Genomic DNA, 72089 nt, shown 5'->3' with positions numbered 1-72089 from the left:
TGGGGCTTTGATCTTTTAGTTGCTAGTTTTCACTTTAAATGTTAAAAATTCATAACTCAGGTTCTACTGATTGGATGTTTGCTGTTTTGGTGTCAAGTAATTTAATAAATTTGCTCTATTTTTCTAAATTAATGTGGAATTTTTCTTGTGTTGTTTTTTCACTTTATCGCTGTTTAAGTGCAGCATACGTACTTTACACATTGCCTGTAAGTTACCACTGACTGCTTTTGTGCTAAGCTACCAGAGGGTTAAGCACCGGTTAATTTAGTGACTCTTTCTGGTTCACTCTGACAGAGATTGTGGCTGTTGCTTGAGAAGGGCTCACAACCCCTCAACCAACAATCCAATTTCCCACACCAATCATTTGACAGTTGGAGCGCAGTTCCAGTCTCTGGGTCTCTGCAGGAGACTCAGTATGAGTTCTCTGCTTCTATCAGGGGTTTTGAGTCATCTTCAGATGAAGTCTTCCCAGGTTCAGATTTGTTCTGAGGAGGGAGTGGTGGAGGTGTCAATCTGTCCTGTCCCCTGGACAGTGATTGGAGACTTTCTATCACTCAATCCTAGCTATTTTCTCACAGTCTTCCACCTCTTTTTGCAGCACTTCTTCTAAGCCTTACTGCAAAATTACCTAGGAGCCTGTTTCTACATGGCAAAACCCAGCTTCCACCATGCTGTCTTAAGTCCCTAAGCCACTCCTGTATTCAAATGAGATCTCCTCCAACATGACAGAGTCCACACTGGTTTACCCTGCTACTGTGACTAAAGCCTGCTTATTTGGAAGTGTCCTGGTAATGAATAGGAAACACCCTCTTTAGCATCTCCAAATAATAAGAGGTAGTGCTAAAGCTGTCCTATGTTATGCCCTCCTACATAACTAATTACTTCTACGCAGTTAGTCGTTAACACCCATAGGCCCTCCTTGTGCCCAGAGACAGGCCATTGTCCTCTGAGCCAGAGTTGCAGCTTTACTAGCCAAGGATATTTATTCCAGCTCATGAAGAGTGATAAGTGGCAGAACTGGTTTTCAGCCTAGAGATCCTTTTATAAAGTTACTTTTCTCCTTAGTTTATCAAACATCTTAATTCACCATTAATTCAAATTTTAAAAAAAGCACGAAATAACTTTGAAGTATTTTACTAGCCTTGTCTTAAGTGGAGATAGAGAATTAAGGTAGTAATCCAATCTAAATTTACATCAAGAAAAGTATGCTGAGGCCAGCACATTGAAATACTTTTTTTACTGTGAGCGCACACAAACCCCAATATATAAAATAGGTTTTTCCTACATGGCAAAGCATTTACTCTGTAATTTGTCAGTGTGGTACATTTAAACTGCAGCCCAGCCAGAGCACAGTGGTGCTCCTGGCAGACATTTATTTTTGCCATATATTTGAGTGGTGCAAAAATACAAATTTCAAACCACGTAGGACATTTACCTTCCCATGCCATGGGTGCACTTCAAACACCATTTGCTTGGACTGATAGTAAAGTTAAATAGGCCAAATAGGGGTCTGCAATGTACAGTGTGGGAAACACAGATACTTACAGAGATTTAGCAATGGTAAAGTGCACTGATTCCTAAGGCCAGCAAAGATATATTCCAGAAAAGGGTTGAAAAATCTAGGATAACCAGGCACAAAAAGCAGATTTGCTATGGCATGTATGAAGGGGCACCCGCAAGCCAACTGTTTGCGAATGATGATGAATGCAGGTAAGCTCTCTGGTTCAGCTGGTTGGTGTAGTGTCTGTTCCCACCTTCAATGACCCATTCACTTTGCAATAAAGATCTTGTGTGGAAACAAGGGAAAGCAAATAGATAACAGGAGGTAGTTGAGTTGATGTCATTAGACTGCCTTATGCTGCACCTCTTTTTCCTCCTTCCCAGATAAGCATATGAGGGAAGTATTGTAACCATAGCCATGGAAAGCAGCACCGGAGACCCCTGACCCAGCGTACATACCTCACTTTCAACCACAGACTGTAGTGGGGGGACCTCAATGTAAAAGTAGCACCATCGAGCTAAATAAACTATCCCTTATCTATTTGTGAAGCAAATTAATTATTCCATCATAAGCATTTTGTAATTCACCGTTCTAGCACTTGAACAAAAATATACACCACAAAGGGACTTATAGTGAAGTGCACATAATGCGGGAGAGTCATTTATTAAGGTACATTTGCCTTTTTTTGATGCTGCTGATCCTCCAGGAGAATCAGGCTATCGAATTAGATGATGGTTAACAAGTACTATCTACCTCTAATTGTCTTTTCTGCATGAGAATAAACATCCAATTTTCAAGGAATTAAAAAAGAATGGGACTGCATTTCGACGTCACGTTTCATGGTGAACATATGCAGCATTCAGAGAGTTAGGGCCAGATGTAGGAAAGGATTTGCAACTCGCAAACGGCAAAAACTGCCGTTTGCGAGTTGCAAATCGCATTTTCCTATGCAGAAATGCATTCTGCGAGTCGGACCGACTCGCAAAATGCATTTCAGAATCGCAAATAGGAAGGGGTGTTCCCTTCCTATTTGCGATTCCTAGTGGTATGCAATACCATTTGCGACCGCATATGCGGTCGCAAATGGTGTTGCAGTTACCATCCACTTCAAGTGGATGGTAACCCACTCGCAAATTGGAAGGGGTCCCCATGGGACCCCTTCCAGTTTGTGACTGGACCCAAAAACATTTTTTCAGGGCAGGGAGTGGTCCAAGGGACCACTCCCTGCCCTGAAAAAATAACGAAACTAAAGGTTTCGTTTTTTTTTTTAAGTGCAGCTCGTTTTCCTTTAAGGAAAACGGGCTACACTTAAAAAAAAAAAAAAACTGCTTTATTTAAAGCAGTCACGAACACGGAGGTCTGCTGACTACAGCAGGCCTCCATGTTTGCGAGTGCCCATAGTCGGTATGGGGCCGCAATTTGCGACCCACCTCATTAATATTAATGAGGTGGGTCATTGCGACCCCATACCGACTCGCAGACGGTGTCTGAGACACCGTTCTGCATAACATTTTGCGAGTTGCAAATAGCGAGTCGCTACGACTCGCTATTTGCAACTCACAAAATGCTTCTTTACTACATCTGGCCCTTAGTTCTTTCTTAGATGATTCAGATTGTCATTTGGCAAACATAGAACAGCAATCCTTATGTCGCCACAGAGGAAGTGCCCAATTCCAAAATCCAGTGGATGAAAAGTTTGAAGTTTTGTATTAGTGTATTCACCTCTTCGTGTATTTATAGATCTATTCACACATATTGTTTGTGTACTTAATTGTGTCAATTGTGTATTTATTTATCTAGTTATTTAGTTATCTGGTTGTACATCTAATATTTTATTTATTTATGCGTGTATTTATATAATAATTGAGTCAACTATTTATTTTTTGCTTTTTGTATATATGTGTTTAAGTACCTAAATATTCATTTAAATGGTTATCTGTTTATTTATTTTCTTAGTTATTTCGATAATTTGAAGTAGTACAAAACTAAACAAAAATGATAAACGGTGCACATATTCAACAGAACTAAAGAAATGTAGATAAATCCATTTTATAACAACATTTTTGCAATAAATGGTTAGAAGCTTAAGAAAATAAGTACAATTATAAAATATCAAAACCTTGCGATGAACTATTATACAAAGCAGTGCATTTCAAATGCTGTTAATATTATATTGATTTCACTCCCTATTAAAAAAAAGCAATAGCCGGTATCCGTAGAAGGGTGAGCCCAACTCTATAGGGTGACCTCAGTAAATGAATTAAAAGTCAGTCAATCCGCACCAAAGTGATTGCTTTTGGAAAATATACGGTTTTATCTCTGAGGAAGACCATCAGCGAGCCAGCCAATACAATGTCCGGAGCAATGGTCCCAAGCCTTCTCAGGGGGGCCACGACTGCTTAGAAAATTAATATTAACAAATTATGTCCTCATCTTTCAGTAATGACTCAGTAAGTGTCCAAAAATGATTCAGTAGGGGTTACTGCATTTCAGTAATGATAAAGTAGGTTGGGCACAGATGTCAAAAGGGTGGCAACCACTGGTCTAGAGGTAATGAGTTTCAGGAAACTGGACCAGAACATGTTATATTTCTGTTGGTATAAAGCTTATGTTTTCCTGGGATTGCCTGAACCTGGATGTAAAGTGAGGACATTTCGACTTCCTTACATTTGACTTGCACCCGATTTTCTCAATGAACCATCCCACACATTAGCTGTCAACTTCTCTAAAAAGCCCCTTCAATTAGATACAATAATAAAGTTACTTCCACTTCTGAAGAACTTATTTTAACTTTGAATAAACAATGTCTAGGACACATTAAAATTGTTTTCTATATTGAGAAACAAATTGAACATTCAAGCTTGTGGTGAAAGAGTATTTTATAAATATTGGGCCATATTTACAAGCACCACCGGAGCCTCACATTTTTTGAAACTCCAGTGGAGCAGTGTGCCGGTCCATATTTACAAAGCCACACAATGCTACCTTGCTTGGCTTCTCATGGCCTTGTAAATATCGCCCCCTTTCACTCATTACTCTGCATGAAAGGGGCATTCCCTTGGTGTTGCTGTGGATGTTCCCATTCAACCGCCACGGAATCTGAGGCATTCCCATATTTACAAGGCTGGGAATGCCTCAGATTCCTATACTACCCCAGAGATGGCTTAAAAGTGGCGCAACAAGGAGAAATGTATTTTTGTCTCCTCGTTTTTCCTCTTTCTATGTGAGGAACACACCATTAATGATTGTTTACGTGCAGTAAGGTGTCTCTTCCTGCACATAAACAACCATTCCTGCAACGGAGGCAGCCTTTCACCTTAGTGCAAGGGTGCCTCCATTGGCGCTAGGCTGCCAATTGTATGCCAGCACTCAGTAAAGTACAGGGATGCGTTGTATTGCAGTAAATACGATGCATCCCTGCACTTTCCTAATGGTGCAGCTCGCCACTGCAAGATGGCTTGCGGCGCAGAGCTGCATCATTATTTTGTAAATATGCCCCATTGTGCATTGAAGCATCTGAAGCATTACACTGTACTGTGTAAAAAAAACTCTGTTGCACCTTTTCCCTCATTCAAGAACATATTTTGACTAGAAGTCAATGACATGAGTCATGATCAAGTGTCATGTGAAGTTCTTCTCACCCTTTTGGCACAGAATTAAAGCTATACTGACCTAAAACCTAACCTCCTGTCATCACTGATTGGGCTTTAACCTGAAGCGCCCAGGTCTAAGTTAATGGGTGACTCTTCCCCTCGTCACAGAGGGAAAGGGCCTAGAGGCACCTTTGCTGAGCTGAGGAGGTCACACCCATAGGAGCTGTGCCCTCCGCAGCCTAGCAAAGTTCAGCTCCACAAAGCCAGGAGTCTGTGCAAATCGCACATGTCTTACTCCTGGCTGCCTGATCTGAACATGAAGAGTGTCTATCAGGCTGACCTTTGCTCATCCTGACAGGCACTCTTCATGAGGGGCAAAAGGTGGGGGGGGTGGCCCCTCCGCCCAAAAGGACAGGTTGCGACTGATGTTGGTACTGGGTTACGTACAGGAATATTATGACACATGTTCTGGCATTTTGAGAAAGTAGCAATGGTTTTAAGGGGATTTGTTGAAAAATTGTAGGTGATTGCAGGTCTTTGATCCTAGGCTGTAGGCAAACTCTAGCAAGATGTAGTTTAAAGGCAAGCAATACTTGTTTCTCTAAAAGCAGGGTAATATGGACTATAAAACCAAACGTAAAGGGAATTCTTCTATCCAAGAACTTCCAAGCAAAGCTGTCAAAACTATGGAAGTGGAACCATATTTGCCACCTTTCACAACAAATCGGATGGGAATTTCCAATGTAGGACAACACTGTAATTAAGCTTGAATCTTCAACAGAGGCTGTGAATTTGAGATTTCGAAATTTGAAGTTGAACATTTTGAAATTTGAAAATTTGAATTTTGAAGTTTTGAAATTTTGAATTTTGTAATTGTGAGGTTGGGAACAGCTGTTTAGACTGATTATTTCCCTCAGTGAAAGAGAAATCGATTTCCATATCAATTTTGGTGGAGCACACTCAATAATTACTCAAAATTGGAAGTCTCAGGAGGCACCTGTAATTGTGTTTCACTTAGGCAGAATATTTAGATATAAATGACTTAGAGTAGTTTGATTCAATATGCTCATAACGACTGTGTGGTTTCTTTGTATTTTTGCATCCAATTAAAAATAAATGAATAAAATAAATATAATCCGATACAAATCCCAGGTCGACGGCATAATGGAAAGTAACTTTGAGTGATCTTATGACATACAATTTGACAGCTGCCTTCAATGGCACATCTTTGGTACCTCAATACTTGTAGGACTTATACCTTCCAATAGGTGCCCTGGCAGTACCAAAGTCTTTCAAAACAACACAGAATCAAGGGAACAGCTCTAATTTACTAGTGATCGTGGAACTATAGTTAGACTTTTTTTTGTCTTTTTTTATTTGAAGTACTCTTGGTCACTGCTGTTTCTGCCAGAGGTGTTGACGATTTTCTGTGTCACTTTAAACTTGTGATTGGACAACAGACCTCCTGTAGTGTAACATCCTCATTAAGCCACCTTTTAGGAAATAATTTGTTTTCAATCACATTCTGGACACCGAATCATTCAATTACTATTACATACATGCCTTCCCTTGTGAGAGTCCGTCCAAACTATCCAGACATCATTGTCCACAGCATTTTTTTCCTCCATGATCTTATGAGGCTTCAAGGAGTAGACTGTGGGGAGGAAGTTCCTCATAACAGATTCACATAATGCTGATGAGCATTCATTAGACTTACAAATACTGATACGTTTCTTTGTGACAAAGATTAAGGGCTAATATTTATGAAAGACTTGCATCGCCCTTGCATCACACAACAAGGCGCACGAGCAACACAACTCTTAAGTTAGATTTATCAAGCCAGACAAGGTCACCTTGTGTAGCCTTGCCTGGCTTGATAAATCTAGAGCAACGCAACACTGCGCAAATTGCTGCATGGTTACTCTGCCCTGGGAAGGCGTTCCATGGGTGGAGCGTGGGTTTGCCCTCAAATCCACCCATGGATTTTGTCGTACTCCCAGATTTTCCATTTGTGGTAGACCTGGGAATGCATCAAAAAGCTATGCTTCTTTATTTCTCCTCGTTACTTACTCTTTCTCTGTGTGCTGCAAAATGCACCACACATAGAAAGAGGAAAATGCCTCTCAGGATTGTTTTGTGCAGGAAGATGCAGCATGGTGTAATTGTGTCTGCGTTAGGGCACGGAAAATACAGAAATGCACCATACAATGTTAAGTACAGTGCATTCCTGCCCTTTCCCTATCATGCAGCACTGTGCCGCAAGGTGAATTGCTGTGTTGCATGATTTCTTAATTATGCCCCCAGTAGTACAAACTATTCTGAGATTGGTGGAAAATGGGTTTTATGCTGAAAAGTTTCTGGTAGTCGAACAGCAGTAGGCTGTCCAAAAACAAGGCAGTCATAAAGGAAACAGAGCAGCCTCACATCTGGGGTCTCTGAAAACGAGGAATGTAAACTTAGCAACTGGTATCTACAAAATTACTGAACTAGATTCCCTTTAAGGAACTGACTAGGAACTTCTATATGGACCAATGATACAGTAAATGGACACTGAATCAAATTCATCCTAAACCAGGTTAGCAAAAATCAATGATTATTTATTGATACGAACATTCAATATGGTTCCATATAAGAAGTAGTTTACAATATTACATGTGATCTTACAAAAGGTTCAGGGAGTTCCTTCGATACTCTAATGGCTTGTTGTCAAACCAAGAAGGTATGTTTGGTCCAAGCCAGGACCACATGAACAATCATTTCAGGTCTATCACAGGTTGCCACTGCTCTTTAAAGGAGGTCTCAATGTATTGTAGCCAAGATATTCTGGAAACCTGATCTAAGATTAGACAGTCCTTGAATTAACTCTTGATTTAATTCAGTGTCTGGCTTTAAACATACTGATATCCCAAACAACAAAGGCCGTTGATGTAACACATCTGTTAAATACCCTTGACCCAGTTCCTAATATACTATGAATGAGGCAGAACTCTGGGGGACATATGTTAATTGTCTCATAATGTGATTTTCCACCATTTGCAAATGTGATTTATTTACATACCCCTGATATGACTCCCATAAGAAACAATATAAGTCTTTAACATTTTCTCTAGGAGCCTATGACCCAACCTAGATACAAAGTCGAATACCAAATAAGTAGTTCTAGAGTAAAGATGTTTCGTAGATGTTAAAAGTGGGGACTAGCTATTAAACAATCAAACAGCAACCCTGGGGAAAGAAACTCCCCTAGGTACTCAGAACACTCAGGATTTAAACAATCAAGGACCTACTATCAGAATATCACAAAGGAGTTTAATAATCATTGAAGTCCTAGCACCGTTCTGGGAAGTAGAACAGTGTCAACAGCATAAAGTAAAGCCGGATTCAGACAACTTTCCATTAGGGGCATATCTTGCCCCTCCAACACTAAAGACCTTTCCAGATGACTAATACACAAAATGAATTGAGAGGGAGCAAGAATGCACCCTTGTTGTACCCCTCATTTTAATATAAAAGCCTCCTTCCATTCTCTGTGTAAACCATACCTTACAGAAACTGTCAAATACAGATGAATATCATGTTAAAAACAAACAATATTCTGATCTGCTTCGTAGGAAAGAATTCCTCCAGAATCGGTGTCTGTGTACCCAATTAAAGGCCAAACTGAGGTTCATGGAAGCTATATACAGAGAACTTTGTTTGGCCGCTGTGTATTTCTTGATCATCAAATGAAAATTTCAACACTGATCAATCATCCCCAAACAAGGTCAACAACTATATTCTAAATCTGAAACTATATGATAAATCTTGGCACAAGAAGTCAACCTGTTTAAAACTATTTCCTCTAAGGCCTTGACCACTGTGTTCATTGAAAATATTGGCCGATCCCAACAGAGACCAACTGTTTTCCTTTTTTGAACACAGGCACAATAATTGACATTGACCAGGAATTTACAATGCCATGTCTAACTGCAGTTTTAACAATCAAGGTACGGAATGGTGCCCACAGTGTGACATCTGATTTGGACAATTCAGAAGGTACCCAATCAGGATCTAGTGGTATGTCTGTTGAGGTCCCAAATGTAGGGTCCCTAATTTCTCCACTTAAAAACAAATTTCCAGTACTCTAAATGGTGTGCAGGGATCAGAAGTCAAAAATATGGGAATCATATATCCCTTCAAACTGACAAACTCATCTATCCGATGAAATATATAAACACATAGATACACCATTTAGTTGTGAAAAAAGGGCATGGTTGACAATCTCCCAGAAAATTGTGCTATTCCGGAGACTATTGACATATACTAATTGATACCAATCCTCTTGTCGTAAGTCTTGCTTTTCTCTCTTTAACCACTTGCTAATACGTTGGACGAAAGACAGCTACTTCTAACCTGTCCCTCCAATCTTCTCAAGGGTTATGTAACAATATTGGATTAAAGGCCCAGACCAAGTGACAGTTTGTGGATTATGGTCACTATGTACATTCCATAGGATCCTAAAATCTGTTATTATCTTACAGAGCGCAGCTGACACAAGATGTATTCAATAACTGATGAACCTGTGAGTTTCCGAGTATCATGATTTTTTCTCAGATTAATTGTGAATGATACAATGAAATCATGCAGAATGAAATTCAGTATTTCCCCTTTGTTTCATGTTTTCTTTAACAGTTTTCAACAAGTTCTCTGACCACACTTTATAAAACACATAGGTACCAGGCCATAGGTTAGGGTGGAGCTTTGCAACAGGGATATCAGACAGGAGAGGCACGACTTTAGTGCTGACTCGAAACAAAGGTTGCTGCATGATGGGTAGCCTTCACAGGTGACTTGTGGGCTGTACTTATTCACAACTTTTAACCGAGATAGCAGGATTGCTATTAAGAGAGAACAATGAAAACTTATTGTTCTAAAAACAAGTATGTGAATACAATTCACCTTTGAAACTCAATATAGGGCAGCATATTTACTAATCTGCTAGAGCCAGCATAGGACCTAGATTAGCACAAAGAGGTCGATAGGACCAAAAAGTGTAATAACCATGCAAAAACAATTCCTGTTGTTCTTATTGCTAATAAACGGCTTGACTACATTTCTGTTTCCTTTTTCTGTAGTTCTACTAGGTTAGGATTTTAAAATAAACATTTAAAAAGTCTATTCTGTTTCCAAGTGATTTTTGAGTGTGTATTTGTTAGATCTGGCCCTCTCTACAGGGTCCCCCCCAAACTTTTAATCTATTTCCCTTCACTTTTTGCTGAATTTGTTTTTGTTGGACTAAGTACACTCTGCACTTTACCACTGCAAACCAGTGCTAACGTGCTTGTGCTCACTCCCCTTAACATGGCTTGGTTACATCTTACACCTGATTGGCACATTTAATTTACTTCTAAGTCCCTTGTACAGTGGTATACCGTATACCCAGGACCTGTAAATTAAATGCTACTAGTAAGCCTGCAGCATTATTGTGCCCTAACTTAAGTACTTTGAACCATGTCGCAGACCTGTCATTGTATCCCAAATGCAGTTTTGAACTGCCAATTCATCTTGACAATATAACTTCCTTGCCAAGCCCTAAACTCCTTTTTATTACACATATGTCACCCCTAAGGCAGGCCCGAGGTAGCCCGTATGGCAGGGTGCATTGTAATTGAAAGGTTGGACACATATTTGTTGGTTTTATATTAGTTTTTCACTACTGTGAGGTAGGATAACAATAGGATAACATTGGGGATTCATTCTTACATTTAATACGCTGTAATTTCCAATTTTGGTGTAGGTGGTTATGTTATGTTTGATGTCTTTGGAATTGTAATGAAAAATCATATTTAATGATAAAGTTGGGTTTTTATTACAATTTAGAAAATGCTGCTTTTATAAAGTTGGTCCCAAAGGGGGATGTGTGGCCCTTGACTTCCACAGCACTGTATTATATATGAAGAGCGAGTGTGTAGGAAGGAAATAATATTAAAGTAATATGGTATTATTAAGGTTGAAACACAATTATAATGACATCAATTGTATCAGGTGCTCCAATGTGTTTTCGGCGCAGTGCAAAGTGATAAAGTGAAAAAAGGGTGCAAGTACTATACACATATATTCATAAGTGACTAGAGAGATTTTTTGTGCTGACATAGGATATCCATCTTCTTGGATATCTCCATCCACCTTTGAGCAATTTAAAAACCAGTCCACAATTCCGTGTTTTGTCAACGTTTCGACCCTATTATAGGATTGATCAATGCAATGTCATTATCAAGGCGAAGGTAATCTAGGCATCGACACCCAGGATAGAGGCAGTCTCAGTGGTCCACAAGAGATCCCGAGGAACAGACGTTCCTGCTATTACCATCAGAGAGCTGGTATATAATCAAAGTCGGCAGACAGAACCCTATGAGGGATCGCCCGTGTGCACCACAGTTCACGCGAAAGCTGAATTCTGAGCCGGGAACTAAACAACCGATCTCTGCCATCAATCAAAGTTGGCTTTTACTTTGGTTGATGGCGGAGCTCGGTTGTTTGGTTCCTGGCTCGGGATTCAGATTTCACGTGAAATGTGGCGAGCACGGGCGATCACTCAAAGGGTTCTGTCCGACGACTTTGATTATATACCAGCTTTCTTATGGCAATAGTGGGAACGTCTATTCTGTTGTGGACCGCGGAGGGTGATAGACCGCTCCTATCCTAGGTGTCTTTGTGTAGATTACCTTTGTCCTGATGATGACCTTACATTGATTAATCCTATAATAGGGTTGAAACGTCTACAAAACACAGAATTGTGTACTGGTTTTTAAATTGCATGAATGTGGATGGGGCTATCGATAGCCTATGACAGCACAAAAAATCACCCCAGTCACATATGTATATAGTTATATAGTGCTTGCACACTTTTTTTCACTTCATCAGCTTGCTGCACTGTGCCAAAAACACACTGGAGCACCTGATACAATTGATGTTATGATAATTGTGTTTCAACCTTAATAAAACCATATTATTGTAATACTATTTCCTTCCTATTTAATACAGTGCAGTGGAAGTCAAGGGCCACACTTCCCCCTTGGGGACCACCTGAGTCTGACATTATATACACCCGGGTCCCTGGGTTATGGGTCTTTTTCCCATTTGCTATATAGCTTTCATAAACTTGTCATTTTTCTGCTGTTAGCCCTTTTGTGCATTTAGCCGGTCTTGGGTACCAGTACTGGCTGCAACTGACAGTAAGACTTTGTGACTTTATCCCAGACAGTCACACGATAGAGAGATTAGGTGTGCCTAGATGAGCCATGGGCTAGCAGGATGATGAGGGCGGAGCTGAGCACAGCCCGTTTGGAACTGAAAAGGGAATTCTCTTCCCTCACACAAAGGACCTACCAACTCCATATTCCATGTACCTCTAACACGAAGCATCAGTAATGCCTATCCGCAATGCCAGGCCTGCTCTTCATGCTACTCTGGTAGCCTCCTGAGATGCTTTCCCTGCTCCTAGCAGGCCCCTCCACTGTGAACAGGACTTGTGGCTCTGATTTGTGAAGGTAAACTTTCAGTGGGACTATACTGGTGAGTGTAACTGACCAGCGCTCCATCACAGTCGACCCTAGCTTGTGATTTTGAGCCAGTGCAGTATTTATTTAGCTATTTGCACTAAAATCTTTTGAAATTCACAACTCTGGTTCTACTGATTGGATTTTTGTTGTTTTGGTATCAAATAATTTATTATAATTGATTCTATTTTTCAAAATAGCTGTGGGATTTTTCTTGTGTTGTTTTTTTCACTTTATTACTGTTTGTGTGCTGCATAAATACTTTACATACTGCCTCTAACTGAAGCCTGAATGCTATTTCGCCAAGCTACCCAGGGTTTAGCACAGGTTAATTTAGTGACCCTTTGTGGTTCACCCGGCAAGGGATTGTGGCTGTTGCTTGACCAAGGCTCATACCCCAGTCAACCAACAACCCAATGTCTCAGAGTATTTCTTTATGGAAGATGATTTGGTGTGCCTTAATTGTGGGACTGATTGTTATCAGCTCTTACATATTATGGGAACCTTTTCAAGCGTCCATGGACAGCTAAACATTACTGGGCTGAGAACGTAGAAAATCAGAGCCTTTTGCGAATGGTGTCCTAGGACTTGACCTTACCATGGAAGCCAAAACTGAGCAGATAGTTCGCCCCATTATAAGTGACCCTCAGGGTGGCAGGGTTGAGAAGTGCAAGGCTTATATAAAGAGGTGGTTTGGGGTTAGAGACTTAGAACTCACAAAGGCAACCATTCCAAGTCAATAAATCAATGACGAACCAATGCTTATTCTATTAGAAAAGAAGAAGCAGTTTTTCTTAAACCACAAAGAGAGACCAGGAATTCTACCCTCCCAGTACAATGAATTGGGAGTCTCAGAGTTCCTGGGTTTGCCCTGGAAAATGTCAATGGAGCAGAGTTTATTATGTCTAAGGTGCAGGGTGATTCCATTGAAAGAATACCGCTTTGGGCGAACGAATGGCACCACGGCGCAGTCATGCCAGCTCTGCAGAGATCAGTTGGAGTCTCTAATGCAAATAGCTTGTATTTGTGTCCCCCTAATGCCACTTCGAAGATATTGGCTGCAGCCACTCTTCTCGCAACTAATTTTGAGAACGTGTAAAGACCCAATTGCTGCCTGTCTGCCCAGGAAACTCCTGTAATTGTCAGCTCCCTTCTTGAAATGTATGCACCAGGCAGTTAAGCTCCTCAATGACAAAATTCTGTAAGCAGGAGCTCCCTGCTCAAGATTTCCCATTAGGGCTCTGGGGCTGTGCACCCCTGCTTTGTTATACCAAGGGTGAATAATAGTCTTTTATTCACTCTGGCTGTAAAAAGAAAATGTGGTCTAGTAGCAGCCCTAGACAGCTCTGCTATAGAGAATGTCTGATGTCTGGCACAGACGCACAAAGGTGCCTGCATCAGCCATCAGAGATTATCCAGGGCTGGTGAAGGACCCAGCCCTGGCCTCGGACCCCTGGCACGCCTCAGTACCTCGCAATCTGTGACGTGTTGAAGGGTCACAGATAAAGTAAGCCACGGGTGTTGCAGGATTAAGCCCTGCAGTGCCCGTGGCTGCATGTCACTCAGCCAGTCACCCTGCCCTTTCCCAACTTGTCACAGAGTGCGACTGCGCAGGTTTGAGGTTTCAGTTTCAAGTGCCTAAAGCTGAAAGATGCAGCAGGAATCCAAACGGGACCTGCACAGACAACACGGTAAGTGAAAAAAAAATTTAAACACTGTGTATGTATGTGTGAGAGTGTGTGTCCGTGAAAGTGTGTGTGTATATGTGAGCATATCTGTGTGTCTATATGCGTATGTGTGAGTAAAAGTGAGATTGTCAGTGAAGGAATGAGTCAACGTGGGGACAAAGAGTGATATAAAGAGTGAGTACAAGTAAAAATGATTGAGTAAGGGAGAATGTTACTGTATGTGAGACTGAGTCAAGTCTGAGTCAGTCTTTGTGAGTCAGAGAATGAGTGAGACAGAGTGAATCAGTGTGAGAGTGAGGGAGATTGATTGAATCAGACTGAGTACGAATGATTGTTTCTGAGTGAGTTTGAGTTCAAATAGGCATGAATGAGTAAGTCTGAGTGAGTCAGATTGAGTCAGAATGAGTATGACTGAGTGATTCAGTGAGAATGAGTGAGATTGAGTGCAAATGAGTAAGGCTGACTGTGAATGAGTAAGACTAATTCACAGTGAGACTGAGTGAGTCAGAATGAGTGAGACTGAATAGGACTGAGTGTGAATGAGTGAGGCTGATTGAGTATGACTGAGTCATAGTAAAATTTAATCAGAATGAATAAGACTCAGTGAATCAGGGAGGATGAGTGAGTTATGAGGAAAATCAGGGGAATTCAGTGAGCATGTGTGATACTGAGCAGGAAGTCAGAGCGAGACAGAGTTAAACTGAGTGAGTCTCAGTGAGAATGAGTGAGTCAGAGTGACATTGTGTGAGTCACAATGAGTGAGACCGAGTGAGAACGAGTGGAACTGATTGAGTATGAGTGATTCACAGTGAAATTGAGTGAATCAGAGCAAGTGGGAATGGGTGAATAAGGGAGTACGAGTGAGTCATGAGGAGACTCACGGAAACTAAGTGAGAATGAGTGAGACAGTGAGAATGAGTGAGTCAGAGTGAGACTGAGTGAAACTGGGTGAAACTAAGTGAGACTTAATGAGTCAGAATGAGATTGTGTCAGTTAGAATGACTTAAAATGAGTGGGATTGAGAGGGTCAGAGTGAGAATGGGTGAGACTGAATGAGTCAATGAAACTGAGTCATTGTAAATAAAAGTGACTGATGACTAAGTCCAAGTGAGAATAAGTGAGAGGTTAAGACTGACTGCAGCAAGTGTGAGCGAACCCTCCAAGTAAGTAAGCCTGGCTTGTTCACTGGATTGAGCAGCCCACCCTCAAACAGCGCCTTGAGACTCTACGGGTGATTAGCTGCACTTTAGAAATCACTGATTGATTGATTGAAGCCAAAAATTACACCCTCCACATTTAATGCCCAAGGGCATGGACCGTGACAGCACTAACGAAGCGCTTAATGGTAAAATTATTAACTTCTTCATGATTGCATACTTTAACTAAGAATAACCAGTGTTTTTTAGAAATTAATCATATTTATTGAGTTTTAGGTACAGCTTTGGTAATCCTAGCTATAAACAGTAGTTTCCGTTGATCTGTTAGGATCTCTGGCTTACACTTTCAAACAAGGAGCAGCACCTTACTATCACGCCAAGCTGGAATTGCATAATTCACTTATGCACTCAGTCACTTTCAGCCACTTTTATTTGTAAACTTAGCTCCCAATTAGCAACTGTGTTGGCTAAGTTATTCGCTGTTGCAATATTAGTGTATTAGATTTTACAGGAGGAACCGTGATATCCTTTATTAAAGATTTGCGTTTTCAGTTCTCTTCTTATCTTTTTGTAATGGTTTTCACTAACTGAAACAGATAAAGATCTACTTACTTTAAAAAAAAAAATTATCAGGGACTCTTGGAAAGACAAACTGTCGTCCCACAGGGACAGGTCTCATTGGTGCCCTGTGCAAAACAAATGTGATTCCTCTGGAATAACCTCTGGGGGTTCTTTGGTGGTCTGTATCTGTAGGGCTAGCCCAGCCTTAAACATTGCCAATGTGTGTTATCATTTCCTCCTTGGAATTTCCGGCTGATCAGATCCCTTTCTCTCTCTGTGCACAGTACCCTTGTATTTGTGTTCAGACCTCTCTGTAGCAGGCAGGGCTTGCTGTCGTGGCTGATCAGTGGGAGCACTATTGCTCCAGGTGGTGTTCATTCTCATAACCCATCGTGTGCCGATGTCAAGCTTCTAGACACAGTCCACCCAGGTCATACTTTTGCAATCAGCGTGTTGCTAACTCAGCCAAACAGTAGCACTGCCAGGACCAGCTGGAAGGCAATTTCTCACAGTCCTAGGGTTCTTGCTCTTTGGATTTTTTTTTTTACCCATTCACAAAATATGCCACACAAATGATATAGGTGCCCACCACAAGTCGCATCAATGAATGCCTCTTGCTGGTGTTTGTCAATGTCCATCTTCTCTCAGCACTGGTAGATGTATACACAGTACAGCCATGGGTGCCAATTCACCGAAATGCCAGGGGTAGCAGAAGTGACATCACATGCCCTTTGACATCAACTTTCACGCACACAGACATACTTACGCATACAAATTCATACTTACATACACTCTCTCAAATGAACACGCTCTCACCCGCAAGCAGTACACAATACACATTTAAGAGCATTTTTTACTTACCTCAGCTGCCACGGAAGGCCATATTCCAGCTAATTGTACTCCATTTTCATTACACTAACAGTGAATGACATATCATTATTCACTATTAGTGTGATAAATAAAGTTGACAGAAAATAAGGAGAGTGAGCCTCGACTAACCATGAGCTGCCACTGTGATCCTGACACTGAATTTGCCACCTCTTAGGTCAAGGGTCGCAAAGACAGTGCGGGGGGGGTAGCAAAAGGCAAACCAGGTAGCGACCATTAAATGACATCCATGAGTACAGCCATGGACTGCTTTCAAAATTATTTGCCTTTCAGGTGTTTCTGTATGTTAGATGGTTGTGAAGCGACCCATGCCAGGCAGGTGTTGATGCTGCTGCCTACATTGTGCCACACTTCAGAGTCCCTTGAGACAGCGGCGCAGGGGTCTCACCCTGTTACACACAAAGTGGTGATTCGTCTAATCTGGCTCCTTCACAGCCCCTCTCAGTCAGTCAGTCAAGTATCTCTATTCCGCTAATAACACAGTAATAAAATCACATAACATTTAAACTACAGTTACAAAATATAACAATAAAAATAAACTCGCTAAAATAATCATAATAAAACAATTCGCAGCATTCCACGTTTACTTCTTCTTCATCTACCATGCAAGGAACCTCCTAACTTTCAAGGCAATTTGAATAAAATTAGTTGGAGCCACGTTGCAACTTTTACGTGAAGAAAGTTGCTGCAATGTCACCTACACCAGGCTGGACTGTTTTATCGATAGGGTGCACAACAGGGCTAATAAATAGCGTTTCCTCACAGAAAATAAGGTTTACAAAAACAGAAAGTGCAAGGTGCTTTGTGTTGATGATTATCACACGGACATGCAGAAAGTTCTTCAGTGCAATGGCCATGATTTGGGAATACGACCAAAATGTGCAGAGCGTTCAACCTAAAACGCATCAAATAAAATCGATACTGAGGGTCCAAGGCAGTCACGAGATAAGGCTACGGACCATCCGCTGAGAATAAATCACAGCCCTCCTCCTTCAGAGTAGATTATTCCTCCTGCGGGGACACCTCCAATGTCTCTAAACAGCAATCATTAGGCGTTCTCCCTCTAACCAAGATCCAGGCCGAACCTCCTAGCAGACTCTTTAGGTTTCCCCAGGTTGCGGCTCACCCTGATAAGGGGGAGTCACCACCCCTGAGCCAAGACTATCATATGCTGGTCACTTGAGCTTCTCTTTTTCCAAGGCCACCCACTCCTTCTCCACTCCGAGTCTCTCTCTTTCGATGTCTCTCCTATTCCCTGGTTCTCTTATCCCGGGCCCTCTCACACGGTCTACCGCTCAGCTTCTCCTCTTCATCCTAACCTGAGTTGGCTGGAAATGTCAGCCTCTTATTTATCTTAAAGTTGAAGATGGCATTTGGTATTGGAACAGTCACCTCGGCGATCGCTTTTGGGCAGTTCTGCCTTTTTGCTAATCCAACTCAGAATGGGCCAGCCACGGTCTTTGTCACAAAGGATGAGTCGGATGTTGCGGTGACACAGGGGTTCAGAAGGAAATCCCCCAAAACGGCACAAGGACAAGGAAAGCCACCTCATATGTTAACCACCTGTTATCCGATGGGATGGTCCCTCAACAACAAAATGGACCAGAAATGTTCCTGGAGAAGCCTGTGTCTCCTTTCCTTACCTTTTTTTTCAGTCAAACCCATTACAAAGGAAACCCGGGATGTTCTTGGGAAAAGCCCTGCAATTCATGTCTTATGTGTCCCTCCTACCCTCCACCTCACCACTAGAATGTAGCAAATACAAAATACAAACCAGTGTGGCTACACCCACGTGTCATACTATTTCCAAAGTCATCCTCTACACACACATTCAATGTACACACATCAAACATCCCTGTCCCACGCGGGTGGAAACGGACTTACAGACAAATTTAAAAATGTGGAAGAGGTTGGTAGGCCCTCATCCCTAGCAGTGACAAGTAAAAAGGTATGTCCCTCTTTTAGGATAATATTGTTGCCACCACTGTCAGCTCTCGACAGCCCAGTGAGCTGTTATTAGCCTTTTCATCCAAAGATGGAGCATGTGATGCCTGGCTCTTGGTATCAACCCTTGTCGCAAAAAGTACCTCCAACAGGCACAAATGATTTTCGTGTGTCCTAATGCAAAAGTCAAAACGTTCTAGTTTGTTTTTGTGATTTTGAGGCAGTGTGCCCACTCTTTAAATTACGGTGTTTGTCTTGCTGCCAGTTTGGTAAAGTATCAGCAATCACTTAGTAAGCAAATACATAGTGGCAAATGATGAGTGTGTATACATAAGGCCCTAAATAAAATTGCTGGCTTGCGCCGTCCATCCATCGGTCTCAGTGGCCCACGTTTGGACACATCCATGCGGCAACCAAGGACCAGAAAAATGTGACTGCTCTCACTGTGAAGCCGCCATGTTGCTATATTAATGCTGGTCACTTACAAAATTAACGCCAAAACAAAGTCACAAACATTTACGGTAATATAAAATACTATCATAACACAATCTTAAAACGCACGAACGCGCACCTGTCTACGCTGCAGCAAAGGAAATGAGAAATCACTTCGCTTAAGAGTGAAAAGGAATGCGGTCAAACAATGCGCACCCTTGAAGGGCAATAGAAGAAAATGATGGACTTGTGAAATGAGGCTGCAGCGCACAGTCCCCGCAAGTGAACATGTACATACTGAAACAGATGAAGTGTAAAGCGTCAATGCATCATATTTTAGAGAGGTTTGTGGGCAAATGATCAGCGCGCTGGGTGTGGACACAAAACATGTCCGGTGGCCTGAGAATTTTGGACCTGGCCGAAGAGTGTAACTTACAGGGTTTTGGAGTATGTGATGCACCATTGTATACCATTAAAAACACAACAGGAAAAATTGTGAGTTAGCAAGCCATGGTTTCTACAACCAAAAGCTTAAAAAAAAAATGTAAACTCTCCAGCTGAGATAGATACACAACCTTCATTTCCATCCTTGCAGTATTACCATATATATATATATATGTATAGTGGCCGATTCACAAAGGTAAGTTTGGTTTTAAATATATGTTTACTTACTTATGTCTGCCAGGAAGTCACAAAGGAATTGTCACACGGATAAGCCCATTCTCATGTGTAGAGATCTCCGTCACGAGTGCTGAGTTCTCCTCGGTGGTAAATGCCACTGAAGCAATGGAAATTAAGTGATGCAAGGGCTGGTCAAGCACAGAAGATTGTGAACACACACAGATATAACTGAAAGTCATCATTCACAATCTCCTCTCCTTCTCTTTTCCAGCCAGAGTCTAGCATAACTCCTGTAAGAAATTGGGATTGTGGTTGAGAGTGATGGAAGCCCCACTGAGGCAACAACCAAAATACTTGGCAGGATGAACCAGGGATGGTCACTAAATTAATCTGTGCTTAACCATCTGGTAGCTTGGCACAAACACAGTCATGCTTACACTTAGAAGCAATGTGTAAAGTATTTGTGCCGCACACAAACAATGATAAAGTGAAAACACAACTGAAGTAAAATATCAATCCAATTCAGAAAAATACTGTAAATTCTAGTCAATAAAATGAGACCAGAACAACAAAAATGCAAGCAGTTAAACTGAAGTTAATAAATGTCAAAGATTTAAGCGAAAATTGTGCCTATAAGCACAAATTGTCACTCGCAGTCATCTGGTCATGCTAGACCGGGGGCAAAGCCACAAGTTCAGGCCCACAGTGATGGACCACGGGTCGGATACAGTGATCAAATTAGACTTGTTGAAAAGTTACCTTCTAAGTATGATGTGAAGAGTTCCTTTTGTAGTGGAAGAGGTCATGAGGAGGAGTCTGAGCATCGGGGCTGGTCATTTTTGTTGTGCGAAGAACAGTTTGGGTGTTGCAACCTGTCATCTCTGTTTCACGAGCAGCAGATTGGCAGTCACGATGGTCATTGCTGTAGCTTCGCATTGGTGGTTGCCACTGGCGATTGTTGCTGTAGCGCAAAATGCAGGTCAGACATTGCCAGTCATCACTAGCAATTGTTGTTGATAAGATATGCAAAAAGAACCGACGACAGATGGAACGCTAAACAATGTCAAACATTCATCACCACTCAGAGATCTGGGCCTAAATCCATTGTTTTACTGCTCACCATGACATTTCAGTTTGGACCCAGCCATATACAAACCAATCTTGACCATATTCCCCATTGGAACAGTCCTGCCCCAACTGCCAGGCCAGGTCCTCCCTGGACTGAAAACAAGTAGCCTGAGACCGGTTTCAGGGTATCACCCCTCATCAGCAAGGCTAGCTTAAATTCAGTGGCATGGCAAGCTCAGGACCACTTCTGAGCATACCCGTCTCACTTCGGGTGACAAATGCAAAAAAAAACAGATGATAGACAGAATGCTGAACAATGTCAAACATTCATCCCCAGTCAGTGATCTGGGCCTAAAACCATTGGGCTTTTTTCGCTCACAACACCATTATAGCTTGGACCCAGCCATATGCAAATCAGTCTTGATCCTGCTTCCCATGGGAATAGTCCAGCCCGAACTGCCAGGCCAGGTCCTCTCTAGACCTGAAACAAGCATCCTGGAACTGATTTCAGGATATCACCCCTCATCAGCCCGGCTAGCTTGAATCTGGTGGCATGGCAAGCACTGGACCCACATCTGGACATACCCTTCCAACTTGGAGCGACAAATGCAAAAACAACAGATGATGGAAAGAAGGCTAAACAATGTCAAACATTCACCCGCAGTCAGATAACCGGGCCTAAATCCATCGATTTTTTTGCTCACCACACCATTCCAATTTGGACTCAGTCATATAAAAATCAATCTTGACCATAGTACCCATGGGAACAGTACAGCCCGAACTGCCAGGCCTGGTGTTCCATGGATCAGAATCAAACATTCTAGGGCCAGTGTCGGGGTATCACCACTTACCAGCAAGGCTAGCTTAAAGGCATGGCAAGCACGGGGCCCATGTCTGGACATATCCATCCCACTTAGGGTGGCAAATGCAAAAAGAACGGATGATGAATGGAATGCGGAAGAATGTCAAACACTCACCCCCAGTCAGAGATCTGGGCCTAAATACATAATTTTTCGCTCACCATTCCAGTTTGGATCCAGCCATATGCAAATCCATCTTGACTCTGCTCTCCATGGGAACAGCCTGAACTGTCAGGCCATGTCCTCCCTGGACTGAAAACAAACATCCTGGGATTAGTTTAGGAGGTTCACCCCTCATGAGCCAAGCTAGTTTTAATCTGGTGGCATGGCAAGCACAGGAACCATGTCTGGGAATACCCATCCCACTTAGGACAACAAATGCAAGAAGAACAGATAATGACCAGAAGGCTGACATACATTCACCCCAAGTCAGAGATCTGGGCCTGAATCCATCTGTTTTTTGCTCATTACGCCATCCAGTTTGAACCCAGCCATATGCAAATCAGTCTTGACCCTGCACCCCATTAGAACAGTCCAGCCTGAACTGCCAGGCCAAGTCCTCCCTGGCCAGGAAACCAGCATCATGGGAGCAGTTTCAGGGTATCACCTCTCATCAGCCAGGCTAGCTTAAATCTGGGGGCATGGCGAGCACAGGACTAATGTCTGGACAAGCCCGTCCCAGTTAGGGTGACAAATGCAAAAAGAACAGATGACGGATGCAATGCTGCACAATGTCAAACATTCACTCCCCAGTCAGCAGTCAGAGATATGGGTCTAAATCCATCAGTTTTTTGCTCACCATGCCAAGAGCAGGACTCAGCAGAGTTTCGCATTGGGGGTCATCACCATTGGCAAAGTCTTGGAGTGAATAGGCGTAATTGTGATACCCCAAACTTCAGGATTTTCAGGTTTGCATGAAGCGAGGAACCCTCTGATGCCATCCAAGTGTCCATTAGCTGATCAAGCACCTCTTGTGGCTCAGGTACTCACTCAAGCAGAGGCCAGCAGGGCTCAGGCAGTTACAGGTCCAAGCAGGTCCAGTTGTAGTAGGTGCAGCTGGGCAGTTGCAGGGCAGCCTCTGAAGTTTGTTGTGTTCTTGTAACTCTCACAGGAGGTCAACCAAATGACGTTTGGAGTTACTCTGGTTAGCCTAGGGTGATGACAAGCAAGTCCAGTCTTCCTTCTCAGGCAAGGCAGCCCCTCATGCAGCAAGGCAGTCCTCTGACAGAAGGGCAACTCTTTTTCTGTACCTTCCACAGGTCCAGGAGGGTTATAATGAGTGGCTCTGGAGATCCACTTTTTGTACCTGGTGCCAGCCTTTGTGTGGGGGGACTCACTGTCCTAGTCCCATCATCTAGTTCAGGAACGTTCCTCCCCTGTCAGGGCTCCAAACTGTCTTGCTGTGACAAAAGGTAGGGCAGGCCTGGTGTCTGGTCCCTTCGTGTGTGCAGATGCCAAAGCCTTTTGTAGTGTAAGTGGGGCTGGATATAGCTCCTCCCCAAGCCACCCTGCCGGGATGGCCCGTCCTGCCCACACCACAGCCCTTTTTGTGTTACTGTCTGGAAGCAATACTCAAACCACAACAGCAGAGTCACAGTCATGTGACTCAGGACACTGGCAGAAGGCACAAATGGTCGGGACAAAAAAAATACAAACTTTCTAAAAGTGGCACTTTCCGAATTGTGACTTAAAATCTGATATTACCATTAAATAGGATTTTAAATGACAATTCATTTGAGTGTAAATGTCATATTTCCATCTGCTCCAGTCCTAACGTAGCACTTATTAAATGTAATAAGGTAACCCAATTTTATTCAAAGGGAGAATTAGGCCTCACAACAGTGAAAACAAGACTTTACCGGGTTTTCACTGCCTGGACAGGTAAAAGTTAAACACATTTCCTACTTATTTTTAAATACAAGGTCCCTAGCTCTATGAGCGTTTAGGGCCTACCTTAGGGGCAATTCATAAGTATTCAAAAGGAAGGTTTAGGTCTGGCAAATGTTTATTTTGCCAGGTTGAAATGGCAGCTAAAATTGCATTACAGGGTGCAGTGGCAGGCCTGAGACATGTTTTTACTGCTGCCTTAGTGGCACAATGAGTGCTATAGGCCCACTAGCAGCCTTTACTTTACAGGCCATGGGTATATACAGGGGCATATTTATAATCTGTTTGCAATGAATGTGTGTCTTTTTTTGCACAAATTTGGCACAAACCTAAATATAGGAGTTTGCACCATTTTTTGGATGTGTGCACCTACCCTGCGTCAATGAGATGCAAGGTAGGCGTTCCCATCTAAAAAATGGTGCTATCCTCATAGCTCCATATTTATTCCCCGTGCTTAAATGATGCACGGATGGGAGGAGGGGCTAAAGAATGGTGCAAAGCTTGCTTTGCACCATTATTTAACACTTGGGTCAGACCCATTTCCACGATTAAATACCATGGAATGGATCCACAGGTGCCCTCCCAAAGTCCCAGGAACACCCCCACCCACACCAGACACCAGTGGATGGGGAACCCCATTCCGGGTAAGTATTGGTAAGTATTTTTTCTTTCTTTTTTTAAAGTGCCAACTTGGGCCCCCCTGCATGGCACAGGGTGCAATGGCGTGCCCAGGTGACACTTGTCCCCATAGCCATTGGGGTGGTTTGCATGACTCCTGTCTTTCCTAAGACAGGAGTCATGTTTTTGGTGAAATGGCGCTAGTCTGGTTAGAGGCATTTTTTTGCCTCTAACCAGGCTTGCGTCATTTTCTGATGCACAACCCCCTCCTTCCCTACTGCCACCCCCACCTGGCTAGTGTCTTTCTTGCACCATTCAATAAATACAGTGCCCGGATTGCATTGTGAAATGACACAAGCCGGCACTAAACCTTTTGACGCAAAACTGTGTTAGTGCAGTTTTGCGGCAAAAAGCTTAAATCTGGGCCTAAATATGCCAGCCAGGTATCTGACAATTGTGCCATGATTTAGGGGTTAAGCACAAGTACTTTGCCAGTGGTTACCAGGGAAAAAGTGCACCTGGTCCTGACACCAACAAAAATGGGTTCAGCAACAGAAGGCAAAAACACTTGGGGCTGACCCCACAAAAAGGGCCAGGTCCAACAATTCCTGTTCCAGGGAGGGAATGGGGAACGGATCACCCACACATTTGTTGGGGCTGTAAGGAAAAAAGGTTGTGAAAAAATATATTTCTTGTGGTGAAAAAGATGTGCATTTCTATGGGGTATCCTATTTGCCTGGGTCGGAGATCTCCACAATGGAGAAATCCATCCAGTAGGAATAGGATTCCACTAGGAATAGCACACGACCTCTCCAGAAACATGAATGAAAACCTTTGCCTAGTCCAGCTTTCCAAGTATATTCCTGTGACTGTTTAGGAAGTTGAGAAATGTTTAAATGTACCCTCCCACGTAGGTGTCAATCTGTGAGTGAAAAGTATGCCTTTCTTTGCAAATCGGGCTCACAATTTTCTCTAACTGCTGCCAACTCAATTATAAATATTTCTTATCTAAAATTCTGGAAAATATATATACTTCTGTCTTCTGCCTTTCGTTGTTTATACACTGCCACTGTGTAGGAAGGGAGTGATTCATTTAAAGTGGAAAATGAAAGTGACAAAAGGAGAATGAAATGGTGGAAAAGTGAGTAAGATAACAAGGGATAGTATGATGAGAAAAAAAGGAGGAAGGAGGAAGTTGCAGCGGTGGCCGCAACATATGTCAAAGGAAGGGGATTGGAGACTATGGGAGAAAGAACATTTTGTTTAAAAAAAAAGAAAACACCTTGAGCCACCCGTCGTCCGCCGCCTCCTTCCTCCTTGCTCGTCTTGTGGTGTCCCAGCATTCACTAGGGTACCAGCATAGGCTCCCCAGCAATCCGGGTGCTGCTTACTGGCTAAACATAGCAGGTAAGCAGTGTCAGGACTGGTATGAGCGGCTCGGAGTGCCGCTCTGGCACAGGCCTGGGGTCTGTGCTATTTCTCCAGACGGCTCAGCCAGGGGGGCGACGCCCCTGCGCCACTGCAGAGGATCCGCCCTGTGTGGTGAGAGAAAAAAAGAGTGAAGGAGAGAATAAAAGCATGAGACAGGGGAAGAGTAAGGGAACGCAAGTGAACGAGTGAGAGGCAAAGAGGAAAAGGGACAAATCAAAGAAGGGAAGAAATAGAGAGAAGTAAAGATTGAGCAAGAAAACGCGTAATCCAAATAATGTGTAAAAAGAAGAGGGAGTGGGTGAAAGAGGGAAGAATGAAAGAGGAATTGAGCTAAAGAGAGGGAACAGAAAAGTGGAGGCGTAGCAAATGAGGGAGAACGAAAGAAGGGATGAGTGAAAGAGAGAGTCGGTGCCAGGGGAATAGAAAGAAGTAGAGATGAGGGTTGGAGAGATACTAGCAGAATCAAGGAAACAGGGAGAGTGAAGCGAGGGGGAAAGGAGAGAGAGAAATAGAGAGGAGTTTAATAATGAGAGAAGGAAGGCGGTTAAGATATGAAGTTTAAAGAAGCGCGAAAGAGGGTGGGGCCTGGAAGAGGCAGCCAAAGGGTAGGGGCGGGGGGAAGAAGCAAACGTGAGCGGAGCTGCCCCTTCGGCACCCCGAGCTGAGCCTTCATTACCAGATTCGTGATTGCCTGCTCTATTCTTCGCCCGGTTTTCCATCCATTAACGCTTGACTCGCTCATGCATATGGAAGGCATGGCTGCCGCTCGCCGGAGGACTGTACTTTTAAGACTAATTGATTGCGGTAATTAATTTGTTCTACCTGCTGCAAGGGCTGGAAATCTTGCCAGCGCGCCCAAGGACTGCCACTTGCCTCCCTAATATCCGCGCTAATTATCTAATAGGATGGGTTGCGAGAAATCTGCCTCTATTAAAACACTTTTACTATTAACAGCAGTGATTGGAATTGTGAGGAGAACTCGATTTCAACAAATTAGAGCTTAAAAATCCGGAGATGGAGGAGAAGTACATTTTTTCAATTTCCATGAATTTAACATCAATAATTAGAGCAATTTTGTGAGATGTGAGCTGAAATTATCTCAGCTATGATGTCGTCTATCACCCTAATTTCCGCAAATTGGCACTAGGGAAATAAATGCTAGAGATTAAAAAAAGACAAACATGAAAGCCAGAAAGCTGATAACAAGGGTTAGACCCTGAATTAAATGGCGATGGAGTGAGCAAACCGCAAGAGGATAATAGCAAGGCAATGAAGGGGGTGCGCGTGGGCGCGGCGGGCGCGCGCCTCTGGGGTGGCATCAACACAGTCCCAACGCCGAGGCAAGTGCGTCTGAGACAAATTAGGTTTGTTTTCTAGTTTGAAATGTGTGTATTCCTCAATAAACGTATTATTGAATCTGTTCTGGTGTCAACACAAAGCTCCACTATAGATTTTACACTCTAGTCCTATTGGGTTTATATAGCTCTCATTCAAGCAGCCTTTGCCTCTAGGTGCTGGACGGACTAGTCGGCCGGTGAACGAAAATTACACCAGAAAGTTCCTAAGGATTCTTTAAAGAAAAACAAATAGTAATTTTTGCGGAGTTTGAGCAACGATAGGTCGACAATAAGTAAATCAAATAAACATGGGACGCTTTGGCGAGGAAGATCATTAGAAATAACAGAAAGAAACAAAAGCAGTGCAAGGACCCGTAGGAGAGGGACAGAGCGTGCTGAAAGGAAAAAAAGAATAAAGTGCATTAAATGGAAAGGAATGGGTACTGACTGGGCATGGAGAAGAAAAGCGAGAAGCAGGACGGGGCGGTGAATAGGGAAGGAGCTTCGAAAGCGAGCGAAATAACCTTACAGATTGGAGGAGAGAAGCGAGGGGCCCAGTAATGGAAAAAGAATGAAGAAACAAGGAGAATATGAAACAGAGACAAGGAGAAGGGGTCGGAGTTCAAAACAAAAATAAGGGGGCGAGAAAAGCCAAGGGAAAGTAAAAAGGCGGAGAGGATGGTGTACAGGAGGTAGAATAGGTGCAGGAGATGGGGAAGCAGGAATGGTGAGGAGGCAGGGGCAGGCGGAAGAGGGTGAAGTAGAAGGGAAAACAGTGAGGAGGGGATGAGAAGAAGAGGGGAAGGAGGAGGGGAGGGCAAGGAGGGAGTGAAGGAAAAGGAGGAGATGTGGAAGGCAACAGGGAAAGGGGACGGTGGCAGGGGCGGAGGAGGGGTGGAAGGGGGATGAAGCGAGGAAGAAAGAGAATCCGGTGTGAAGGCGAAGATTAAAGAGGACAGGAGAAGAACATGAACGAAAAAGAGGAATCACAAGAATATGATGCAAAGGATACAGGGTGTAGATGGAGAAGGGAAAGGGAAAAGACATTTGAGAAGGTGGAACAGGAAAACTGGGAGAAGGGGGAGCAAACGGTAAGACAGAAAAAAACTTAAGAAGTAGATTTTGGAAGAGATAGAAAGACAAGAAGAAAAAGAATAAGGGGAGAAATAGAATGGGGAGATGTGACGAGATGAAAGGAAAAGAGCAAAAACATGAACAAATAGATGGAAAATGAGGAGGAGAGTGGGAGAGGAAAAGCTGAAAATTCGTGGTAGCAAGTTTGGTAAACAAAGCGTTGGTAGAAGGAGATGGGGGTACAATGAGATGACAGGGGAGTCACACAAATCCCTGCAGCATCTGGGGGCCCACAACCCTTCTGGGGCCCCCAAACAGTCATGCAGAGGGCCCAAATCTGCACAGGGCCTAAGAACATCTGTGAAAAGTGGGAGACTCGGGGCCCTCCTCAGTGGGCCCATCATTTTGTGGTGCACCACTGTGACGAGTATGGTATCGCATTGATACTTCTAGAGTGCCTACTATCCCTTTGACGGACTTTATGGATAGCTAGCACATTACTCCGCTGGGCCGTCACGTCACGGCTGTGTCAATCATAACGAATTGCAATATTGTCATGCAACCTATCACACGTTTGCCACGTGGTTTGTAATCAATCATATCTTTTGCCGTGTAATTTTTATATTTTGATATTACAAGATGCCATGCACTTAGTGTATGCGATTGTCATATTGTCATGCAAGCTTCATGCACTGTTTCTGGTGTGTTCTGAAAACGGTAGGTATCGGAGACATCCAATGGGTAATTCAAGTGGCAGCTCATGCTATGGGTAGTCTAAGACTCCAGGAGGCCGCCGTGCGGACCCGCCAGGCCCGGAAATGCATAAGGCAGGTCTTGAGTAATTGCGTGCTACTCAACACAAAACGCTTCAACGCTTTGTTGGGGGTAGTAAGCGTTATTTAAATGCAATAACAATATGATAAGAATACTAAAGTTTATTGGATTGTTACTGAAGACTTGTATTGCAATTCAGTTACAGTAAATCATTCTTTTGTAAAGGAGATCGGAAAATAGAAGGAGGGTGAGAGGGCGAAGGAAAAAGTGAGTAAGTGGATGGACAAACAAAAAAGGTGGAAGAAAGAGAAGAAAAGATAGGGCTAAAGACGGCGGATAGGGTAAGACTGAGACTTCAAGTAGTGGGCAAGGAGAGGAGGGTGGGGCCGAATAATAGCAGAAAGGTGGCGAAGTGGGAAGGAGCGTATAGACAAAAAGGGGCAGAAAGAGGCAGAGGACACGAGGGTGGTATATTTAGCAGCTTCGATCTGACGAGCGTTATGTCGGCAGGCCGGACACCATCATCTTGAATGAGCCTCGGGCGGTCATAAAGGGGGTTAAGTTGCTACCGTTCCATATTTCAGGAATGAAGCCTTCTGTGTGGTTCCAGGGTGAACCCTCGGTGGCTTGGCACTTCCACCATTCGATGTGCGCGTAAAACGTCGCCTCAGAAGTACCCCTCATCCATGCACACCGTAGGCTGCCGGCAAAGCCCCCCTTGCGCGAGCAGAGCGGTAACGTCCGCTAATAGCAGCCGTTACAGGTGTTTCTAACGAAGGGGCCGTTTCAGCACCTTGGAGAGCGCGCGCCTGACTCCCCCCAGCCCAACCCTCGGGCGGAGCCTCACCCCAGCCTCAGCTTCCATTGGCTCCCCAAAGGCGGCCTCGAACGCGCCCAGCGAGAGACAAACGTGCTCGCGAAGGGCACGGTCCTTAATCTGCCCACAGCTTCAGGGCTTGAGAGTGAGAGGGTCCAGGCTACCAGGGGGACTGGCCCTCACCTAGCCAGAGCTTCGGAGGAAGTGAGAGGGCTGGATGCCCTTGCCCCTTTGGTACCTTACCTGGCACTCAGCTTCAGGCAGGGCGAGTTCCCCCTGCCTTTCTACCCCAACCCCCCACTCTACCACCCAAACCTCCGGGAGTGAGGTTCCTGGCTACAGAGAGGCGCCTCTAGGCAATCCTGGACACCAGAGAGGGAGGGTCGTAGTTGCCGAGGCCAATCCTAAACTATGTCAGTCTTTAGGAAGTGAGGGTCTTGCAGGAGTGAGGGCCTTAGTGGCTCTACCTCCAACTTCAGAGCTCGTAGATTCTACTTGCAGGGGAGGGCACGGGCAGGGCCCTCCCTCACCTCTACCTTCAAATACTGAGGTTCTGCTTGCAGAGAAGTCGACCCTGAAGCGCTTGAAGTTTCGAAGAGCTAGTAGCGCTAGGTGCGGAGGGGGCCTCCCTCCCTCAGGTGCCTGCAGGCTCAAAGAGAGAGGACCCTGGCTGCCGGGGCACCCCGCCTCCTAGCTGCAGCCTCCGGGTCTCATAGGTTCGACTCAAGCTTCCGGGCTCAGGCAGCTTTCCTTGGTCTAGCTCCATGTTCAGAGTGAGGGTCCTGGGCGCAGCAGGGCACACGTCTCCTGCTATTGCAAGGGGTGAGGCGCACCCTGGTCCCCTGATACACTGAGGTTCTTAGTTACAGAGGGCTCTTTACCCCGTGGTGCAGCCAGGCTGCTACGTAAAGTGGAGTGAGTGTGAGAGTGCCTGGCACAGTGAGGGTCCTGGCGGTGGGGGCTCCTGTTCTAGGTACAGTCACGGCCCCGTCTGGACAGGAGCAGTCTGGTCTCAGCTGCATACAGGAGGGGCCCGGTTCCTGGAAGGGGTTCCGCCCTGGTTTGATTTCCGGAAGTAGAGAGGGGTCCGGTCCGAGACCATGAACCTGCACTTCAGCCCCGGGCCGCCGCCGCACCCCGGTCCCCCTCAGAGGCCCACCTCCTTCTTCATCGAGGACATCCTGCTGCACAAGCCCAAGCCCCTGCGGGAGCCTGCGCCCTTCGGGGGGCCCTTCATGCCCCGGTTGCCGCTTCTGGATTATGGCTACCCGCTGATGCCCAGCGCCAGTCTGCTGGCACCTCACCCGCACCACCCCCTGCACAAACCGGAGCACCACCACCCCTACTTACTCACCGCCTCTGGTAAGTGACCACGGGTGAGTGCCAATGCTGTTTATAATGTAGCGCATCGTGTGGCACTTCTGCCATTTCTAACCGCTGTAAATAACAAGTGTAACTATGACGCCATTTGATGACACTCTTTCTAAAGGAAGAAAGGCTGAGTTGTCCTCGCTGGGATTCGAACTCCTGAACTTAGGGCTTAACCTATGGGAACGGCTTGCATGGATTTCAGAAAAAGAATGAAAGAACAAAGAATCCAGAGAATGATGGGTGGCTGACAAGGGGTTAGGATGGTAGGTTCATGCACGCCGGTATATGAGTACCTGAAGGAATGACTGGGTGGACAAATTAGCCAAGGCATTATAGATAACTTCTTAGCTGTATGGGTGATTGTTAACAAGGTGGATGGATGTGTGCATTACACACAAATTTATGATTGCTGAGTGAATAATCGAACGCACAAATTTGCCTCTGGCTACTGTCAATTTTTAGTACACAAGGGAAGCAAGGAAATAGTGATCTTCTCGCGATCACCCCATTTGGTTGATCGGAGAAGCTGGGATCTGAACCAAGGTCGTCTGCATTGCTCCATAGCTATATCCAATCACTCCATTTCTATATTTATCAGACTATTGGAATAAAAAACATAAGTGTATATATATCTATCGATATATATATATATATATATATATATATATATATATATATATATATATATATATATATATATATATATATGTATATATCTATCTATATATATACACACACACACAAACGCTCACACACCAACAGGGCGATCAAAAAGATGGTAATAATGATTAGTAACAAAATTAATATTCCAATTCAAAATACAATGGCCACATGTCTTCGCAGCATACAACATACATTTACGCATTAAAATAGATTACATTACATTCAAACACAATTTTCTATCGTAAAAAGAAATACACAATAGAGCTGATGAAAAAGGGAAATGCAGTGCTGTCTGTTTAGTTTAACGGCTGCCTATGTAGTTCTCAGGTCCATAGTCGCAGCTTCATGGCGCTTTTTGTAAATTTAAAAAGTAAAAAGTGAATAATACCAAACAATGATGCCAGTGAAAATAACAATTTAATTAATGGGATCACGTAAAAACAATAATATATTTTGGAATTTTTACAAACTTCTCCGGCATCTGTTTAATGTTCCTTTCTAAAAGAGAAAACATAGGTTAAGTACAGCAAAACGCTACCACTACTCACATTTTAAATTAATCTAAAATGTAACGGAAAGTACTGAATTGCGTACGCTCCCAGCGCAACATGTAGAGAGAAGCAAAGACAGTGATCTGGGGCAAAAGGTAGACATGTGAGTTTGGCTGTCTGATTTGAATTAAGGGTGAAGATTTTAGGTAAAATGATTTCAGGAAAACGTTTAAAAACATCGAATAAGTATGTGTCTAGTGACAACGAGTGAGTCTTCTAAATAGATAAGATTGCATTGTGTGACCCTGCGCAATATCACTATAAAAACCTGCTGCCTGTCGCTCGCTGGCTAACTCATATGCTCGTCACAATTCACAGAATAGGGGACACGGTCAACTGTACGCGAGATCTGTAGGGCATCATATCCAATTATAAAGTGACTTAAATCCTTTCTTTTTCGGAGGAAGCCTAAATGCCGCCCCCATCCGAACCTGTAGGTTGTGACGCCCAATTGTGAGATGGGGTGGGGAGGGGGGGTTGACGGCAGAAACTAACATATAACTGTGTTCTAACTTCAGAAACAAAAACAACAAACTGCTCTGCCGACTTGATGCGATAGATAGATAGATAGATAGATAGATAGATAGATAGATAGATAGATAGATAGATAGATAGATAGATAGATAGATAATGAAATGAACAGATGGGAACCTGCGCAACAAAACCCGAACTGATAATTCGTTAATTTACCATGAAAGCGTGTCACAGCATCGGCTTGAGTACATACGAGTCACTGCTGGTTCCTGAGTCGTAAGGAGGCCTCCCGTGGCTTTGACATAGCACAACCTCTAGCAGATGCCTGGACAGTGTGTGTTTGTTCTGTTGCTCTGTGGGTTTGTGTCTGGGGCTCTGTTACTTGCCGTTTTAGCAGAAAGTGTGAGCTAATGGAATTACAATTCACGAATCTGTAGAACGTCTAATGACCATCTTGTGGGTGCCAGTGGGCACAGCCTGGCACCGGAAAAAGATTGTAAGATAATAGGAAGTTATACCCTCATCTCTGCACCACTTATTCTTATCAGACGTCTTGAAGAGGAGCTGTCGCTAAAAATGATCATGTATTGCAGCTAAAGTGCGAAATTAACTTTTTTGCAAAGTGCGTAAAATTATTGTTATTCATAGATGCTGGTCAGAACGATGATGTCCGTAAAGGCAAAATCAAGCAAAATAACTCCTGCAAATGCAGTTATTGTTTATGGATTTTGGCCTCGAAATGCACTATGAACTGATAAAACATTAAACATGGGATTCATTAAACTTCTGATAATATTTGTAAATGAAACGTCAGTTTGTATGTTTTCAGGTAGTAAGTAGAATAAAACACTTGTAACATGAAACCAAGCTAGTACAAGAGACATTTTCGCTGGCAGAATCGTTGCAAACAAAAATCCCAAATTGTAGCCCAATGTCATTGTGTCATGTGTGGTGTGAAAATGAAACACTGACACCAGTTAATAAAATTACACTGAACACCCGTGCGTTTTGTGGCAGGTACCACAAACGTTCGTGGTACCTGCAAGCGCTTTAAATGAAAAGAGCGCTATAAGAGTTCTCGTCTATACTTCCTTGTGCTCCGATGTGCCGCGTTCCGGAAGGTTCCAGAGGGAAATATTTGTCCTTAAGCAGCTTGGGCAGAGACGGAGACTGGCGTTTCAAAACGGAGTATTTATCGTTTAAATTGGCCATGCTCATAGCGCTCACCACAAATGTAGCTGCGTTTGGGCTCTTCGTTAATTAAGGTGGTTATACATTGAAGGCACTCAAAATTACTTATTTCACTCTGTAGTGCACCACACACCTATTCATTAGCACACAGAACACAAACGTGAGTAACTTCGAGAAAACAGATCCCAGACGTGCAATTTAACGGACAATTTTCAAACTATATTATTTGATACACGACCAGTGTTGAGGGTCTTTTTGAAGGGGACTTTGCCAAATTCAATAATATTTGGCAGAATATAACCCGAACATTGCCCCTAGGCAACTGAAAAACACTTTACGTCCATTCACTTTTCTTATTCAAAAGATGTTGTGCCCACAGGAAAGGTGGAAAGTAGGGGAACACATTTGTATTCACAAAAAACTGTGCTCCGTTGAAAGACACAACAACAAAAAGAGTACTGGCCATCTTAGCTACAGATCTAGGAGAAATAATGACTTTTGCCTAACTGATAGGTGTGAAAGAAAGTCACGTTATGATACGACTAAAAGGGATAGGTCGCATCCTGCAGCAGGCAGCGGTGTACCATAACTAAACTGTGACATGAGAAACTTTGGCGACGAGGAAAACTGTATGTTGCTATAAATCTAAGGAACTATGCCCAACGCGAAATAATAACCAGCAGGAAAACCTTGCCATGTTTAAACACAAAAGTACTAGTAGGTCCTGGAAAAAAACGGCCCATAAAGCTCACTGCGTTGTTTAAAAAGGACACCATTCATTATGGTAACAAAAAAAAAAAATATCTAAGTAAAACAATGCCGGGGGCGGGGGGGGGGGGGGGGGGAGCAATGGCGTTTACTGTTATATAAAAAATACACTGACTGATCAGATATTTATTGCCACCCATAATAAGTGACCACACTAAGATTACAAATATATATATATATATTTATATATATATATATTTATATATATATATTTAAAAAAAAAAAAAGTCTTTTCAACACATACTTTTCCCGCGTCTGCCCTGAGCACAGAACAGATGGGAGGTTTCGTGGGAAAATATTGCCTTCTTATTCGAAAGGTAACAGGTGCCGTTTTTGTGCAGCAGACGAGGTTGTGAAAAATAAACACAGAAGACCAATAGAGGCCAAGATGGAAAGGCACAAATAATGTAAAAATCGGACCGTCTAAAATACTTTTTAGACACAACCTGTTTAAAAACGAACAAACAAACAAAAAAAAACAGACGGATGTCAATAGTGTAGCAACTACACATTGGGGCAAAAATTCAAAATTATTTTCCAGCTGTTCTAGCTATGGGCGAGCCTAACGACTTAATTAGCTTGGGCTACAAAAACGATTCTAGATATATATATAAAAAAAAAAAAACTACCATGATGATAGCATTCGCGAAGTTTGTTGCCCGATAACATTATTAATATAGCGGAGGAGGTAGGGTAGGGACTGCATATACCTTTTAGCTAATACCTGCCCGGTTTTCGGGGATCCAGGCTTGTTACAGTCGTTAGTTATAATGTATTTTTACGTCTCCTTCCCATATGATGGCATTTTTTTCGCTCCACTCTCAAAATGACAATGGAGGACACTGCCATTTACATAATAAGAATTATCGCTGTTTTGGAAGTGGAGATCGGTGGGTAGGTGCGTACTTTGATAAAAATGCGGCACGTGCACGAGCGTCCACATGGTCCGTGTACTCGTGTGCACGTGCTGCTTACGGGGTGAATAGTTGCAGTTCAAAAAGTACAGCCGAGCATACCAGAAAAGATGTCTTGCTTGAGAGCACCCCACATTAAACACTGGGTGATCGTAGGCACCAATATGTGGAGTGCAATCAGCACAGGTACCGGCAGCACATGCGGGGTAAGCCCCACAGGCAGGGAGACCACCTTGTACCAGGGCTCCACGGGCCCACGTCCTGAACATTTCACCCACAAACCGCTCTTTCAGGTGTTTTTGAGTCATTAAGACAATAGAGTATAGAATAAAGTAAGTCATAGTACCCAGAATGCATTGCGCTGTGGCATGACCATCCACGACAGTAAACGTGTCCCTTACGACCTGGAAGGAGGTGTTCGCCCTACCCAAAGGTGCTATAAATTCAGGAAACACGGGGTGCATCTGGTGGGTCACTTGGGATCTGAGGGTTAAATCATAGCCCAGCAGGAAGTGGACTCCCAGAGACCAACCAGTCTTGCCAGCGGCTGTCTGGGCTGTCATGGGGCGGGCCCCGCTGAGCTGCTGCTCGCCGGGTGCTGCCTGAGGTGTGCTTCTGTGGCTGGCTGATCGCATTTCGGACCACGATACTGAAACCGCGCGGTTATATGCAGGGGCGTAGCTGTGTGATTGGCGGGGTGTCAGCTTCAAATTTTCCAACAACCTGTAATGTAAAAATACATTATGCGACAAATAAGGTCATTGATAGGAGCTAAAGGGGCAGCGGACAGGGAGAGAATGAAGAGTGGATTGGAAGGGGTACCACGTGAGAGAAAACAATAGTTTGTAAACTAACATTTTACGACTTTTAAAACAGAAAGAGGGAGAGGATATTTGTGCGTGTTTGTATGTGTATACGTAAACGTTCTTGGTGAAATCCCACAGACACCTCTCCATATTCAACTATTTATCAGAAAATACATTTATTGGGGGGAGCAACACCCACAACATACCCATGAAGCTACCCCCCTGGGTATGTGGTAAGCGGTGGTGGTCTATGCGCAAGATAAATCCTCTAGGAGTATTCTATCTGTGGTGGGCTGTGCTCCTATGGACATCAGATCCAGGCTCTCACAGCACCACCCAATGATAGACTTTATTGCTCTGCACACTGGATCCGAGTCCCCGAGCACCCTTCTTACTGTGACTGGCTGCTCTTCAGATAAGTGCTATCACTCCCTATGATAGAGTTTGCTGCTTTGCATACCAGATCCGAGGACTCAGGGCACTCTTACTGTGGTTGGATGTGCAGCTCTGTGCACCTTAACCATTCTCAAACTTGCTCTCCCAGTATCTTTCATGTGATAGGCTGTTCTGCTCTGCACATCGGATCCAGTCTCCTATGGGATATTTCCTGCGACAGACTGAACTACTCTGCACAGCAGATTGGAGCTCTAAGGCAACCTCCCGGTGTTCTGCAAATTGGATTTTCACAGCATTTTCTATAGGCTGTATTGCTCTGGACACCAGTTTCAGTGTCCAACTGGATCTTGTATGTATATGATCTGCTGTTCACCTCCAGGCCCTCAGAGCATCTATCCTGTGACAGGTCTGTGTTGCTCATTGTACCACATCTAGTCTCTAATTGGATCTTTTCTATGGCAGCCTGAGGTGTACTGTACTCAAGATCAGGCTCCCATAGTATTCTTCCTCTTTTGCCCTACTTTGTTCTGTGATAAGTGGTGCTGCTCCGTGCACCAGACATGTACTCTGGTGGATCTTTCCTTAATGCCCCACAAACAAAATACTTAGGCAGGCCGTGAGGCTCAGTACGTGGGATCCAGAGGTAATTCTTAATACTGCTGTAGGGTCAGCTATTCTGCACTCATAGCCACAATTCAATTCTCAACGCAGCAATGCAGTAGTAGCCTCTGTTGCTCTACACACATAATACACATTTAATTCTTCATCCTGAGGTAGTTCTTCTGCTTTACGTACACAATCCAGATGTAGTGGCCGATTTTGAGTTTGGTGGAAAGTATACTCCATCACAGTCTTTGTCAAACCAATGGTCTGCCCGCCTGGTTCACAGTCGCATGAACCTTAAGTATGTCAGCGAAGAAATCAATTTTGTGTCTGTCGCTGACATACTACTCAAACGGAGTAAGACCTGTTGGCAGTTTGGCCAATCGACCACCACCCCCGAATTATAGTGGGCAGTTGAACCGCCAGTTTTACTGTCCTTTACCATAGTGAAAAACTTGGTAGTATGGGACAATAGAAATGTTTAAATGATCTCCACACCATGGGGGAAAACTAGTTTTTGTTTTTTTCAAAACCCAAATCCCACTTCAGGATTTTGTGTTTGAAGACTTGTTAATAATTTAAAAGGCGGCCATCATGTATGGCGGAGCCATCCGCCAAACCTTTAACTCATTAACAGGAAACACCATGAAGACAGTTCCAGTTAATGAATAGAGTTGTCCACTGAGGCACCGAACAACTCTAAGGCCCATATTTATACTTTTTTTAGCGCCTCATTTGCACCGCTTTGTGACGCAAAAGCGGCGCAAACTTACAAAATACAATTGTATTTTGTAAGTTTGCGCCGCTTTTGCGTCAAAACATGACGCAAATGCGGGGCTAAAAAAAGTATAAATATGGGCCTGAATTCAGAGGATGGGTAATCCATTAGGGTGACAGAGTATTTTACTCTGCCGTCCTGACAGAGTAAAATCCATACGTTGAAGTCTAATAATTATTAATACTTCGGTAGGCTCTGCTACTCTGCACACACAATCCATTTGTAATTACTGATACTGCAGCAGACCCTTCAGATCTGAACACAGTCTAGGTTTAATTATTAGACTGGGGTAGGCTGTGCTGCTGGGTACACACAATCCAGGTTTAATTATTATCACTGTGGTACGCTCTGCTACTCTGATTGCAATCCAGGTTTAATTATTATTACTTTGGTACGCTCTGCTACTCTGATTGCAATCCAGGTTTAATTATTATTACTGTGGTACGCTCTGCTACTCTGATTGCAATCCAGGTTTAATTATTAGTATGTCTGTAGGCCCTACTACTCTGCACACACAATCCCGTTTTAATATATAATTATTATTACTGAGGTACTTTCTGCTACTCTAAATACTGTCTCGGTTTAATTACTAATATGGCGGTAAACCCTAATATTCTGCACAAAAAAATCTGATTTCATTAATAGTACTGTTTTTGGTTCTGCTGCTCTTCTTACAAGTCAAATGTGATTGTTAACTCACAGCAGGCTCACCTATCCTACATTCACAAAGCAGATTTATTTATTTATACTGCAGTAAGCACTGCACACAAGATCCAGATTTTATCCTTAGACCACAATATAAACTCATGAATAAAATTAAAAGTGAAAATAATGCACAGAAATTAAGGAACAAATTAGAAAATGCTCCCACCCCAATTTACATACGCACGTTTTGAGAGATGGTGGCAGAGACCTCAAATCTGTATCGCAAACTACGAAATAAAGTTTAAAAAAATAGTTAAAAAAAATATTGAAAATCCATGTTGTGAATGATAACACGGGGAAATCTGAGTTGGAACCATTTGAATATGGAAAACTGGCATTGGCTTTTCTTACTTTGTGAAAAGTGGAGGGCCCCAAAGTTTTTCTTTGGGCCCCCCAGCCAGCACCACTGAAAGCCAGGTTTGCCCAGTACTAAGACTCTGGGGGTTATTCTAACTTTGGAGGAGTGTTAATCCGTCCCAAAAGTGACGGTAAAGTGACGGATATACCACCAGCCGTATTACGAGTTCCATAGGATATAATGGACTCGTAATACGGCTGGTGGTAAATCCGTCACTTTTCCGTCACTTTTGGGACGGATTAACACCTCCTCCAAAGTTAGAATAACCCCCTCTATATTCTTGATTTCACCCAATGTCTCTTTTTTCCACCACCCTACACTTCCTGCTCCTGTATCTCAATATTGCGGGTTCTTTTTCAACCCTACTTTCTCCTTGTATCCTGCTTACCCATCGTCCTCCTCCCCTTCTTTTCCTCTTACATGTCCTGAGTTAAACAAAGACATAGTGAAAAAATTGTTCCTGTGCCACAACCACCAATACAAATTAAGCACTGGGCACAGGTCATTCAAGGACAAAAATCCAGCTGAGCTACTGGTCCAAATGATATCCCAACTGAGCTATGTATTATACATACACGTCTGGGCACCATTGTTAACTCTAGTTTTTAGGGCCATAATACAGAAAAGGAGGATAACGCAATCCATCATTTTTCTAGTTTTGGGAAACAGGGTACGACAAAACGAGGGGCACTTTAGCTCTATTTCATTGTTAGACACAGTTGCCAATACTTTTGAAAACCTTTGCTTGGTAGGTTGGCATCATGGACAGAGAACAAAAATAAAATTATCCACTTGCACCATGGTTTTAGAGAGACCTGGAACTTTTCTACAGTGCCAAAAAAAAATACTTGCAATGGGCAACGTTTGCATGTTTGAAAAGGAGTACTTTCTGTCTGGCTAGTCATGGATGCCACAGCCACTTTCAACTTTGGTAATCATAAGAAATAATGGTCAAATTATCAGATATGGGAATTGAAAAACAGGTCCTGGATATCCTCACAAGAAAAACATGGGCCGTAGGCAAGGGTACAGCAGCATCCTTTGCCATTACACTAGTATGGCAAGGGTGCTTAATGTCTTTTTGATTTTCAGTTAATACACAAACTATGTTGGCTATTTTAGAAAATTCAAAAGTTGCGCCCAGAGTTTTAAAGAGAACTTTCCTGATTCCACTGTACAGCTATCATACAATTCTATTGTCCTAATCCCAACTATCCACAGTGTCTGACTAATGCGTATAATGAATATATGAAATACAGGAACTTGGTGGCATACATATTTAAATGAAAAGTCATATTTCTATCCCTGAATTCCGCCCAATGTCATTTGGAAAAGTGAAAAACATATAACTACTATACTTTTGATAGTGCATTGCACAGTACTTAAGTCGTTCTGTATTTATATTTGCATAGGCTAGATCAGGTTAGAGAGAGAGAGAGAGAGAGAGATCTTTGTATTGGATTTCAAAATATACAGTGTCCAGGAGACCATAAAGAATTGTATCTCTTTTGAACAGATACTGGTAGATGTGGCTGACATTTAGGGTAAAGATATATGTAAGGAGCCAACGTGTTTCGCGGGCACCACTCACTTTTTCAGAGTGAGGTCAAAAATAGAGGTTCTCAAATTAGCGATGTATGTAACTGCCAGACCAATCCAGCCATCCAGCCAATATGGATTCCTCACAATAATGCTAATTTATATTATGTCCTGCATTAGTGAGTGAATGCTGGAGGAGTGATCCTCACAGCAAGTAAAATCAATTCCTTCAATAGTCTACCAACAGCTTTCATGATTAAAACAAGTCTTGTGTAAATGCAAAATAGTCTGCTCATGAGAAAAAAAAATTCTGTTCTCCTGAGCAGACCGAGTTGCATTAAGATTCGATATCTTCTACATACTTCGATTCCCAGTAGAATTTATGTAAAATGTTTTGGAGATGGACATACAACCTGGCATCCATGTTGGCGCTGGTCTTGGAGGCCAGTGTTTACAAACCCTCTCTAGAGTCCTTCAATTTGAAGGTGAGTGTGCGTCACACCAAGAATTGTGTTTTACTTTTTTAGAAGGTTTGTTTAAAGTCGCACCCATATTTCTGTTGCAGTCAACACAGGCTAACGGTATAACAACCCTCACATGTGAAACAATAAAGGCTGACTACCATGAGCGACTTAAATGACTAAATTATCTGATGCTAAATTCAAGGAATTAGGACTGAATAACCCAGACTAGCCGGCTGGATTGACAAAGGATTGATCAGTACTACTCTTGTCAGCAATCTAGTATGAGAGAGAGGCAAAGAGAGAACGAGTCATATATATATATATATATAGAGAGAGAGAGAGAATTGCATTTGTCAAAATGCAGCGCTTGTCTACCTTCCCTTCGTGACAGAGAACGCAGCAAACTACTAGACACTTACTGTCAATGTTTGTACCAGAAACGTACTTGCTGAGTATTGGTTTGACTTTTTGCCTCTGTCATGAACTACCATTATTAGCAGTTTTGCACCCAGAAGAAAGTCACTGCCCATACAAAAGAATCTCCCAACAGAAACCCATGCATTTCCTTTACTTTTGTAGATTGTATAGGAATTTAGATCCAGACAGATTAAGCTCATTTTACAGTGAGGCGGATTTCGCTGTGGTTCTGCCTTCTTTCTCATGTCAGTGATGGTGGCTGAGCTATCCATTCACAAATTGCATTTTGTAGTATGTAAAATATTACTACTCATGTACTAAAAAATATATTCACAAACCTACAATTGAAGACCTCTATATCTCCTATCATATTTTGTGTGGAGATGTGCATCATGGTGACAGATGTCTCTGCACATATAAGTATACATTTTTGTAGTAAATGTAAAAATGTTAGCGAGGCTTTGATTTAAAAAAAAAATTGTGTTTGAAAACTATTAGAAATAAATTAGATTCATATATTTAAATCAATTATTTAATTTGATATGTTAATTTAATTTGATGAGTTAATGTGACATTTTATTTTTTTGTTATAATTAAAATTATATGTTTCAAATTAATTTACATTTAATTTTGTTAAAATATGATTTAAAAAAAAAAGAACTAATACACTTTAATAATTTTCCCTATGCTTGCCCCTAAAGAGATTTCCGCCATGGTGGTGGAAATCTCCTCCTGGATTTCGAAACTTATGAGTAGTAACTATGAACTCCTAAATCCAGTTTTTAGGAACCTCCACTGCCTCATTTGCGGGGATGAAGATATACAATTCTACACCTATTTATAAATCTATATTGGAAATGGTCAAGACCAAAAAGGTTTAGATTTGCACCTAGAATTAGTAAATATACATAGGAATACATATACACATGTATATTTTACCTTTGTAAATAGCCTCCTGAATCTGTCTCTGCTCTGGGAGATCAAAATTAGGCACATGTTTTAAGAATAAGACTAAAATAAGAGCTAATTTGGCTTAATAGGAGTTTATCAAACCTCTTTCGTCATTTTAGGACTTTTTCTCCATACTTTATGCAACATGTCTACTAGAGTAGCTCAAATCGCAAGGAAGCTAGGTATTACTGAGGTGTGAAAGTTTGGGTACAAATTACATTATGTAATGCTGTATGCAGAAACACATTATTACAATTTTTCTTAATTCTGAAATATTTTCCATATTGTCTGAATTATATTGTAGGCCATGTATTCCTTCCTACTACAGTGGCCTGTGCTGCTCTACACATGACTGAGAGTTAATCATCAACGGTGTTGTAGGTGGTATTGCTCCACACAATCTAGATTTAATTCCTTTTACCATGATAACCTGTGCTGCTCTACGAACAACATCCAGATTCAATCCCTAATACTGTGTTGGTTGTGCTCCTCTACACTCAATATCTAGAAATAATCATTGACACTATGGTAGGCTGCGCACATTTTCACAATATATACACAAATATCCGTTAAAACATTTGATACTATCATAGTCACCACGTCTTTCAGGCTTCAAGTGTCTAAACCCGGAGAAAGCTTCTTTCATCAATTAATCTTTTTGAATTCAAATCCGAGTAACAACATGCATGCAGTAGGAATAAAATAAAACACAGTAAAAAAGCAAGACAGAAACAATGGAGTGGACTCACTCATTGATGGGAACGTCTTAGTCATAAGTAAGTAAATGAACTTCAGGGACCACTGCATCAGTTATAGAAGCACTTGCACATTGATTGAATTCAATGTACGTGCAAGTGAGAGAATGGTATAATACAATGTCAAATCAAAGTTACTGGGCTTATCAGCAACCATTATCCAACAGACCTGGATACCAATCAGAGGCCACACAATACCAAGAAGACCAGCTGGATCTGAGCTAAGAGAGCAAACGTTACCTACGTACACAGAGGTATGTGAACAAAACAAACACCAAAGGAATGTGGGTGGAAGAATAGAGCCCCTAAACACAAATGGAAATAACCAACAAAAGTAAGGGAAAGCAATGACTGGGTAAGGAAGCATAGAGCCACAACAAACATCATATTGACAGGCATCTGCCCTATGTTGCTTTTGGTCTTAAATACTAGCTCTGCCCACTTTCACTTGGAATTGTACCTGTAATCTGGAAGTGAGTACAAAAGCTTTGTGCAGTCTAATGTTTCTGTGCAGTCAATCTCTATCGTCCTGTTCTCAACAATTTTCAAGCCCTTTCAGTCCAACACGTCATAGGACTCGGAAGCCGCCAGTGAGCCCTTACCCCCAACACCGGTCATACACCAACCGTCTGTTCGGGCCGTCGCGCCAGGAAGAAGAAGGCCGAGCCTTCTGGGGGGGGGGCGCTTTTATGCGCCCCCCACTGGCTCGCAGCGGCCCAAACCGGTCCGGCACTGCTGCCTACCAACAATGTCCTGAGTGCGGCACTACTTCCACCCGCACGCCTCACGAGGCGTGCGAGCAGAAGCCGCAGGCCAGCCCGAGCACAACTAGTGTGAGGGCCAGGCCCCCGGCGTCCCCGACCCCTAAGGGGCCGCGCTCCCCCCATGTTGGGGGGGCGCTTTTCCATACTGCAATTACACTATGTCTGACTCCAGGATAGGATAAATATGTTACTATTCTTTGACAATGAACATACTAAGTAAAACATGATTCACAAAAAGGATTAAACTAGCACTGCATTTAACTCCTCAGAAAGGCTAAGGATAACACTAGGTGATGAGGTACTACAGTTAGAGGGAACCATAAACCACATACATTGCACGGTTTATAAGATAGTAGGAGGGATACCTTAGATATAGACACTCCAGGGACATCTACTATAACAATGAGGAAAACATGACCACTGAAATGGAATTACCCAATGAAAGAAAATGAAGACTGAATTATGATAAGGTACAGTTATCCTATCAGAGTGATTTGAGGCACTATTGAACCTGTCCGGAATACATAAAATTGATATGCCACGCACATTTAAGAGGCTCCTGTATCATGAAATTATTATTTTAAATGCTGAAGGATGTTATGTGGTAAATGCTGTAAGCTCTGCCATTATTTACACAATCGCTTAATGTCTCCGTAGCTATTTTGTATACTTTAAGAACACAAGTCTTTTAGTCATAGGTTTCACCCTAACTATTCCTTAGTACCTGCCGGACCCACTACTTCCCAACTACCACCTGTCATCTAGAAGATCTACCACCAAAGCCGAGTCTTTGACAAGAAATCACATTGTTTAACTGATGAAGACTAGTCAAAGAGCTGGTTCATACGTGGACATCTTACTATGGGCAATTTTCAAACTGTTTTCCATCAATCCTCTAATTTCAGGCACATTTCTGACATCTTAAAGACTTCCTGGAGTACCATATTCGTTCCTGGCCTGAAGTTACATCTTTAGCTATAGAAAGCAGCATGGGTCCAGCAATGCCTGCAAACAATAAGCCGATCTCTAGCACTGACTTGCCTATAAAGCTACTGGAAAGGAAAGCAGTTGATCGACTACAGAAATGAATATCAAATCTCAACAGATGCACAGTTTCCTCCCGACAGATCTTAGGTCAGGAAGAGGTTCAGAAGGGATATTTGTATCAAAAGGGGATGGAAGAGGAAACTCCCATCCCCCAACTAAGCGTTTATAGTGAAACAGAGAATCTGGATGCCTTTTGATAAAGAACATTTGACAAAACAAATATCCTCTAAGTTATTTGCCACCTTTGGCTGAAATACTCTGTATGCATACATTGTTAAAGAAACGTGGTTGATCTTCCTCCACAATATTCTGGTATTAGAGAAATAGGTACTGAACGTATTACTCAAAATGCTGAGCTTAACTATTTGTAACATTATCTAAACAGAATAATTTGTGCTGTGCATTCATGAATACTAAAATATCATGCTAAAGTTTTTAATACTGTGAGGGTTTTAGTATAGTCCAAAGAGACAAATCACTATTCTGAGTTCTAGAATGTTTCAAATAAACAACTTTTAACAAACCTTACTATAATGAAGTGTAACCTATTACATCTGATAATACTGTTTTATATACACTTACTAAAGAGTGCCATCCTAAAAAAATTACAACTAGATAGCTCTTCATCAAAGAGGAAATCAATATGAGGTTACATCATTCTTGACTAATTGCTCCACGAGAGTTCCCATTTCGTTTTGCTTCTCAGCTACTTATTTGAGGAGAACCGCAGGCCTTACATCATTTGGAATTGTCATTTTCAACTCCAAAAGATTCCACACATCTTCGGTCTCTAAATGGTCTGAATGCAAATCAGACCAGTGTTAAACACAAGGTACTGAGTGACATCTCATTTTGAAGCATGGTTGTGGCAAAAACTGGATGTAGCAATATCACCACATACTAAATCTAACATCTTAATCACTTTCTGCTTAATTCAATATTGGTCAAAATACATTTGGGCTATTTCAAGAGGCACTCTGCCGATCCCCTGCAAAACTGGCTAGCTCTTGGGACGCTGTTCCATTCAAAGGTATGTTTGGTGTTTGTGTATTTGAATACATTACACAGAAATATCCTGAGGCATAAATATTGTGTGCATGTCTGTTAGAATATGTGTGGATTTTCAAGTGCTTAATTTGAGCTGGTGGTTTGTGGTGCAGGGCACTGGCACTTATTTTTGAGGACTGACACTTATATTTCTGCCTCAAGCATTTACTGCGAGCAAAAGACACACATGGGGAAGACAGAGGAAGAGAACAACCAAAAAAAGTCACGAAGGGTGAAAGCAGAAAGCTCCAAGAGTGAGCTGAAGGGACAGGTAGTGGATGTAAATGGATTAAGGAGGCCTGAGATGGCTTCAGGATTACACTGCCTCAGTATTTCGTACTTGCAAATTTAATTGCAGCAGCCTCGTGTTTCAGTGGAGAGCTTTGGGCACCAGCACGCTTTTATTTACAAATTAAGCACTGGGACTTTCTCTTATTAATAAAATGATCACAAGATTTTTATGTCAAACCATATTCTAAAAACGATTTTTGGGTACCACACAATGTTTGGAAACCCTCGTTTTAGCAGTAGTGATTGTAAAAGTATTTTCTGTAAAATCTTTTAAACTAATTTCCATACATAGTTTCTTGAATACAATTCAATGTGTGCTTTTTAAAGGTTAGTCTGAGCAAACATATCACTCCAGCTTCTCTGTACCTTCATTTGCTGTTTGTGACGAAGGAGATTCCATTACAGTTACTTTGCACTGTTCATCAAGTGCACTAGGATAAGGAACTTGCATTTCTAGATAAAGTGCAAAATGATGTCAATCAGCAGTCCCTATAAGTCACTAGCTCCTTATTAATCCACTTCCCATCACTCTTTCAACACTAGGAAAACTCAAGAGCAGTTATGCATTAGCACTGGAGTTGTGAGTTCAATTGAAAATAATAAGAGGGCCATAATGGTATCATATGCTATATCAAGGGAGAGCAAGATATCCATTAACATCTTTTCAAGTGTCTTCTTAGTATAACACTTACTTTAGTTCTTTAATAAAATAGGTTAGATGGGGAATTTTTGTTTATGAACTCAAAATTATTTGATAATAATTGTCTAATGTGTGTTATTAAGTACATTTATTACATTAATAAGAAAATGTTTAAAATTATTATGTTTTCTTTTCCTTTGCTCTAGGTGGGACACCCTTGAAATTGTTCCTTTCTTTCATTTATTTTCCACTGCTATATTGTGGTGTGATCCGCAGAGGTGTAACAATAGCCCCACAGCCCCCTGTGTTGCAGTGGGGGCCACAAGCTTCAGTGGGCCCCACACACTGTGCATGGGCACCTGGCCTCAGAGCTCCTGACTGGGTCCAGAATGTGTGGGCTGGGCCATCTTTAGGGTGGTGCGACAGGTGCACTGAGTTTGGTACAGGCAATGTGTTTAAAAATAACTTATGGGTTAAGAAGTACTGAAGATGCTTGTACATCCAGCAGTTTTCAGGCAACAGTAAAAATGTCAAGATAACTCTGATGATTAATGTAACTGCTAGTGAGAGATCAGAATTTTGTCTAGTGTCAGTTCTTACTCATCATAAAGTAGTACCGAGCGCTAATGTTCCTGCTGCAAAGAACATGTACCATACAGATCACAAAACTGTGAGTGAACTATGAGTAACACTTCAAAAAAGAAAAAGAAATGTATGTCAGAGAGGGGCAGTGGAGAGGTGAGGGGCACTGTTGGAGACAGGGCCGGCTCTAGAGCGGTGCAGCTGGTGCCACCGCACCATGTGCTGACTTCGGGAGGGAACGCTATGTTTGCAAGTTTATTATGATTTTAAAAGCACTTGTTGCGCTGTTTCTTGCCTCCAACAATTTTCAGACAATAATAAAAATGTCAAGATAACTCTGGTGATTAATGTTCTGCCTGGAGAGAGATCGAAGTTTTGAGGGGCACTGTTAAAGAGTGGTAGAGAGGCAATCTATGACAGAGGTGGTCATTGGGTGGAGCGCCAACAAACAGTGTTGCATAGGGCGCCACCAGCAATCAGGCCGGCCCTAGTTGGAGAGTGGTATGAGGGAATTTGTGGAGAAGAAGGTCAAGAGTGAGGGGACAGCACCAAAAAAGACTTTTGCACCAGGCACCACCAGCGCTAAAGCCAGCCCTGCATGGAGGTCCCCCTTTATGTATTTTGAAGGAGGGACACCCTCACGTTTCATTACACCACTGGTGATCCAAAAGGTTGATCCTTGCTTGAAAATAAGGTAGCGTGCTACATTTTGGTGGATGATGGCTGCCATACCTTCTAGTTTTACGTACCACACAAGGCAACTTAGCTTCCAAGACTGTAGCCATGGGAAAGAAAACACCTAGGGCCATATGTACTAAAGCATTTTCCCATAGACACAGAATGGGTAAAATCCTTTGGTACATCTGGCCCCTACTTCCTTTTTATTAGGAAAATTGTGATACAATTACAGCTATTTGAATGGTCTTCATCTTAGAACCAGGGCAAAAAATAGATCAAGTGCCTAATTGCACACCTCCTTGACTGACCTCAAATAAATTAGAAAGGGTACATTAATTCATCTTCATAAGTAATGACAAGTGCAATAACTAAGAAAGTACGAATAAAAGTATTTAATGTATAGCCACCAAAGTTCCAGAAGAGAACATCTAGACACTACTAAGACTATCCAAAAAGGTATCCTGGTGCAGTATTTTTGTCTGCTAAGACATTAGGGGTATCTTTGAAACTCATTTGTTTTGTTTATTTCAAATTCAAACAACAATTCATAAAATGAACATCATAAAATAACATATGTCGAAAGTGAACATTACATGATAGTTATATAGTGGAGCTGTATAATAATAAACGTATTACAATTATACAGAGCTGATACGTGCAATAAATGCACAGCATCATGGCGATATAACATTACATCAATATCATAACAGAATTAAACTAACAGACAGTAAGAAGACAATATAATTTTATATACTTAATACATAACACAAGAATAATTAACCACATAGTACACTTCATACATATACTTTGTGTAAATGACAATTGAATAATTAACAACTAACCCAATAAGGGTAAGCCTCGTGTTAATAGGTCCCCAACATCAGTGGTACCATAGAACTGAATTCAGAAAGCTGGATTCCACTGAATTTCACAAATTACGAATAGGAACATGACTGAAAAAAATGTGAATTTGATGCCTTTCCCATACTTCATATTTGAAATTAGGTAGTTACCCCGAGGAAGGTTATGGAAAAAATATTTAGAACTGAAATATGTGCAAACCCCTTTTTAGTATGCAATCATAGTCGAAATACCATTCCTAGTCGAGCTATAGTATCTTGCACCTTGATAAGCTATTGTCACCCAGGTGCCAAAGGCCCCATCTTTTCTATGCAGCACTATAAACAAGCTCACTTTCTTATTTTTGTCTCTAATGTGCCTCCTACTAGTGTTTTGTTGGAAATTAGAACAAATATCCGAGTGTGTTTAACAGATGTAGTATAAATATTATTGGATCATACTATTATTTTGAGACAAAAATAATGTGGTTTTTTTTTATTACAAGCATTAGATAATTATCTCTTTGTAAAAATCTTCGAAATACACTATCCTTTCTGGGGAAAAAACAGGGACATATAACCTCTTATTCACTTTCCTTACATGGAAAAGAATCACAATTTTAAGCTCAAATAATTAAGGATAGCCTTTGTTCACAAATTCCTGAAAACGATGTTTGTAGTCCTATAACAGAATAGTGCTAGTGATTTATTCTATTGTGATCTGTACAGTGAGTGCCAATAAGTCATTAAATGGCAGACTTTGAGCTGTATGAATGCTAAAATATAATACGAACTCCGTGGTTCCTCCCTATGGTAGTCTGTACTGGGCTTACCCCATATGAAGTCACTGATAAAAAAAACAACCCAGTTAGACCATACTGCTTTGCCCCCCAAAAAAGGCACTAATGCAAGTCCTTTTTTTACAGATAGTGCTCCTTTTTATTGTATTGTATTGTATTGTAATCGTATTTATATAGCGCTTACTACCCCTGACGAGGCGTCGAAGCGCTTTTCGATGAGTAGCACGCTACTCTGGAACCCAACAAGAATTAGTGATGGGTTAGTATCGTTAAATAATGAGTACAGTTTTAGTATTATTATGAGTTAATTTGAGCTGCAGATATGGGAGTTTGTTAGTTAGATTGACTGGAGTAATGGAGGGGTGGAGGAGGAAAGAAACCCAGAAATGTTAATTGGGAGTATATCCTTTATTTACTCAACCCAAAGGCTTGGGATGAGTAAAGGGGGACAGAGGGGAAAGAGTATGTGGAAGGGTTAGGGAGAGCATAGTAGCAGGGTGAGATAAATGCAGGAGAATTTAGTAGGGCTGTGTGGGAGGTCACAGTAGTAGAGTGAGGTTTGGTGAGTTAGATGTGGAAGCGGAGGGAAGAGCTTAGGCAGAGATATTTAGGAGATGAAAGTGGTAGAAGGGATTTGGGATGAGTCAGAGTGAGAATGGATGATAGTTTGATAGAGACATGACATAAGAGTGATGAGTAGATAAGTGTGATAAGATGAAAGCAGGAATTCATAGATATCTAGTATAACAACCCACCCAGGAGCCATGCAATGATCTACGAACATGCCAAGCACAGAAACAACATATACACATACATATATATATATATACACACACACATATACATGAATACACACACATATGCACATACAATACATAATTGGAACCATGGGTAAAAAATACTTAGTCAAACAGGTTTAAAGAGTGTGTGTGTATTTAATGTTATGACATAGTAGCAATACATATTTTCTAAAGAAACTATAAATAAATAGAAATATACATATACTCCGAAAGAATATTTATCAACATAGGCATATGCAGTTCATAGTTGATTGAATGAGGTGGTCATGAAGGGAAGAGCCAACTCTTGAGTAGTTTTCTGAAGACAAGAAAGTTATCTGTGGCTCTTATAGTTGGGGGTAATGAATTCCATAGTTTGGCTGCTTGGACGGAGAAAGATGTACCACCAATAGTCTTTTTCTTGTATGGTGGTGTTCTAAGGAGGGGTGCCAATCTTGAGCGGAGGGTTCTTGGTTGGATGTATTTGGTAATTTTCTTTCTGATAAAAAGCGGTCCTGTTCCATGTATAGCTTATGCCTTCGGGTTGTTTCTTTGTTGGTCAGTCTGTAAAAGATAGTACTCACCTGTATCATATGTAGTTTCTCTGCAAGGCTTACGTCAATAGCTACTGTTCACTTCCCCCTCCCAACAGAGTGCAGCTACATATCCTCTTAAAAGGCAGAGTTCAACCGCACTTTTTGTGCAACAGATAACGAACCTCTGCCTGCATGTGAAAAATTGTGTTCTCGTGTATCTGTTAGGGTTCCTCTGCACAACTCAGTGTAAAATGCATTGATCTTATCCTCAATATCACAAAGATCCATCTCTACCTCCAGTCCACAGCACCATGTCCTTCATAACAAATATTTGCTGCGTGTTCTCTAAAACGGAAAACGCTCAAATTCCACAGTCCACACTTGGAGAAATGTTGCATGAAGAACAGATTTGCTGTTTGGCTTGTGAAACTTAGTGTGCACAAAATCTGCATAATTTTGTGATTTTACTGTTTTAGGATCATTGATGAACGTTTTGATGTTTTGTGTTAGCTCACATATTTTGCAAACCATGGCGAAATGTCAAACATTCACCTACACATTAAGAGAACTTCCACAACATGTTGTACCTTACTATGCATTTTTTTGGTTCAGGTTTCTTTTGTTGCCCTATAACAGAAGCGAAATTCTGAAAACCAGAACTGTTTCACCACCGCGTTTCATAAAGGCATCACTCAGGCCTACTAGTGGCAAAGCTTTAGACTTTATCCAAAGTGGAAATGCACCATGAAGGAGGTGGACCAATAAAGTGTTAGAATGATCTAACTTGATCAATACAAGGACAGTTATTATGAATGTTGAGTACATGGTATCTAGTGGCAGTGACTGGTGTAGTGAGGAAGGATTCCTGGCTCATGGTTGAGATGAAAACTAACAGCACACTGAGACTTATGGCCCTTGGCGGTGAGGCACCAGGGCCAATCAATCAATCAGTCGACTTGTAGAGAGCGATCTGTCACCAGTGAGGGTATCTCGGGGCCAAGGGGTAGTAAAATAATCACTGGAATATGAGTGGGTGTGAATTTGTCTGCAAAGTAAACAATTTCTGTCTTCAAGGAGTTTCGTATGAAGGAATACATTTCAAATCAACGAATATATTATGCGCCTCAGGTGAAGAAAGCTATCGCTCCACTTTTCTGCCTTATGCCTTCACCCGCTAACGCTAACTCTGACGCCTTCAGGGTGTCCAAACTCTCATGGCACATTCCTACTTTTGTTCAATATTCTTAAGCATTCATCCTTGTATCAGATAGTGCTCCTCCTCACAAATTCCTGTACAAGATGGAGCACACTGTGCCTTCCCACTGAATACTACCCATCGCACCATCTGTAATATCTAGGGGATCTCTCTTTCTGCCTGTCTGTGACAGACAGTGTATCTCTTCAGACCTTCCTGTAGCAAATACTGTCTTAACTCCTTTCTGTAAAGACAGTATTCCTCCCATTTTCTTCTAGTAGTGTTCATCGCGCATTCCTGTAACAAACAGTATTTCTTTGCACACCTTTGTGGAACACACAGCATTCCTCTCTGTGACTTATATTGTTCCACAGCACACTCCCCTGTAACAGATAATGTTTCTCTTCAAACCTTCCGGTAGGATTGTCCCTCCTGACTGTGTCTTCTAAGAGACAATGTTCCCCTTCACAGCTTCCTGTAACACACCGAGTTTCTCTTCATGACTTTCCATAGCACAAATCTTAACAGAACAGATACTGTCCCTCGGAACACCTTCTGTAATAGAACTGTGCTAGGCGCAGTCCCTATCACAATCTACCGTAACAGGTAGCGTTACATCGCACACCTCCTTTTAACGCCTTTTCATATCCAACTAGTGCTCCTCTGAACACCAGTGGCGTAAGGAAACGTAAATGGGCTTCCTTGAAAAGTACCTGTAGGGGGAGTGCCTTCCCCCTAAACCCAGCCAGGAGCCTGCCGCCCCTGCAAAGTGCACTGTGCCGCGAGGGCCCCTTGGAGCTTGGCCAGCACTGCGGGCGCTGCGGGGGCCTTTGTTAAGCCACTGCTGGACACCTCCCAGTAGCAACTAGTCTTCTTCGAATCGTCCTGGAAAAGATTGTTTTTTCTTCCTACCTTTCTGAAACACGTGGCATTATTGTCTGCCAGTGTTACACAGCACACTCTCATGTAAGTCACATCTTCATGTAGCAGACAGTGTTTCTCCTCACAACTTCGTGTAACAGAGCTGTAATCCACAGTGTCCATAGCAGTCACGGTTCCTCTTTACACCTGTCTCCAACAAATAGTGCATTTATATAGGATTTACTGTAATAGTGTTTGGCTCTACACCTTTCGAGAACACCTGGAATTCCTCTCTGTAACTTACAGTGTGCCATGGCGCATCTCTTGTAACAGGTAGTATTGCTTTTCACACCTTCCTGTAAAAGACAATGTTAACAGTTTCTCTCAAAATCTTACTGTAACAGACTGTTTATCGTCACATCTTCGTGTAACAAAGTGTTGCAATGCACACTTTCTGAAGAAGGCAATGCTGCTGTTCACACCTGTCTGTAACATATATTGTATCTTTAAAGTCCTTTTTATACCAGATACTGAACACTTTCACGTAACAAGTAGCGTCCCTCTCAATCCTGACACAAGGCCTCGTTAGTAGGTCGCTTGCGCACCTTCGTTTTCAAGGCCTGCATTGCCTGAGGACAGTGTATTAACCACACGGCTTGTCTCCTCCACAGGGTTCGCTCTGCCGCCTGCTGGCCTGCCCGTGCCCGCTCTCTTCCCGCATCACCCGGAGCTCCCTGGAAAGCATTGCCGCCGCCGGAAAGCGCGCACCGTCTTCTCTGACTCGCAACTCTCTGGGCTGGAGAAGCGCTTCGAGCTGCAGCGCTATCTGTCTACACCCGAACGAGTGGAGCTGGCCACGGCCCTCAGCCTCTCCGAGACACAGGTATGTAAGCATTCCGAGCTGGATGGAAAAGGTAGTGGGGGCATGAAAAATAACACGGGTTCCTTTGAAGGGGCTTGGCCTTTGTATCGAATGGCTTGGTTTAATAGATGGGACAAGACTACTGTGCTGCACACATGCATTAAATAAACAGCTCTTCAGAAGCAACAGTATATTACATGTATGCAGAAATATTTTTCTGTGCCATTAGAAGTAGTAAGTCTAAAAAGGTTTATTTAACAGCAAATTACTGGTACTTTTAAATAACACACATTTTTGAGCTAGTTACTACAAGCTGCCTATTTTCATACTCTGCATACAAAAGATGGTAATAGAAACACAAAGATGGCTTAGTGATGGCAGACCGTGAGGCGCTAGGAATGTTTATGCATTTGTTCTAATAAAGTCCAGTCGCTCTGTTTCAGTGAAGGACGCCGCTAGGGCCAAGAGTTTATCGGTGACAGTGTGCAATGAACTAGAAATAAAAAAGAAATCCACTCAGCAGAACTTTTTATCATTCGTAGCGGACACTCTTGTCTCAGTAACTGAGGAGAAAGAATGGTTTTAACAGAATGCTCTATTCTCAGTTTTGGATCACTCCTTTAGTCTGATCAGCTGAAAATGTGCCGAGGTCAGCACATTCTCTCTTTAACTCGTGCGGGACAGGGCTGCTAATTTTGCCTTGCTCATCTGGAAGATGACTGTAATGCTCCATTAGGAACTTTAAATCAAACAATTTGGAAAATATCCACTTTGTATTTCCATGGGTTTGAAAAATGTGTAGAAGCTGCTAAAATCTGGGCAGCAGCAGTTGTATCAGCTGATCACTACATAGGTGTAACCTTTAGAGCCGGCACTCTGCCCACAGCCCCTCCCACCCTTGCAGATTCCGCATTGTGCGCTTTCAGATCACTACCACGTGAGCCTATCCTCAGATTGGCTGCCGATGCTATCAAAGCAGTTTCTATGAAGTTCCAGCAAAGGCAAGCTCATATATTTTTCATGCTGAGGGTGAGGGCAAAACTGGAGGGCCCGATACGGGCCGTTTCAGCACCTGGTTTTGAGAACTGCCGATGACAGGAACCAGCCCACTTACAGTCCTACATATTAGGAGTAAAGATACATACATACCCATAAGGCCAGGTATGGCATTCTGGGAACAGGAAGCAGCCAAAGGCAAGTACAGTCTAGATATGTGCATAGCTAAAATTGTCCCGGCAGGCCCAGGCTCTCCCAGACAGGTACTGCTAATGTTCCATGGAAAGGTGTAGCATACGTCCATGTCTCGTGCTCTACTAACGGATGTCCGCTCTCAAAACATTACCTCCGCCTTCCTTCTTTCCCTCTCTCCCTCTTTCACTTGCCCTAAGGAAACTCACTATGTTAAGCCGTCTGCTTCTGTGCTTTAAAACTTGCTTTGCAATCGCATTTGTATAGCGCTTCCTAGCGCTGGCGAGGGGTTGATGCGCCTGAATCGTCTCACATCCTTCTGTTCTTCTCTTCCAGGTGAAAACATGGTTTCAGAACAGGAGAATGAAGCACAAAAAGCAGTTGAGAAAAACCCAGGATGACCCCAAAAACCCCTCGAGCGAAGGATGCCTGGAGATGAGCTCAAGCGAAACCGAGCTCACTGAGACCGGCTCCACTGCCAAGAGTCGCTTCCTGGCGGAGGAGCCCGACGACGACGTGGACATCATCGAGGACGACGTGTGTGGGTCACCTCGTTTATTATGAGGCGGCTACAAACTGTACGGGCGCAATCCGAGCCCAGTCCGAACGGAGGTGAAGGAGACACGCCCCGAACTAAACTGAGTAAACAGCGTCTCCTAACGCCGCAAAGGGACAAGCTGAGCTAAAAAGGCCTGGCAGAGGCTGAACGCACACATCTAACGTTTTGTAAAATACAGATATTCTTCGGACACTTAAACTCATTCAGATCTGGCATTTTTAGGGGGTGCGCTTAAAGCCTCATGAATTATTAACAAATATCAGAAGGACCATATGTAAGTGTGTGGAACCACAAACCGAAATCGGTGGACTTGATTGACAGCTAATTCTACCGCACAGCTGAACTTTGTCAACAGGAATATACCGTTACAAGGGGCACTCCTTATTTCATTTTAGAGACTTTTATTGAAATCGTGTCTAACTGTATCCTCCTCGACTCAAATATTTACCAGGTTGCCTGAGCAACTACTAACACATTTTTTTTTTGTTTTACAATCACTATATGCTTATTTTCACGCAGCACTTTTTAAATGTATAACATTTACGTGAGCACTTAGTCACACTCTCCCAAATAACTCATGTGATTACTAAATTGGGATAAACAGAGTTTTTTTATTTGAACTTTTGACTCATGCAAATATACTCAGCCAGCAGAAATGTATGTGGAAAAGAGAAAGAGGCGATGGAATTACGACCCAGAGCTATCAAATAAGGCTTGCATTCAGCAGCATTCATCGGTATTGCTTACGAACATCAAAACAACCAAAACCAGTTAAATTGTCTACAACTTTGGAAAATTTCAGCATGCAAAGTGAGCACTGCAGGATATTTATCGGTAAGGCCTGTTATGGGATATCTTCAAGCCACAGAAAACAACCAGGAAGCAAATGTCTATGGAAGAGGGGAATTTTGTAGAGATTTATTTACTCAAAAAGCGAATAAATATGAGCACAAACATATTGATGGTGAATGGTTTACGTCATAATCTAATCCTTGTGAGAGAAAGATTTACCTTCTCTAGAGTGAGGTCCCCACTTTGGTTAATGTGTTTGCAGCAGGTTGTCCATACTATCTTCTCATTTATCAGCACTGATGAGATGTTGTATCACAAATAAACATTACATTTTATCAGTTTATTTAGGAATATGATTTGATGATTGAAACAAATTATTCAGCATGTACCTTTAGTAACTGAGTACATTTCGCCCAAACATATCTACATACATGAAAGCTGGCATGTACGCACGCACACACACACTCCCTCTCTCTCTCTCTCTCTCAAAAGGTCATCCAACTCCATGACTCATGCCCCCCACGTATACTCAACAGTGGTAATAAATAGCATAATACAGTGTGTACATTTGTTTATATATAACCTTGCAGTACTTTGAACAGCACTTTTGGAGACAGTAGTTCACCTGTGAACAGGACTCGCATTTCTTGGCTCCATTAACTGCATACAGTGTGATGTGTAGATCCACGTGGGCAGTTCTTGGCACTTGGTGGCAGTGTTGGTCATGAGCAGGACTTGGAAAGTTTTTTGCCAATGAGCTGAAGCAATGCTTTTTATTGGTGGATTTTGATGTACACCCTGTGTCCTGGCTGCTACCTGTGGCAGACTTTCCACAGCCTATGAACTCCTTATGCAAGGGGGGTGAGGGAACAAGAGGAATACATGGTCTGTGTTTGGTCAGGCTGGTAGGCAGTAGAACTTGAACTCAAGTACAGAAGCTGTGTAAACAATGAATGAGTTGCTTGTGTTGCAAATACAGTAAACCTGGAGGGACGAAGGGAAACATCATTGATCTAACCTAAAAAATATTGTGCAGGCTCAATTTAATCTTTTGGCTAGACGTGGCCCGGTTTGATATTAGAGCTAAGGGTATAACATGTGGCCATTTCAGCCCATTAAGCTTCTAAACCTTTTCTGAGGAATCAAAGTGATAACACACAATGGAAATATCATTGAATCTCTAAGACTTTGCATAGTTCCTGGACTATGGAAGACACAAAATGAGCTATGTTGTCCCTCTGGATCTTGAGTGGGTTTCCAAACTTGGGGACAACCTCTGGCAATAGTCTCTTGGCCTTAGGCACATAGCCAGACTTCCACCCACTCTGAAAAAAATAGAACACACACATATGCAGTAGGTAGGTAAATCTTTATTTGCATGATTATTTAAAACCTTTTCAAAACACCATAGATAAAAATTATTTAAGACTGCAACAAACTTAAAATCACAATCTTTCTAAAACCTTTCCCGCATTACATAAAATTCTCTTATGCTATTCTAAAAATATATAGCAGAAAAGGGCTTGTTGTAAAGTGCTATATAACTAGGGATCATTAAAAATATAGAGTGCAAAATCCTTCCATATCATGTTTATGACACATTACATAGGTTCCCTACTTCTGCTAAGCTTATAAGATCAGAGTTCACTGTAAAGTGCTTATTTGAACAGTATTGTATGTCACAGCCTTTGCCTGTGGCGCATCCCTAAAAATCTAGCACTGCGTCCAGTCTCACACTAATCTCTGTCAGCACAGGAGTACATATAAAAACGGCTATGTAGCTGCTAATGCAGTGGATGGTTATCCTCTTTGAACTTAATCGGGGGTAGCGTTTGGGGGGGGGGGGTTGGTGAGTCAGCCACTTCGTTAGTAATGTTGCTTTGGGTAGTACCTCCCCCTTTTTCATTTCTGCACGTTGGTGAGCGCGTGCTAACAGTAGGGTCTTTCTCCTGGTGGTAAAATATTTCCCAAATCGAGCCAATTCCATAGGAGTCTCAGCAGTGAAGATGTATTTAACAGCATCTTTACATGCTCTTAAGCCATATTTAATAAAAAGAGGTTTTAAAAGTCGACGTCTCTCTGAGGATAGACCCAGGCAGCAGCATATTAAATGACTAATAGATCTGATATGTTAGCTGCATAGGATGCATCCCTGAGAGTAACCCTGCGCTGGCTTCCAGCTGCATCAAAATTCCCAGGCAGGTAGTGTTAAAAGCCGCATATGCAGAATGCTCTGAAAAGCCAGGGCTCCCAGGGCTGCTTTCATATGTGGCTGGACTTTGGCAGAGTTATACGACTCAGCCAAACCCTACGCCCCACTAATTTCCCTAATTGTGGCGATGTCCTTTTTTCTGGAGATTTGCATACCATGATCAATGTCTTTTTCAGGTGGTCCTTCGATATTCGAGGGTCCAATGCATATGCGGGAACTAGATTAAGGAGTTCCTCGGCTACCCTGAGATAAATGGCCCAGATACTAGAAGCATCTTCAAAGATTGCTTTCAGCGACCCTCTCAAACTATCGGTGTTGGCCCTACAAACGCCATTAAATAAGCTCTCAATTGACATTTCTCCAGTGTTGTATTCAGCCTGCCAGGATATGCAGGATGGCCATAAGTAATGGCAGGTAAAGGTTTCGTTTTTATGACTCTCCTAATTGGTTCTGGTGTAGGTGATTGGAGCTGGAGTTTGGCTAACCCATAGGCTGTTCTCTGTGCCTTAGTTCTCAATGCTGTTGCCTGGTGTGCTGTTATCCACACTCCAAGGTAATGGTACTTTTCTTCTTTGTCTATTCCCAGTGGGTCAAGCTTCCAGCCTCTTTGCAGTTTGTGCGTCTGGAGTCCGACCACCAGAACCTTCAGTTTTGCCATGTTTAGTTTCAGTGCATTTTTTTCATTGTATTCATGCAAAATGGACAGGCTCCTTTTCAGCCCTAATTGGATCTGGGCAAGAAGGACTAAATCATCCGCGTATTGAATTATGGGAACCACTGTCTTTCCCAGTTTCGGGGGAAATGTATTTCCTCTAAGGAGATCCTTGCCCAGATCAGCCGTATAGAAATTGAAAAGGGTTGGAGCGATGACACATCCTTGTTTTAGGCCTTTTTTGGTATTTATTCTTTTAGTCACATGCATATTTGTGATCTTAACCCTCACCCATGTGTCAGTGTAAAGTGCAATTATTGCCGCTAACAAGTTCCCTGGTATCCCCCAGGAGGTTAGCTTCTTCCAGGGCATATGACATACTACACCGTCCAAAGCCCCACTACAGTCAATGAAGCACGCAAAAAGCGGTTGAGCAGCTGGTTTCAAGGCTTTCTGGCCTAACTAGGCGAGCACAAGAACATTGTCTAGGATGAATGAACATGGTCTAAATCCAGTTTGATACACTGGCATAATATTATTTTAATGATCTATTGTTCCAGTTCTTGAAGCAAGACCCTTGCATAGGCCTTGTCATCCATATCCAGTAAAGCTATTAGCCTATAGTTTCCTGTGAGCTTGGAGTCTCCCTTTTTGAAGATTGGGTGCAGTATTGAGCCTTTCCAGGCTTCTGGGACAACTGAATGACGTAAACAGTTGTGAAAGAGAATGATCAGGGGAGCGGCCCAAAATTTGTGGTCGTCTCTAAATATGCTCCCAAGGAGGCCATTTGGTCTTGGAGCTCCTTCCCGCCTGATGCTACTAAGGACCAGTTTGGTTGATTTAGCGGTGGCCATTAGTGTAGTATTTGCTAGGCCGTCTTGGGCGCATTGCCACCCCATAGTGCCATAGTCTTCAGTGCATCCTGAGTCCACATAGAGGGAACCCACATGTTTTTCCCAGACACTGGCAGCTATTGCATTGGCCTTAATTGCTGACGCGTGTTCCAATCAGTTAATATAATCCCAAAACTCTCTGCTTTTGTTCGGAGACAGCAATGCGTATAAGTGGATCCAGCGTAATTCAATCTCCTTCTGCTTCAGTTTCCATATCATTCCCCTCTGGTCTTTCCATGCCTGTCTCCTGAGAGTTTCTACTGCAGGGGATTTGTTCCTTCTCTATCTCCTTTCTAGCTGCCTGCACGTTCTTTCACTCTGTATATATATTCCCTTGTTACGGTAAACGACCATGCCTTTTGTCTTTTATTTTCTGCGAACCCTTGTTGCGCTTGGCCGCTTAGTGAAACGTGTAACTTCTTTATCGTGTATGCCCATTGTTCACCGATGTTGCTTGGCTTGCCTTCCAGAATTGATGGTCCGTAGGCTTGCTTTCAAAGATCATATTTTACCTTGTCCTTCTCACTCCATTTGATCCTTTTTGTCAGTGGGCATAAATTAGTTGTGGATTGCTGGCCGCAGGCCATATAGGGCGGTTGTCTCGCTCCTTCGAGGTCTATTTCTATTGTGACAGGATTATGGTCACTCTTGGATCTTTCGGGCACCGCATAGTTTAGACATCTGTGCCATAAAGCTTGGCTCAAAAAATATAGTCTAATATTGAAATATTTTTGAATGTAGGAATCGGTGGGCCGGCATCATGGTCTTGGAATGTGACAATCTCAGTTTGTATTCTTGAAAGAAGGTTTCAAGGGCGGATCTCAAGGAGTCTTCGGGGAGTCTCGCCACCTGTCCAAGGTGTCAGGTATTGAAATCACCAGCGATTACAAGTTTGTGATCTGGGCGCTCATATATGTATTCCTTTAGTGTAGGCAAGATTGACTTGAGCTTTGACTGTTTAATTTCTCGATTTGGATTTATATATAAGTTTGTAATAGATACAGGTGTTGAGTTTTTGATCAGAGCTAATCCGTATATGGTTATTACATGGACATGGCTGGTTGATTTCTCCCAAGGGACTAATTTCACCTCTAAGTCCAATTTGACATATGTTGCGAGACCGCCCATAGGTCTTCTGAACAGATTTTTCTTTTTTGTGAGAGTATGAGTGGTTACAAACCCAGGTATGGTTTGTGGTTCCTTCTGCCAAATTTCCTGAAAGCACGAGCTATCTGCATTTTTTTTAGAAAGCCCTCAATGTTAGGGCTGGCGACGAGAGACGCCAGCCCCGTCACATTCCAACTAATGACTTTGATCGATTTATCTAAGTTAGTTTTTGAGGGCCCTGTCATGTTGAAGATGCGTTTTCTCTTTGATGTTCAGGGCTACGGGAAGCCAATCCCAGGCCTGCCTTCCCGTGGTGCTATGATCAATTCTTGCATTATCCAATTGGGGCTCACCAATGTACTTTGTCAACTGTACAGTCATTTTCAAAGGGTATTACCACTGGGGTGCCCCTCAGAGCGCTGAATAATCTTTTGGAAGGGCATGTGGCTTGGTTCCCCCTGGTCAGCACTCGGGGCAGCGCTCTTTTCCTGGTTTGCTGATTTTTATGCCGCAGTCTTCCAACAATCCCTCATATTCAAATATTTTGTCAACCATGCCCTGGTTTGTCCAAGATGTTAGTGTGGATTCTCTTGGGAAAATCCATGGATATTTGTTGAAGTTTACTGTTGAAAGGTCCCCTGATGTAAGGCTCAAGAGTGATGGTATATGACGCAGTAATCTCAAGATGTTTGACCTTTTTAGTATATCACAAGGACCCTGAGATGCATATAGGGGAGAGAATATTATTGTCGGCTGTTCATCGGTTTCCTTACGATTTGTACTGATTATATTTGAAGGTCGTTGGTACACCCACTCATTCTCTATATATGGTGGACTTCTTTCATATAGTGGTGTGTACAGGTATTTGCTGTCTATGCTCTCTGCTCCGTGCTTCCACCCGAGTGGGCTCCATTGCTCCTGTGGGTACAATTATTTCTCCTGAGGTTTCATTGGTTTTCCAGTCTGCAATTATTTCCCGGAGATATTTCTCCTGTCTCCCTTCCTGTTCCATTCCAATCAGTTGGTTGCTGGGACCTTATATGGATACTTCCTGGAGTTAATGCCGAGTTGCGGGACTCATCTTAACCTCTCTATTGTATCTTTCATGTGATTTGGGGGCATCGTTGTTTACATGTAAGGGGGACCCTACACCCTTGGCCCATGAGATGCTCCTCCTGCCATCTGAGTCCAGCTGATGTATTAAGGGGGGCTGCTTCTTATTGGCAATCCCTTTTATGGGGACGTCATCTCCCTCATTCATGGCCAATTGCTCTATGCCCCTCACGGATTCTATTTCACCAGTCAGTTAAGATACTTGTTCTCCTATTGGGATTGAGTTATCCTTTTTTTTCATAATCTTTGCCATTAAAGAGCAATTTAACAGTGTCAGCTTTGTATTCTTTCAAAACAGTGTTATGGTTGTCTTCCATGTTTTTGTCCTTGTGAGACTTTTCCTTCCCTTCCCCAACCTGATTAGTTGCTATGCTAATATGTACTTGAGCGAAGTAGTTTTCATGTGTCACGCTTGGTTGTGGTCTCTGCCGGAAAATTGGGTAAGACTCGATCTGCCTGACAATGACCTGCTGGCGATTCCCCATGCAGCTCTGTCTATTGTTTTTTTTTTGTGGCTTTAAGTGTTTTTTTAGCTTCTTTTTCTGTCATCTTGTTAGCTGCGATTGTTGCTTGGTCCTGGAATCGTGCTCACAAGGGGATTTGTGGTTTACATGTAGATCTAGCTTCTATACTATTTCCAAGCCCATTTGTAGCTACAGAGGGCTGCGATGTTGGGAGATTTGCTATTTGCGTATTATTTGGTTCCGCCTCCCTACTTCCGTCTTCCCCTTCTGGGAGAGCTGTGGGACCCTCTTTGTAGGATAGCTCAATAGGCCCTATCTCCTGGTGGTTTTCCACTGCCCAGTAGCCAGTTGTTTTTTTATTATTTACGATGGCTGCTTTACAATGCTCAATAATCCTGGTTAGTAAATCCGGCAGGGTTGTAATTTGTCTATTATTTCGTCATTTTGTGACCCCTCAACTGCCTTATCCTCTTTCTATCTGTGATCTCAATTGTCTAGTTTCCCACAAAGCGAATTTAGTGTGCTGTCTAAAGTTAGTACGCTTTGGGCTAGCATGTGGGTTAATTCTAGATGGATCTCCATTTTGTGTGACTGCCAGGTTAAGGCTTTGACTGTAGCTCGGAGGGAAGCATTGATAGTCTCTATGATGTAATCTGGTCTGCCCACTTCTCTCATTTCCTTCTTAGGGAGATTTTGGGGAGGGTGTTCCTCTCTCGTGGCCTCCTCCTGGGGCCCCTTGATCCCTTTAATTAAACCTTGTAGTGGAGTGTAGCAGGATCGTTCATTATCTATGAATTAATTTACGTGGACCTCCTCTATTTGTGATCGAGGCTGCTGGTGGATCTCAGCCACTATTTCCCAATTGTTGTTACTTGGAGGTTCCAGCTTCCTCCTTTCCATTTTGACTCTTGCTATATTTGGTGCTGGTCCTGCTGATCCTTCAGCCTCAAGTTCGTGCTCAGTGCTCACAAGGCCCATGTTGCTTTCATTAGCTCTCTCGCAAATCTTGCTTTTTTCATTGGGACTATTCCAGTTCTCTTCCAGTGCAGTCTGCCAATTCTACCAGCTCTCCAATTATTGAGGAGTCCATACCAAAGCTTGTCGTACAGCCAGTGGAATCCTGTTCATGCTCCTGTCCTTGTTCTTGTTTCTGATCTATTCGTGTCGGCCTTGGTGCTGGGTCAGGCTCCAGTATTGGGGATGGAAGGATGGCTAGCATCAGTGGTACAGGGTCATCCATAAGTGTGGCCGGTTTTCCTTCTCCTTCTCCTACCCCGCTCCTTGCTCTTGTGAAATGGTTGTGGATGTAGGTTTTTTTGGAGCTTGAACCTCCTGCTTATGAGCGATCTTATGATCCTTCTGAGCTTTATTCTCATCCGCTAGCGGATGACCTATTGTGGTGCCTGGTTCGTTGTCGTCTCCCTCATGATGCTTCATCCCTGTTGGTGCTTAGGTGCTTGTGACACGCCTAGTTGAACCTTTGGGAACTACAAGGGGGGTGTCACTTGGTCACGCTACACGGGCTACACAGGCTAAGCGGATTCAGCGCCGCCACACCCACCCTTGGAGGGGGGACACAAGCACGCTACCCTCCAGAGACCGTTGTTGTCTTTTCATGCTTTTCGGTCTGTTTTTCTTTCTGTTTTACTCAAACTTTTGCTCTTCGCCCTTTGATTGGGCCACAGTCTCAGCCACAGTCTCGACCTCAAACTCGGTCTCTAATGTTAGTTGCAGGAGCTAGGGTTCTGTTGATGCTGGCTACTACCCTTGCCCCTGATGATGACCTTTGTGCAGTTGTGATTAACGGCGGGCTAGGTAGAGGCCACAGGTTCGATCTCAAACTCGGTCTCTGATCTTAGCCGTAGGAGCTAACGTTCTGTTGACACTGACTACTGCCCTTGCCCCTGATGATACCCTTTGTGCCGTTATGATTGATGGCGGGCTAGGTAGACCCTCAAAGCCGTTGAGCAACACTAGGCTATTGGGGTCTGACTTGCCAGCTTGTCAGTGGTCTCTTTCAGTTTCTTTCAGTCTCTTTTCAGAGGCAGGCAGGCGGACTGGCAAGCAGGTGAGGATGTAGTAGGCAGGGGTGTATGCGGGAATATACCAAGATGTACAGAGATGAGCATGCGATGTGTGTGTGCAGAGGTGCGTACGCACTGCAGGAACTCACCACATCTCACCAAGGGCTCTGAGTGCTCTGGGGGCACTGTCGTCAACGCTTTATCTGGTTGCCTCTGTGCTGCCCTTACGCCGCTCAATGTACTCTCCACTCCCCACACTCACTCCACACCCTCTGGCCTGGACCCAGCTAGTGGTCTCCTGGGCAGCTCAGATTGTTGGTGTGACTCTGTGCCTCAGCCTAATCTCCTGCATCCAGGTCCTTGAGTACTTCAAGGCACTTCAGGCCACTTCACATCACTCCTCTCCTGCTTTCAGCTTCTGAGCCCCAACTCCTGACCCCAGGGCCCCCCCGAGCTCCCCGGATCACTGTTCACTGTTCTTGGCAGTCACTGACCACCTTCACTCCATAAAGCTTGTGACGCGCTTCGGACCCCAACTCCCACTCACTGGTTGCCGCTCAGTGTAGTTTTCTGGGCAGATGCCAGGCGGATCGGGCGAAGCGCCTCCAGGAGGATCGGGAGCAGGAGGCCGCCTCCTCACTCCTCGGGCTCATCAGGCCCTTCGGGCTCCTTACCTGGGCTCTTTGTTCAATCCTTGGCCCCTCCTAGAGGCTGTAGCTGTGGCCGCGGCTGTGCCTCAGTCCGCTTTGCTGCCCCTGCTCCTTGCAATAGCTGCCGGGTTAGACACTCGGGTTCAGCACCGGCTCCGCGGCCTCGCCTCGCCTCCTCAAGCCGCTCTTCAGGCTACAACGGGCCACAGCGGGACGCTTTCCAACTGAGCCGGTCCGAGCCCCGGCCCCTGCCTCACTCCATGCCACACAACTTGCTCACAGGCGAAGCGCGAGCTCTGAGTCAGAAGTCTCAGCAGTTTCCATTTCCAGGTCAGTCCAGACATATGTACAACATAGGATCGTTTGGATGAAATCAATTTGTATGCGGATAAATGGCCTCTAAGGGACAGGAGGGACAACTGGGGTCGTTTTGGTGCCTTTTCCAATGACGTAGGCCTAATAAATGGCACAGATATGACAGAATGGTTAAGCAATGGAGGAGAATTAAGCTGTAAACCAGCGCGTGCTTGCAGCACAGATGTTACCGTCCTGACTTTTGTGTAATACTATAATGTAGATCAGCTAAGTTGAGTAGCAGCAGTTTAGGAATAACCAATTTACCATTCTTGTCACACAGCAATCAATTTGGATGTTTCTGCCACCAGTGCCTGGCTCACACAAGGTTTGCATTTTTGACTGATTGCTCCTGGAAGTCAGTGATATCCTGTACAGCCAGCATAACAGGGTCAACAGTTTGAGACACATAGAAACTCACATTAGAGTCAGGGGCTAAAGCAGCATTTTTAGCAGCACCAACAGCAAAAATATCACTTTAAAACAATTCATCTTGGGCAGCTTGATAGGTAGCACATTAAACAAGAGCTGTCTTGTGTGGGAGCTGGAGAGTGTCAGGTGTACTAAATAGTATTTGTGTGCATAGTCTGCATGGGAATTGCAGTTATCTGAATTCCAGGGGAGTTGCCATGGAGCTGTTGGGGAAAATCAGTTGAATTGCTGAATGGCACAGAGGCAGTGTTCCCTCTTTTGGTCTGCGCTGCTCATTAACCTGCATTTCTACACTGAAGTGATTCCAGCGTCATTACTATTGTTGGAAAGTGGGTTATTGATAGTGGTAAGTATGAACCTACCACTGGCAATAAGGCCACTAAACAAATATAGGTTCAGTAAAGGTCTCAGTAAATTAGCCCCTTGCTCAACACTTGGTAGCTGTAACTGAGCAGGGAGGCCTAACTTAGGAGACAAGACTGTAAAGATTCAAAAACACCAACAAAGTAAATAAGTGAGACGCAACACACATTAAAAATCCCACACCAATTCATTAAAATAGGTTATATTTTTATGAGTAAATAGACACCAAAACGACAAAAATCCAACATTGGGAACCAGAGATATGAATTTTAAAAGGATAAACACTTTCTAGCGCTTAGAAACACAAAGTGACAACTTTACCAAAATTCTCCAAAATTCAGAAGGCATTTCCTGAAGTCCTCCTTGCAGATCCAAAAGGTCCAAAACACAAATCCAAGGGTCTGGAATCTCCTGGTTGGTCCTTGGAACCAGAGATAGGGATCTTTTTAACAATAAACACTTCCTAGTGCTTAGAAACATAAAGCGCCAATTCTACCAAATTTCTCCAAACTTCTCCAATTTTCAGGAGGCATTTCCTGAAGACCTCTTTGCAGGTACAGAGGGTCAAAAACACAAATCCATGGGTCTGAAATCTCCTGGATGGTCCTTGGAAAGTTGATCCACAATTCCTACAATGCACCTGGCCAAATCCTTAAATGTACACTGGGTGTACTCCAGGCTGGGGACTCTTGCAGGGGATGATGCAGGTGAAGCTCTGTTAACCTGTAGCTGCAGGGAGTCCACTCCTGAGTCCTTCTTGAAGCAAGGCACCAGCCCCAGGGCTATAGTACCAGATTGTGAAGCAAGTACAGTTTACTCAGAAGAGGAGGCTGATCTAGATTCCAGCAGGGCAGTCCTTCTTTCTCTTGTAGTTTCAGGCAGCAGATCTGAGAGGCTGTGCACCTCTCACATATTTATTCCCAACTCCTGGGCATCAGGAAGGGCGGTGCCCAACCAATAGAATGCAGAGTGATGCCCAGATGCACGACCACATCCTCCAAAGTGTGGCATGTTCCTGTCCCAGAAGACACCATTCTTCCAAAATCCATGATGACTGAAATTTCAGCAGGGCAGAAAGAGCTGACTAAACTATCCTCCAGTGTGGCTCATTTCCATAGCTCTCCTCCTCCTAACATCTGCAAATTCTTTCCTTAAGCCTGGTATCTGGCTGAGGGGTCCAGAAGGTGGGGTTTAGGTCATTTGGCATTCCCTCCTGTCTTGCTCTCCTTTGAGGCTGTATGTTTTATTGCCTCCCCCCCTGCTCTGGCATTCATGTGTAGCCCCAGAGCTGCCCTTTACCAGAAAGTCTCTCCCCTCGACAGCCACTTATCACTTAATCAAGCAGCTCTGCTAATCCTGTTCGCACTGACCAATCGGAAGGGACCTGCAGAAGGCTGGATTTTGGCTTACAGAAAGAAAAGCCTTTTAAAGTATTTTCTGTACAAGTTGTGATAAATTCACCAATGTCAAATTGCTGGATTTATCAAAACAAATCTTTTAAGTCCCTGAATGACTTTTCTGCGCTTTTCCTTAATATCATTACCATGAAATACAATATAGCAGTGATAGCATATGAAGGCCAGTATCTATAATGAGGGGGAAATGATCAGTTTTTCCCCAACCAGGGTTTATAAAACATCTTTATAAGGCCCCTGCTTAAAGTTACATGATCCCCTGTCCCTGGGACACCTAGGGGAGATCCTGGGGGTACCCAATATGTGGAAATAAAGTAGATCATCACATTGAAAGTGCCTACAGAAACAAAGTCGAATTCGGACACCATTTCCATTTAAATGCAGTCTGCAGAGTCAGGCGGCATTTAAAAATGACAGAAAACCTCCAGCAGTGTCCACATGCAAAGGGCAGCAATTCTTCTGGGCCTCTACTTCCTTGCCCTATTATGTACTAGGTTCTTATAGGTAGTTGGCACCCCCTTGCCAAATTATTTACTAGGGACTTATAGGGGCTGTCATGCAAATGGTAGGGATTTAACTTTTAAAGACAGGCTGCAAGGCAGGCCTACAGTTAAAGGGACAGAAAACACACAGTAGTGCACACATGCAAGTGCAGAAATTCTGCTGGGCCTCTAATCTCCATGCCCTGTTATATGGTGGGGGCTTATAGGCAGATTGTACACCCTTGCCCTATTATATACTAGCGGCGTACAACACAATATCAAAAACAGAGAAATAAAAATTAATTGGTTTCTTTCTCTCACCATAGTCTTGTTCCAACCATATGAGGTCAAAGTCCTCTCTCTCTCATTGTAAGTCAGTGTTCAAAGTGTGGCATAATTAGAACACCCAGGACAGAGGTAGAAGACAATGAATGTTTCAAGGACACAATGGATTAGTCTGCTTCTGTGGATCTGGGCAAATATTCTGGGGTAGACTTCTTTTTTACAAAACCTTGTAACAGTTTCATAATGTCAGCATTACATGAATTCCATTGTCTACAGTACCAAGCCATTCCAAAAAGAGTTTGTACCTGAGAGACCATGACAGGTTGGGGTAGCACATAGACAGTCTCAATGTGTTCAGCCTGCAACTTAGTCTCTCCTGCTGATGTGGTCCTCTAAATACTAAACACAAGGTAAATAAATTGCATTTTTTGTCTAGGCTTTATGGCGTCATTTGGCCAAGTCAGTGAGTAACTATATGTCATGTTTGTATTGTTCTGTCGAATCAGATACATCCTACAACATATTGAGCCATGATATGACTACAAAGGAAATTACTGTATCCATATCTTTTGTATGTGCTTGTTAATAGATAGAATACAACTCTGTATACCCTGTTGACTCGAATCCATGTCATTTGAGAGCTACCAAAAGAGGATGTGACAAGGAAGGTACAAAAATGAACAACAACGTCACACCTTGTAGCAGTAAGCAGAATACCTGACACATGGTAGCCACATTTTTCACAATGCGAAAACCTGGTAATACAGTAGGATTAATGGTACACAAATGCTCTACAAAAACAATATGCTTCTTTATATGTCTTCTTGAGAGATGGAATGTGAAAACTAACAATGGAGGCCAAAACCTTTTGTTTTAACAGAGCAGCAATAGTCAGGAAGGTTTCTGCTTCTGCCTAGTTGCATAGTGTATATTATGGGATGGCGAGAAGCTTTTCATTGTTTCAACCTGATTTTGACAATTTCGGCTATAAAATAGAAACTATATCAACAGATTATTGTGACCATAACTTGAGCTTGAGCAACAGGCATAGTGTGAACTGAAGAATTCATACTATCATGAACATTAAACAGCATTCATTTTCACATAGAACAGCTAAAACAACATTTGAATTTGAATTTGTATCATCCATATAGACATACATTATGAACATTAAACAGCATTCATTTTCACATAGAACAGCTAAAACAACATTTGAATTTGAATTTGTATCATCCATATAGACATACATTATTATCAGTGTAAATGCAGTTAATCCCAAAGAAATACATACAGGATAGGTTACAGAGTGACCAACACCTATGTTAGAAAGTCAGCAGCCCCAATCATTTTGCCCGAGAGAGGAAGAGTAGGCGACGTTCGTCTTTGGAGCAGATCAGCTAGCACCAGCATCAATGAGACATGAAATGGGCTTTCTGTTGATGACGCATTATACATGTGGCACTTTCTGATCTGCAGGGATCGAAGTGGGTATATAACAATCAGCTCCCATCGATCTCCAAGAACGACTCGTACCTTTCACAAGGAGTGATGAGATCAGGTGGTTAGGGTTCATTATGGAAACCCAGGGATAGATTTGGAAAGTCTGATTAACAATATCCTAATTGATCACAATTGTAACCTGAAAAGCTACCAGACGTGAAAATCCTTTACAACACCTTGGTTCTTGCCCGACCTTCTGCTTCTCTAACCACTCAGTCACTTAGCCAACCGGGTCCTCTTCTGCCTCCATCTATTTGTTTGCTGGAAGGATAGTATTTGCATTAGCGTGAATATAGATGTGCTGGATTTCTATGCTTTGAAGGGCTACACAGTGATTTTGTAAACAAACCAATTCGGACAAATTTTTTGTTCTGCCAACCAATGCATGCGGTTCTTGATTGTTCTAGGTTCTTTGGTAACCAAATTTGAGAAAAAGTAGCTCCAGGTTTTTCTTGAGGCTTTTAGCAGCATCCTCAGCACCTGAATGCCGATCAGAGATTTATTTTATTTGATAGTTGATTAGTAGGGAAGACTTCAATATTAGCATTCCAAAAAACATTGAAGCAGCAATCAAAATTGGCCCTATGTGACACTTGTCGCTAGGAGGCATTGGTCACCAATCAATCTCTGGCTTCTCCTGTCATACTAACATGCAACACTTGATCAACATCACCCCTATTAGGAGTATGGTGCTAATTTTTTTTTGCTGCTTTCCTTAAATTTCTGTTTAGCTTTTTGCAACTCTCTAGTAATATTTGAAAGATCACATGGGGACCAAAGAACATGAATGATAATTTTACCCCATTCTTCATACTGCTGCAATGGTAGAAGGGTCCAAGGTGACCACATGAGAGGTCATTCAAGTTGTTGCTATTGTTATCACTAAGGGATCAGAAAATCGAACAACTCTTTGTCCATCTCTTCAGTCTCTTTTACAATAGCACTAGTCATCTGTGTGAAGAGGTAAGGAGGAGGTGGTGTGATGGCAGAATATGCTTGCATTACATCCTACATATAGTTAAATCGGTATTTCAGTTTCTCTTTGGTCTTTAAAACCACTTGCCTGAGACACGTGCCAGCATTTTATGTCTTCCTCATAGAAATTCAAGAAGGGTATCTATTGCGCTTTTGTGGGTTTATTCTTAGGCTTTTTTTAATGTTTTCTTAAGGTCATTCGAGCATTCTATATC

The 72089-nt window shown here is 42.8% G+C and overlaps 1 protein-coding gene across 1 annotated transcript; it reads left to right on the top strand.

Moving 5' to 3' along the window:
• Positions 1-30561: 30561 nt before the first annotated feature.
• On the top strand, positions 30562-56707 carry BSX (brain specific homeobox). Its single transcript, XM_069221328.1, has 3 exons — positions 30562-31151; positions 54224-54435; positions 55939-56707. Exons 1-3 carry the CDS (start codon positions 30890-30892, stop codon positions 56164-56166), a joined length of 702 nt encoding a protein of 233 aa, XP_069077429.1. The 5' UTR covers positions 30562-30889; the 3' UTR covers positions 56167-56707.
• Positions 56708-72089: the final 15382 nt, after the last annotated feature.

This window comes from Pleurodeles waltl, chromosome 3_1 (genome assembly GCF_031143425.1).
Source record: "Pleurodeles waltl isolate 20211129_DDA chromosome 3_1, aPleWal1.hap1.20221129, whole genome shotgun sequence".
NCBI classification, from domain to species: Eukaryota; Metazoa; Chordata; class Amphibia; order Caudata; family Salamandridae; genus Pleurodeles; species Pleurodeles waltl.
Note: the sequence above shows the minus strand (reverse complement) of the source record. Positions and strands in the feature narration are given on the sequence as shown.

What these genes read in the sequence shown, in the direction of transcription:
- BSX (XM_069221328.1), top strand. Translation starts at nt 30,890, where the DNA reads ATGAACCTGCACTTCAGCCCCGGGCCGCCGCCGCACCCCGGTCCCCCT. An exon ending in CTACTTACTCACCGCCTCTG is followed by an intron (nt 31,152 to 54,223) that starts GTAAGTGACCAC and finishes TCTCCTCCACAG; the next exon opens with GGTTCGCTCTGCCGCCTGCT. An exon ending in TCAGCCTCTCCGAGACACAG is followed by an intron (nt 54,436 to 55,938) that starts GTATGTAAGCAT and finishes CTTCTCTTCCAG; the next exon opens with GTGAAAACATGGTTTCAGAA.